General features: G+C 42.3%; 1 protein-coding gene across 1 annotated transcript; it reads right to left on the reverse strand.

Moving 5' to 3' along the window:
- Positions 1-26,165: 26,165 nt before the first annotated feature.
- ELOVL4 (ELOVL fatty acid elongase 4) lies at positions 26,166-56,906 on the reverse strand. The gene is made up of 6 exons (XM_083831840.1): positions 56,659-56,906; positions 39,871-40,058; positions 36,751-36,831; positions 29,921-30,092; positions 28,068-28,195; positions 26,166-27,371 (listed from the first exon to the last, which is right to left on the reverse strand). The coding sequence occupies exons 1-6, from the start codon at positions 56,756-56,758 to the stop codon at positions 27,096-27,098; spliced, it is 945 nt and encodes a 314-aa protein (XP_083687966.1). The 5' UTR covers positions 56,759-56,906; the 3' UTR covers positions 26,166-27,095.
- Between the last annotated feature and the right edge of the window lie 5,306 nt (positions 56,907-62,212).

Raw genomic sequence — 62,212 nt, forward strand, 5'->3', positions numbered from 1 at the left:
ACCCGCAACCATCACAAAGATCAGAGCAGTGAATTAGATTGCTGGTGGCAGGAGACGACATCTGCTTCATCCCGAACAAGATTCATCTTGTTTTATTAGCCATCAGAGACGATCTCCTTTGCTCTGTCAGCAGAGTACACATGAGGTGCAGCTGGAAGGACACTGCAAATGGACAGCAGCAACCCTGAAATCAGCAAAACCGCAGTGCCCTGTAAAGCTCCGCTTACCAGAATCGTGCCCACATCCTCACTTTATGTATCCTTGCACATTTGGACTCCAGCCACTGTATTTCTTTAAAATATTTAGTTTTATGTGTATAGATGCTCAGTTACAGTCAGATTCTAATTAGATGGCATTATTTAGAAATGCAATATTTCCCAAAAGATGGCATATGAAGTGTCTTGCTATGGTAATTGGTGTTTTTGCTCATTCCTAGATTACAGACATTATAATTATTTCACATCATCTTCCTGCTAGTTGGAAAAATCTGTTTACTTGTTTTTTGGGGGGAAGGGATATGGGGGGGGGGGGTCACCACTGCTTATTTATATATATGGGTTTGTCATGCTGGGAGAAAGAGCAATAGAACAGCACAGCATCTCATTTAACTTTTTTTTTTGTCTTCTTGTCTTCTCTCAGGATATGCAGTAGCTGCCACCAACAATAATTACATCTTTGTCCCTTCCAGGTGTTTCAAATTTTCTCCCTTAACATAGTTTATATACAAACAACTTGCATTGCATAATCAATACCTTTAAAATGTTTTAGCGTATGTTTTCTTTTTTTCCTTTCTTTCTTTTTTCTTCTTTTATGAACATATATTGCCACTATTTTAACATTGAGTCAAGCTGATCGGCTTTTGAGGTGATATCACTAACCTGGCTTGTACGGCTGCTAAAGTAAACTTGGAGAATTATAGTTGCAACTTCTCTAAGATCTTTCATGTCGTTTTGAGGGATCCATTAGAATAAAAGTAACAAAATACCCTTTAAGATGTTACCTCTGTTCTCTACATTGTGGTTTTCAATGGAGTTAAAGATCAGCATTCTTGGACTGTTACTCCATGGCATGTTAGATTGCTTTGGGGATAAGCTCTGAGCAATGAAACTTCAAATAAATAAAACATACCCTGCAAAATCCTCTCATTCTCTGAACATGTTATTCTCTTCCAAATCCTCAGCTTGATTTCAGGGTCACAACTACAGTATCAGGATGTCTCTAAATCCAGAGTTTACACCATTTGCAGCCATAAAATATGGCTTCTCCTTTTCTTGTCACTTTAAACTGTCTCACAGTCACCTTCAGCTCCCCAGTGTCCATAGTTTGTCCTAAGGGCAGGGATCTTTTGTCCAATGTGTACAGCAACTCTCACAAATCCGGTGTCCCTAAACACTCCTGTCCCATATGTCCTTATTAATAAAATAGCTGTGCATACAGATAGGCTCTGATAGAGATTTTTGGCAAGGCTGTTGGAGGTTGCAAGTACTTCTTTGTAACAAATCCTTGCCATGTAAGTAGAAATGCAGCACTTTGCTGAAATCCATGAATTTTAAATTAAGCATCAACCTTCTCATTTGTCATCAAAATTCATCTGACCATCTGAAACTCATCTGACCAAATATTTCAGCTGTGGTTTCATTCTCCATTTTATCACTGCCAAGCAAGCATAACAAGCTTTGGAAGCTTAAAAAAAATAAGATTCCCCGAGAATCTTTTGGGAATAGAGATGGGTTAGTCTTGAGCAAAGATCTAAGCAACTGTTTTGAAAGTGTCATTATTTGTTTTCCCTGGAGGAGCTCATTTCAGTATAGCGACATGTTTTGATAGCTGCATTATGGTCCTGAGGTGTGTGGATATTCAAAAGAAGCAAACGGGTAAAATACAGCACCACAGCCTTAAAAGAGGTCTCCCTTACCCGCAGCACTGATGTCAGATGAGGAGGGGGCTCCTGCCCAAGGTGTGAGGAGGGCAGAGCTCCGCTCCTGGGTCCAAAGTGTCCAGGTCATAGAATCGTAAAATCATAGAATTGCAGTATGGTTTGGGTTGAAAAAGATCTTAAAGACCACCCAGTTCCAACCCCCCTGCCATGGGCAGGGACACCTCCAACCAGACCAGGTTGCTCAAATCCCCATCCAGCCTGGCCTTGAACACCTCCAGGGATGGGGTCCCAGCGTGCTGTTGCAGTGCAGACATGCTGCTGGAGGAGATCAGGTGTTTCCAGGTCACTCTTTCTGTGGGAAAGAGGGAGAGTTTCCCAGGGGCTCCCAGATCTGGCTCATCTCCATCAGCTCCACAGAGATGGGTAGCTCTTTCCAATTGGCAATAGCAGGGTGTCCTGATCTCAGTCAGAAGAAAAGCTGGCCCAAACTTGCTCCTTGCTACAGACACATCCAAAATATCCTCTCCTGAGTTGCTCTAAATCAGTCTTGAAGTTACAGCTGTGAAAACCTCCAGCATGGACTCCTGTGGGTTGGAATCTGGAGGATCACTTGAACAATATGGAAGAGGTCAAAGTGCTGAAGAGCCAACGGTGAGGGCCAGCACGAATGTGCTAGTGTAAATGGGAGGGTGTCACAGAGACCACCTCACCAGGACCCCAGGACCCGGTGACAGACCAGGTATCCTTAGAAATGGGTCTGGACTCCTTCTAGAGCTTGTGTTATTCCACCAGAAAACTGTTTTTGCATTTTTGCATTTATTGAGGTGATTGCAATACTCCCATCTTGTGGCTTGGACCTTAATTATACTTTCAGTCTTCCTTTCAATCTTTTAATTAATTTCTTATTTATTTCACTCAGAAATTCAATAGACATGTCTATAGTGGTAGAAAAAAAAATGTAGCCAGGGTATTGGACCAAATGCTAGCAGGTGATCGCCCACCACATTTAAATGTAGGCACATTCCCTGGCATGGATACAGAAAGCGCCAAATAGCAGCATCCCAGGGTGTTATAGGTAACTCTGTAGTCATTGTCTGAATAAATAATAAACTGTTGAGGCAGAACTGAGGAGGTGATATGGGGCTGGGATTGCTGAGAGACTGCGGAGGATGGGAGCCATCAAAGGGAACCTTTGTCAAATTGTAACCTGGTGGGTAGTATATCTGGTGTCTTCATTAAGCCAGCTGATAAATTGTGGGTAGTTGCTGCCCTAAAATGCGCTTTTGGCAAGCCTATGCATTTATTTACTATAGGCTCAAGCAACTTAACCGTACCCCATGTCAGTATTTGACTGACACAACCAAGTCTGCCCAGGCACACACTTCACTAGGCGTTTATTCTGGGTAAAGGGTTTGGGATGACACGTTACTGAGCTAAGAGGCAATATGTGAAAGGGAAATTAATATTTATTCAGAGCCATCTTTAATTTGTTTAAAATAGCATGGGTTTTAAGTTCTTAGGGCTCCCAGGGTGTTTAATACATTTTAAATGCATGATAATGAATTAAACATTCCAAGATTTTCCCTTTCTCATATTGATGTGGGTCTGAGGGGAGAAAAAAAAAAAGTTGGATTTGTTGTTGTTATGTGAGTAGACTTGTTTGGACTTTTACTGCCAGTGCAATTGCTCCCTTGCACCTATCCATGTAGGGTGATTTGTAATTCAGCACAGAATAGACTTCCTTGGCTTCACATAATTGCTCAAATTTTTATTTGTCAACTGTTGTAGATCAGAAGCATTTTCAGTGCTGCATAGACAGACAAGCACTGCTTAAAATAACCCATATCCCACAATTCTTCCCTCAGGAGCTTATCCATGAACATTTTCAGTGTACCGATTAATGAGACCAAGTTTCCCCCTCCCACTCATCTAATTAAAATATTTAAAAGAATATTAGGCAAATGTAGACTGCCTAATAAGTGAAAAGATATGCTCTTCTCTGTACTAGCCAACTCTTGTTCATCTTGGTTAAAAAGAGGGAGAGGAAATCTCAATAAATCAGAAGTTTGCTGCTGTCTAAATCGGGAGTGCTGTCCTCCACTGAAGAAGATGAGCTTTGGTGTTTGGCACAGGTGTCAGATTGGACCACATATTATGAAACAAGTGACGAAATAGGCAGCAAAGTTATTGTGCAGTGTAAGTTAAAGAAGCAACTGTTGCTATTGGATTTTTAAAAAATTAATAATCGTGTCTGCCAAAATGGTAATACTTGATAGTTCAGCCAGAAATGAGAAGTCCCAGAGTGAGAATTTCAGGGTCTTGGCATGAAATCTACTAACCTCACAGCTCATATGTGATAAGCATGTCTGACGTTCAGTAATGGGATGTTACGGCAGGCATCAAACGCAGCCCGTTTCAGCTGCTCACATGTGAATAATGCAAACTCTTCTTGTCAAAGTCAATGGTCTCTCTTCATCTGCTCATAGTTTTTTGATACCAGCTGCACTCTTAAACACAAGACTAATCTATATATTCCTTGGAGTAGTATAAAATTTATGAGAGAGCAGAGTGAACTGCATCCAAATGGGCCACTCTGAGGCTAACAGTGAACAAAGGAAAACATCTCTACAATGATAATTTAAGAACTCTAGTTTTCATATATATGGATGTGATGTCAGTGGGCAGTTGTGTGCTACACTCGGCACATGTAAGGTATGTTTGGGAAGGTATGAATATGAATACAGAACAAGAAACTTCTGCTAGAAGTACAGTTCCTGAAAATACAGGCACATATGTTGACTTGAAACTACCTTTGAATGCACGTGTACCTGCATCCTCTATGACCTTCAGAAACAGAATGGAGCAGAAGTGCCTTACCTCTCTATCCAGAGAAAGCCCTGGTCCTGACTGAGGAGGGAAGGTCAGATAAATGCAGAGTGGGAACGAGACAAGCAGGTGGGCATGGGGTCCCACTGGAAGAGGGTATGTGAGGTGACAGCGACATCCAAGGCCCACCAGTCATCTCCCTGCAGAGGTGGCACACCAGACGAGGATGAGAGAAGGGAGAAAGGATGGTGGGAAAAAACAGCCAGGAGAGTCTGTGTGGGAAGAGGAGAAGGGCATGCGATATAGTGATGTGAAATGGATCGAGCATGCTGTGCACTCTGGTGCCACCAGCACGAGGGACAGGGACTGAGGAACTTTCTCCTTAGTTCACAAGTAAGCCACAAAGAGATTCTGATAGAAAATTATATTAAAATTGTTGATTTTTTACAGAAAAAAAATAAAACTCGTTAATCAAGCAAATGGCACTCTCAGGAACTGGGCAGTGTGGGAGAACAAACTGATTGCAGGAGCTGTCTATTCCCCCTGTGAGTCTCAACATTTTGAAGTGTACATAATACCCAGCTTTGTTATTTGTCGGCCTTTTAAGTTGGAATTGAAATACAATTAAAATAGCACTTGGGAGAGCCATACATTTTAATTAACGGCCTGCATTGCTGAGAAGTTGGAAAACAAAGAGAGTATTGCCCACTCATAATGAGTAAATCAAGACAGATGCGTTCCCGGCTGTTCATACATCAATATGACGACATAATCTAGTAAACCGAGAAACCCATCCCTGCTGTAATATCACTTGTTTTGCTTCAGAAATTCAGCCCAAAGGGTGCATATGATAAGTTGAGTGCCATTTGAGCAGGCTTCAGTTTTTAACAATGGGACAAAATGTGTCTGAGGGAATGGGGTTCTCCTGCGGCTCACCAAAACCAAAAGGGGAGACCCTGAGAGACGTGGCCCTTCCGGCTCCCCTGCTTGCCCTGCTGCCTCTCCTGCTCATTTCCAGCTCCAGCAGCAGCTTTGCACCAGGACACAAGTGGAGAAGAGCTGCTGTTAGACCTGCTCTGAGTGCACAGAGCACTCGGAAGCCACCATCCTGCAGTAGAGGTGCTGGTAACACCCACACCTCTCAGAGCTCTTGTCTTGAGGTGCTGAATGGTTGGCTCAGACACATCCATCATGGACTGCGGTGATGCCTACAAGCAATGCGAAAAAGGCTCATGGCATCTTCTACCTGAATATTAAGGATGGACATGCAGTAGATGTAAGCAAGATGACCCAAATTAATTTCAAGATGGAAGGGAGATGTGTGAGCCCTGCCAAGTGAAGTCTGGAGTTTGATCCAGCTCAACAGGCTTGTTGGAGCCTGGGCCAGGTAGCACGGACACTGCTTGGGAAACGGCCTGGCTAATCCCTGCTGATCCCAGAAGACAGCTTGGATACAGCATCCCTCTTCCAGAGGGTAGCTGGGTTATATGATATGTATCTATGTGTATATATATATATATGTATATGTGTGTGTGTGTGTGTGTGTGTGTGTCAAAGCCAGGTACCAGGCAGGTTTGCAAGCACAGCTGTGGCCTTTTGTTTATCCTCGAAAGAACAACTGAACTAGGCTGTAGACAGTTGTCCTGTGTCGCGGTGGGCTGCGAGTCCCAAATGGACCTGCCAATCCTATTGCAGAGGTACGTTGTCCCCCTGGCAGTCTGCTGGGGGAGGCGCCAACACAGAGCTGCCGTGGCCGGGGACAGCAAGGCTCTGCTTTCAGCTTTTGGTAGAAACCAGCTCAGAGAAGAAACCGCAATGCCCTGGGTGCAAGAAAATGGCCAAAAGCTACCAAGAGCAACTACATAGTCCTTGTTTCATAGCCACTGGTTGAGATGCATGAATTCAGAGACACAGAGGCCTGTGTGTCCAAACCAAGGAAGTCTTCAGCATGTGTGTGTGCAGTAGGAGATTTGCATGTGCATGGTGGGGGAGGTTGGATCCGACAAAGAGAAATTTGCAGCCTGGATCCTATCACCTTTGCCTTTTCATTAAATATGGCTGTAAAATATTTCTCATCTGGAAAATAATCATTTACCTATTTTATTTTATTTTATTTTATTTTATTTTATTTTATTTTATTTTATTTTATTTTATTTTATTTTCAGCATTTAATAGCTCTTTTTAAATGCATCAGCCAAGGTTTTCCAGCAACTGGCAGCCATAGTAACACGCACCCACTTCAGGGTGCATAATTTATTCTGGAGAGCAGAAGAAGGTGGGTGGCCTTTAATCCACACCTGCATATTCACTGGGGAACCAGCAAAGCTAAAGCACTTATCTTCTGGGAAGTCTGTTTTAGAGTGCAGGTCTCCTCCTGGTTTCATCTCAGCAGAAGCTGGAATATCGTATTGTCACTCGTGCTTGTGCAGTGAAGCCCAAGCAGACCCGTTCCCAGTTTGTTTTCTGAAGTACCTAAAAGCTGGGAGGGGGCAGGTGCACATGAAAGGTTACTAGTGGCTGGATCAAAGGCACCTAATTAGAGGCCTAGAAAGTGTGCTGAAGTGAGGGCAGGGGATTTGGTTGAAACAAAAAGACACTGTGGAATTATTAAAATAACCAACATGCTGTTTTATAAACCATGACGAACCATGTGTTTGCAGTTATGCTGCGCTCTGAACTTTGATTTACTTACTCAGTTGTGGTTTAACTGGGACCTTTTATAGCAAGACAAAGCAAACATAGTGGATCTAGCCCCCACATCTATGATCTATCATTGATGCCAAGGAGAAAATCCCCTTCTCTAATGATCAATGACAGAAGGGAATCTTGAACTTTCCAAGAACCTGAGGTGGAGCTTTAATAAAAATTCAGAATGAAAATAACTTGAGCTTTTGGATCAGGTACATAAGGTAACACACTAAACATATTAAAAATAATAATAATAATTAAAAAAAAATCCCGATCTTTTGTCTTGTCTCCATAGCACTGTGGACACTCAGACCTGACTGCTCCCCACCTCAGAGCACCATCCCAAGGGCCACCTTCAGCACATCAACTGCGTTTATTCTGCCTGTTCTATAGGTGAAAAACAAGAAAAGGAGATGGTATAACTGGTGAAGGAATGGTGAATTCACCCAGCTGGTGCATTAGAGAAGTGGGAAAACTGCATTATCCCAAACTGAAAGGGAATAAATTATTTTCACATCCAGTTACCCTTAACCAAATCTGTTCCTTATCCTGTATTTTTGAACCCAGTCTGCAGGAATATTTGAGGAGGACATTTGTAATGGGACATTACTTGGAACAAGCTAAACATGGAAAAAATAAAAAGCCTTCCCAGAGAAGCTACTGGAGGATCTTCAATGTCAGCATTTTTGGGTTTGAGAACTCTCCTTAAGATCCACACCACATCTTCTAGCAGCAAGTACTTATCGTGCTCCCTTGTCTGTGCTCATAATCAATGTTGGTTATTTTTGCCACCATTATCTCCAGTCCTCTGATGTGTTCTCCCCAGTGGTGTACTCCTTGCAGGAGACTCCAACAACAATATAGCCCATGTACTGGAAATGGCTGTTTGGCTGTGCCTAGATACCTGGTGGCCTGCAAAGGCTACCAGAGCCAACAGTATGTGTTATGCCGAAAGCCTGAGTAAGGTGCCAGAGATTAAGAGGAGAGAGGGACCTAGAGAAATTTCAGGGGAAATCCTTGTAATCCTATCTGCTTTTTTATTCTATTTAGCAGTTCCACATTAAGCTCTTAGGTTCACCAAGGAGTTAACTCCTACCTGTGAGCAGGAATAAGCTTCAGGCAGGGTCTCTTTTAGGCAGGTGATGTATGAGTGCCAGTGCCTCCCAGGACAGCAGGTGTTGCTGGATTGCTTGAGTGCCTACCACTTAAAGATAAGTTTTTAGGGGAAAAAAAAAAAAAAAAAAGAGCTTTTCAAGGTTTGAGATCTGGTACAAGATAGAAAGCCAAAGCTAGACCCAAATGGGAGGGTAGTGACCCAAAATATTTAAAAAGACACTCCGTGAAGGAGTGGTGGAGATGAAGCATCAGGGACTGACCGCAGCCCCCATTCCTGTTCCTCTGCGCTGCTCGGGGGGAGGAGGTGGAAGAGGGCGGATGGGGGAAAGGTGTTTTTAGTTTTGTTTGCTTGTTTGTTTTTGTTTTGTTTCTCACTGCTCTAGTTTGTTAGTAATAGGTAATAAATTTCTCTAATCTCCCTATGCTGAGTCTGTTTTGCCCATCACAATAATTATTGAGTGACCTCCCTGCCCTTATCTCAACCCTTGAGCCCTTTCCATTGTATTTTCTTCCCCTTTCCCATTGAGGAGGGGGAGTGTGAAAGCAGTTGTGGTGGAGCTCTGCTGCTCAGCTGAGTAAAAGCACCACACCTCAGCATGCCCTCTTTGATACACCTTCCCTACAGAGCAACTGTCTCCAGGGCTCTGAGCTAGGTGGGCCTTCCACTGGTCTTTCCTAGGGCACCCTGTGGTGTGGCGGTTCCTGTGTTGCTGCAATAACCCTCAGATTTTCTTCTTGCAGTCTCCAAATGTGACACCTCTTTTCCTAGATGTTGCATGCCAGTTTGTGTTTATCTCACTTTTGGCTTCCTTTTTACTTCTTGCCAAAAAGGATTTTGGGGTGCCAGTAAGCTTCCTGCTATCCTCTAGGACCTTTGGTCATGGTGCCCACTGTTCTCTGTCTTGGGCAGATGTGATCACACACTTCTTCTGCACACTGTGGGTTAATGGCTAGGACAACAAGGCTCAAGCCACTCCAGGGAAATGGGGACATCCAGGGAAACAAGAAAAAAAGGACTCCAGGATGGCTACAGTGACATCCTCGCCCTGAAGCCTGGCCTACTGGTCCCATTGCGGGACCATGAACAGCACATAACACCTGAGGTTTCCCCATCGTGGGCCAACTCAGGGAGGGCCTGTCAGCCCAGGTGGCAAACCACTGCCCCAAAGGCTGTTCGGAACCCCACAACAGACCCTAACATGAGACCTGACTTCAAGGCATTGGACAGAACAGGTTAAGTGAGAAAAATGCCATTAGATCTTTAAAAACAGTATTGGTGAGCAGCCCTGAGCTGTGTAACAGAAAGAAAACCCAGCACACGGCTCCGATAATCCTGTGATATTTTGAAGAAATTGTGCCCCCTGCTGATTTAATTAGTTTTTTTGTAGCTTCGGCTCTAAACCTGGTGAGAACATTCAAACATACTGATTAGCGTTCAAGGTCAATAACTCAGATGTCCTGCTGGATAGTAAAAATCTTCTCTTTCAACCCTGAAATAAGATGCTTATTATTGATTTTTTGAAAGTAGAAGGCAAAAGATGAATGGCATATCCTTTCAGGGACAGCTTTTTCGAGACCATTCCTAGCATTTTACATGCCCTTTGTAGCATTTAATGGGGAAATAAAAGCCTGGAATAATAATATGAACAGAAATTCATGACTAGGGAATTCTTCAGGTTTATAAAGCCTCCGTGGATGTATGTGACTTAGCTGCATGTTAAAATCACCTCATTTTCTAAGCTGCCTACAAAGGACATTCATCAGCCGCCCATTTAAAATAATCACGAATGATTAGCACAATAAAAATAGATTGCCCATGGAACAGTGATCACTGTTGTTTTATGAGAGGGTTGCTTATACTCCAATATCAACCGTCTCAATGGCCAGCAGTATAAAAAATGCATGTTTTTAGAAAACCTTAGCTGTGTCAAACCTGCTGGCACTGAGGTCACCCCCAAAGCTTCTCCTCTTGAAGGTCAGACAGTGAAAGTGGGAAAAAAAGGGGGGAAAAAAACAGTGGTGTACTGTCTGTCATGAATGACTTGGGGCCCCAACCCCGGCCAGCCCTGACATGCAGCGGGACTGGATGCCAGCTCCTGCTCTGGGGAAGGGGCCACCAAAACCCACCGGGAATATAAATTGTCCCGTTTCCATCTGTCGGCTTGGAGAGGTGGTACAGAGATGTTCGTGCTGGATTTGAGATAGTCCAACGCTTCTGTCACCTCAGATCCTGCCTGCGGGTACCGTGCTGTTTGTTCCCTGCTATTGTTAATGCAACTGTCAGTGACATTTTCTTTCGGCTCTCCTCCTGCAGCCGCTGGAATACAAACCTCCCTTCACTGGAAGGTCATTGAGTACCCTCTAGTGGATATTTTTGGAAAATATATCTCAGCCCTTTATTGGTCTCTCGAGAGTTAGCAGCAGCTCTCTGGAAAACCTTGTATTTATAGTTAAGATACACAGGGGATGGATTACAGTAAGTACAGCGCATACTAAAAGTTGCAAAGACAAGAGCTCCTTCTCTTTAGTGAAATCAAATATGAAGGGCAAACAAGATTAAAAATCAATACTTAGAGAGAAACTGCTTGTTTTTTGAACTGGTAGATATGGTAACACACAAGGGGAAAATACCTGTAAGGCAAGATCAGTCTGCCACTAGCATCCATCTTCAGGTTTTGGAGTAGCTTGGGCTGGCACTGGGCCCTTGACTTACAGTTGCCAAGGACAGGCTGGAAATTATGGCACCTGGGAGGAGCAGGGACACATCCTCCTCACTCTTTATAAATTGGTGTTATTAATCACCTCTTTTTCTTATTAGCTAATGCATTCAAGCTCTTTGCCTCCCACAAACTGTACGTGGGAGCCTTCACAAACAGCCCAGCTCCCTCCCAGCCGCTCCCTTGCTTCCCCTCCTCAGCAAGACAGGGGGTGAAAACGGGATGAAAAAACACTTGTGTCAAGAGAAAGACAGGGCGATAAGGTAACTTACCAGTCACCATCAGAGGCAAAACCGACTTGACCTGGGGAAAAATAATTTCTTACCACCTAAAATAGATTTAGGAAGTGACATTAAAACATTAAAACGTCAACTTTCCTTTCCCCGTTTTCCAGACTCAGCTTCACTCCCAAGTGCTCTTCATCTTCCCCCAGAGCAGCGCAGGGGAACAGGGAATGGGGGCTGCGGTCAATCCCTGATGCTTCGTCTAAGCCGCTCCTTCTTGGTCCCTCTCTGCCCCTGCTCCACGCGGGGTCCCTCCCACAGGACGCCGTCCTTCAGGAAAACCCTGGGCACACACACAGTCTGCAGTGGGTATCTGCAGCACCCAACATGCCTCTTCCTTCCAGCGTCCTCCTCCTTCTCTGACCTTGGTTCTCCCTCCGTTGTTACTCACCCTTCCCATCCTCCTCTGCCCATCCAGTGCTTTCTGCCCTTCCTTAATTACGATGCTGCTGAGGTGCCGCTAGCCTGGTGGATGGGCCTAGCTGTGTGCAGCACAGGGTAGCCCCTGTGGCACTGCCAGCACCCAGACGTCGGGGCCAGCAGCGATTCCAGATTTTCTCCCAGGCCACAGAAGGAAACAGCGACCAGCAGGGACTAGCAGCCACCCGAGGAGGGGCCTTGCACCAGTGATACCCCTCCTGACACAGCCACTTCTTCAGCTCTGCCAGCCGCCGGCCCGTTAAGGCAGCCGTCTCTGACACGCCTCACCGATAATGTTTTTGCTGAAGTGTTGCATGGTGCTGAGCCAGCAGATTTGTGGAAGAACCAATATCTGTCTACACCGAGTGCAGACCTGCAGTCAAGAATCCCATGCCTTGCTCCTCTCCATCCCATCGAGCAGCATCCGTTTCTGTTCCTGCCATTTATGAGCCGAATCCCCCTATCAGCAGTCTCATCATTTTGCCTCGGGTTGATGTCAGACTACACGTCTCACAATTACCAGGCTCATCTTTATGCCCTTTTAACAGTGGCCTGGTGTTAATACTCTGTAAGGCTTCAAGAATTTTCCTTGTACACCTGGATGTATTCTCAATGAAGATAAGTGGGCCGATTATCTCCTAGGCAGACCTTCCAGATCTCCTGAGTATGTAGCAAGAATTAAACATGCTTATGTGATAAATAGTTTTAATATCTTCACTAAAAATTTCTATTATGTCACATATATGATTTTTCTCTCATTTTGCTTGAATCGAATATACCATTCTGCTTCTTTCTAAATATATTACAGAAACATTTAAACATTTACCTTTCTTTACCTCTTCTCCTCCGTCTCCTTCATAGGGTGTTCCTGTGGCTGCTGCCCACTGATTTTCGGGGAAGTCCATCAGATTTTGCCCTTTTGCAAATTCTCATTTCTCTCCTGGAGTACAGGACTTGGTGGCCTGCTGGATATTTAGTAATGATACAGTGCCTCTGATAGTTTAAGAGGTTTCTGGATCCCTCCTGGTCATATATCACTGGTTCACCTCCCTTTTTAATGATGTCTTTTCTTAGGGAGGTTTTGGCTGTGGTTTCTGAGGCTGGACCTCTGACGTTATTCTTATGCCAATCGTTGGTCACCTCTGAAGCTTCAGTTTCTGAATCACACAGTGGTTTTGTTTTCACTGGGAATCACCAATATTTCCTGCCAGCCGCTCACTGTCCATCATGATTCAACACTGAATATACCTTATAGGTACAAGAAGGGCCAGTTGAGCCCCAGATCCTCTGTGTAACCTCCTACCTCTGCTCCTCCACAGCCTGCCCTGTCTAACAGGAGCTGGCACACCTCCTGCCTCCCCGGCCCTGTCCCTGCTTTGCCCAGGCTTCCCAGGGGTGAGCATTAGGTGAGGACACATCTTCAGAAATGGGTAGGGGTTATCTGAGGAGCTTTGCTTTCATTTGGAATCGGCCCCGATCTGAGCAGAAGGCTCCAGAAGGACCTCTCGAGCCAAGTCGTCCCTGACCCTGTGCAAAAATTAGGTATGTTAAGTGGGAAGATAGGTGGAAGTATGAAAAAGAAGCTAGAATGGGCTACAGGATGAGATACAAGACATAATTATATTATTGCAAAAAAAATGTGTTTTTTTTTTCCTTTGTTGCAAAAGCCCAGCTGGGTGGTGCCACGGCTTGCTCTCCCCTGTCCCGAGTCAGGGTGCTGCTCTTGCTCCCACGGCAGGGCGCACGGGCAAGTTTCACCTTAGAAAACACAGGGACTTAAAAAGAAAATGCTGAAAGATGGGTGCGAGAGAGGATATGTGATAGAAGTTACTCTTGCAAGGAACAGATTTAATTTCCCAAAGTAAAAGTCTGCAGAAAGTGTGTGACCAGTTTTAGTCTTATATTCCCTAATCCGAGGATTTTCTAGCTGCTTAGAAGCTTCTCCATTAATGCCGTGCTGCAGTGCTACTGCTCAAGGAGTAGCCTGATGACTTTCCTTCTTAGCCCCTTTGATACAAAGGATCTTGAGCTCCCCGGTGAAGTAAGAACTGATAATACTGCTATTTTAAAAGTGATGAGTCACCTCGGTTTACTAATGATGCGTTCAAAAGCTGGATCATTTCTGGATGGTTTTTGGCCAGGGCTCGGAGACACCTACAAGACAGCGTGGGACTGCAGGAAGACTTTTCCTAACCGTCAGCAAATGCTGAATGTGGTTTCCTAGTGAGCCAATTCACACATAGCCATGGCTTTTCAGACACCTTCTAGGAGTATTTATCTACACTATAGGATTCTTGCATGGCCTCTCCAGAGAGCAAGCAAGTCCCTGGTTCTGGTGGATCAGAGGACTTTTTTCGCCTTTGCTTACTCAACAGACTTCATCGAGTTTCCCGTGGCATCAACTAACAGGGATGTGCCGGCTGCAGTGATGGACAGGCCGTCTGCTTTATGGAACAAGCAGAAATGTTCATTTCTGCATGATCTCAAGCACAAACAACTATAGTAAAAATAAATTAATTAATTGAAAAAAAAATTTTTGGCTTAGCCAACACTTCAAAGAGAGTGAGCTACCACCCAAGGTCGTTTTCATGAGATACATGCCGCCTTCTTTTGCAAAAGGCTGCTCGAGTGACTCACGTTCTCGTCTACTGACATGCCGGACTTGTTAATAGCGTATCGCTCGCTCTTTGCCTTGGATCCACAGCTTTAAAAGGGCTATTTGGTGAGGGTGGGGGGCATCTGTGGAGCCTTCTTTCGAAAGAGAGGCGTTGGCACCCCATGTCCCGAGCAGTCAGGCTGGCAGCGGGACATCGCCCTCCTCCCGGGCGTTACTCATCGCGCTCGGGCTGGCTTTTCCTGGTGCCTTCTCCCTGTGGAGGGCTGGAGTCACGTCCTCCCTCCCCACGGGCGAGAGGTGAGACGCCCAGCCCTCGGCAAGCTGTCAGTTTCCCGGGCGCTTTTGCTGTTTTCCAGTTAGGATGCAAAGATTTAGCGCTGCTCCCAAGGCAGGCTGCAGATTTACCACCCTGGCCGTGGAGGACCTCCAGGTGTAGGCACCCATTTCGTGGCCATGCAGGGAGCTGCAGAAGCACCTATCTTCCATGCCCTCTGCCTTCCCACGCTGCTTCCCTGCTGCCAAATCAGTCACTCACCCTTTGGAGAACCTTTAGGCTCTTCTCCAAAAAGCATTACCTTTTTTTTTTTTTTTTTTCAAGTTAGCACAGACGCCTCAAGCCACCGATGCATTCAGCGAAGCTGCTCTGCTGGTTAAGTTCACGTCACGGCTCTTTCATTCCTTTTCCTCTCTTTCCAGAAGTGACAACTTTTCTGTTTGTACTTCCATTGCGTCACTCCCCCCTCCACATCTGCCCTGCATTTTTTTGCCTAACAGCATGTAATTAATCAGCTCAGGTTTGTAATAAAATACGACGCCCATTTAATAGACTGAGTCACCAGCGGAGCAACGCAAAATTAGAACATGGGAAGGATGGTGGAGGAGATAAGGCTCATCTGTCAGCAGGTGAGGGGCCGGCCTGGGTTGCACGATGCTCTCCAGAGGGAACCTGTGTGACACCAAGACCAGATCTGTTTGTGTTTCCTCGTCGCTCGGTGATGCTTTGGCAGGTCTTCCTGCAGGTTGGCCAAGCCCTTCCATAAGCAATGGGAGCGAGTGGAGGATGAGGCTGGGATGTGGGAATCAAGTAAGCAACCCCCCTGTAAAAACAGCTGATGGCCAGTGCCGGACTTGACGTGCCTTGAAGTCACACATCAGTATAAACATTTCCCTCGCACGGCTTAGAGATGGTCAAAGCTAACAAGGAGTCATCCTTGTGTGGCCAACAAAGGCTTCACAGCCTACACACCAATAACTAAAGTGATGTATCTGGAAATGCTCCTTGGTAAGACCAGGAAGATTTTGGTTTCTGTACAACGCAGGAGCTGCAGAACAATGCGGGAACAACACAGCAGCAGATTAAGTTCATTTTAACATCAGAAATACATAAAATAGCCTGTATATATGCACCCTAAAGTGTGGTATGTTTCAAAACAAAAGGATTGGCAAAACAAGTGCAATGTAATAGTTTCAAGAATGTGAGTGTCTGGGTGTGTATATATAGATACACATAAAGAAAGTAAACACTTCTCATTTTAAGGTCAACCCAACTGCAGTGTAAATTAAAAGCTTTTTGGGCAAAATCATTTTAGCTCTATTTCATGCAGTTCTGAATATTTCCACGACTGCTCTTCAGCTGTTTGTTAGAAGAAGCTTACCAAGAAACTTTTATGATGCAACCTAATTACATCCCAAATTAAAAAAGCTTTTTTTTTTTTCTTTTTCTTCTTTTTCCTGTAAGATTTTATTAATAATGAACAAGATGGTGGGCTTTGGGGTTTTCAATCAGTTACATTCCTGTTTCATGCTGCAGAAAGTGATTAGGTCTCTTGTTGAAGAGCAGAAACTGCAAAAGCCTTAACAGTGCAAGCCATGGAGCTTCACAGGTATGCTGTGCTGGGTTTGTTCTCTGTGGCTGCAGAAGGAACAAGATCAAAAGGCAGAGTCATCGCCACCCAAGTCCTTGCAAGTCTTATTTCTGGTTGCACACCGAGTATTTCAACCACTTTGTAAATGGTTGGTGTTTTTTTTTTAAATTATAATAAAATTTAATGAAGAGCTAACACAAATTATCTACCCCACTTTTTATTGTTTAATAAATCTCCTCACTTTATAGAGCTGCCAAGAGGGATAACGCTATTGTTAAGACATGACACTACGCTGCAGAGAGGGTGTCTGCTCAAAACTTGTTCAGTCCGCTCATCCTTGCCTGTAGCTGCTGGAAAACACGCACAGCTCCTGCTACTACACAGCACGATAGCCACCCCAGATAAACTATAGGGCTTGTCTTTCAGTCTTCTTTCTCTTAAGGTAAAAACAAAGAAAAACAAAACAACAAACTAAACCAAACACTTGAAAGAGGTCTTCGACTGATGTAGAGAAGCTTTTCGTGATAGGTGGGCACTAGAAAAGTCACTCTAAGGCTGCCCATCAGTTAAATTTTTAAAGCCAAGGAGGTGGAACTGCAGAAACGCCCTGTCTGTTGATGCCAGAACATTATTTAGCTCTTCCTTAGAAAACACCAGCAGTTGGGAAAGGCTCCAAATTTTCCTAAGAAAACACTGCAGTGATATTCATCATCAAGCTGGGTGTACCTCCACTAAGACGTGTCTGTCCCCACATGGTGTAATCTGTTAATAGTTCACAGACTGTACAAAACCTGCCACCTAGAAAATATTTTGCAAGTCAACTGAGTCTCCAGCTGTTGGGATTTTCTCTTTCCCTATGAAATCACCCATAATGGAAATTCAGTACCTGCTATTTTTATTTATTTACTTATTTAAATTGTTGTTCAGTCATTCCAATAAGACCAAAAGTAGCTAGACCTAAGGATGAGACCAGTGGTGAGAATGTCATCATTTTATAAGTGGGTCAAGGTCAAAGACTTTTATGATGTTTAATTCTTTTACCTTCTGCTGGACGCAATGACAACTCTGCTGGGTATTTTATCTAAACAATAAAGAGAAACAAGTGCCATCTGGGGCTTTAAAACCCGAGACACTGGTTTTTTTTAGAATAAAGAGTATTAGTGAGCAATAATAAAGAGATTTCTTAATTTGGCCACTTCTGCTACTAAAATAGCAGAGGGCACAAAGAAAACAGTAAGTACCAAGCTCAGTGAGCACAGTTCAGGGACTTACCTTGTTCCTCAATACTGAAGAAAGAGATGACACAGTTGTGTTGAGTGTAACGATATTTTGCTTTTTGTGATTATTACCTTTTAAATCAAGAACTTTGGCCACAGGAAAGAGCTGTGTTTAATCCTGAATTCAGATCCAGAATGCACTGCTTATCAGGGCATAAATTTTGCCAGGTAACTTTTGTGTCGAGCACTCTGCTTACAAACGGAGCTTTTCTCAGCAGGGAAGGCACTGTGCAACACTGTGCCTGTTGTGCCTCCTAACAAACAAAATAAGAATCCCATTGCCTCAAGGTGCTGTGCTGCCAGAATTACTACACCAAAATTTAAATCGAGATCAGAGCCCTAAGTCATCTATCAGGCCAAACCAATGCATTATTTTCAGCATCCTTGCTTTGTGCATCTGTTCACAACTCAGCACAAGCTCCTGCCCTCCATGGTTAGTATGCATCAAGATATGATGTGAAGAAAATAGAAGCAATATTTTCAGCAGATTAAAATACCTACACAGGCCCCAGACAGCTGCTAAAATACCGGACAGAACACCTTACAAGTAAGTAAACAAATTCCTTTTATTTAATGCGTATTGAGCAATGACATGTTGATATTTGCAATGAAAGTCGAGATCCCAGTGCTGCTCCCTGGTAGCTGATGGACAGAGCACACGCTCAAAAAGCCAAGGACTCAAGGTGTTGAGAGGATGAGAAATTGTCTGAAGTAGGTGCTAAAAATGATCTAACCCTGCTGTTGCAAGGTAATGTGAGTCTAAATATAAAAAATACAGGCTTGCATCATTTAGCATTCAAACTGTTGTCCAAATGGTTCAGTTACTGACAGTGCAAGTGATGCATACATCAGCACCTCTCCAGCACTCAGTGGGCTTTAGATGAGGCCTTCCAGATCCAGAAGAGCTGGAGACCTGTGAGACAGATGATTTATGCCGACTGCTTCTTCTTGCTGTACCGCAGTTGTATTCTGCAGGTCTGGCGCAGCCACAGCCACTGAAGAGAGTCTGAGCTGCAAGTCATGCACATACAATCTCCTATCTGAGCCCTTATCAAAACCATATTTAATAAAATGGTAGAAATCAAGAAATAAAATAAAAATCTTTGCAGTCATTGCAGCACTGAGCAAAAACCTGCTTTGTAAGGAATCTGCCACAGCCAACACTGCACAAGTTCAGAATACACTGCCGTCAGGTGTCCTGGGGTCTTACTGAAGTGATTACACCATTATTGCAAAGTCTTTAAAAATATATATATATGTATAGAAAAAATAAAAGCTTTCAGCTCTGATTTTTCTATTCTTCTCTGAATTTCTAAGTGCAAAGTGAGGTCTACACAGTAAGTGAACTGTTAAGGACTCTGTAACACCAGGGAGTGTCCTTAGCTAGTGAAAATTCTCACTGAACTAAGGGAAAATGTGCCTAGAAAAAACTGTTGTTTGTGCAAGAAAATATTTGTACTTCTTACCTGAATTTGAAATAAAAAACAAAAGCCAGATTTATATAAAAATCCTTTTATTTTTTTTTAATTTATTTATTATTAAACTCTGGTCACAGAAAAGAATAGCTCAGTATAAAACCTAACAAAGTTATTTTATAACAGTAAATTCTCCATCTCTCACAGCCACAAGCTCTGGTTAGGAGTGCACAGTACACATTGTATGTATCATAAAATACAAAACCGGAGTTTCTCCTTGTATTTTTATTATTAAGCTGGAGGAAAAAGTTAATGAGAGCTAATCCTTTCAGCATACTGAAAACAACTTCCACATCTTACTGTAACCAGAACATCCAGTTTTGCAGCGATGCTTTGAGAGCATTATATGTGAAGCACTGCCACTGCTGAGCCTGCTAAGAGTTATTAGGCTGCTATTAGGCATGTCAGACTGTAAGATAAATCAATTCAAATGCCCCAGTGACATCTCACAGCAGGAAATTATTTCCTGAATACATGCAGCATTCTTCATTCAGTGAGAGAATCACGCAGCAGCAGCACAGAGGCATGCACAGTTGTTCAAGACAGCTAAGGGGGGAAAAGGGAAGCTTTCAGTACAGCAACTACCTGCTACATAAAGCCTCGTTTTCTGAAGAAATCCAACGAGAGGATTTTTTTGTTTGTTTGTTTAACTGGAATATTTCCAACACTCTTGGTTTATGTAAGCAACCAAGAACTGGAAGAAAAAAAAAGAAAAAAAAAAAAAAACAAAAACTTCACAAGTACTGAATCCAGAACCTCATTTTCTTCAAACTCTCTTAAGTTGCCAGTGGAAAATATTCAAACACCCCCTGCCAAAGTTGGTGTCTTGAGAGAATGCAGAACTGCCAGAATTTCCTCTTTGGCCCAAAGATTCCTGCTGTCCCTTCTGCCAAATGTGCAGAAACCAGGCTTCCTAGTGGGCTGGATGGACCCAGGTGCTGCTCCCCTCACCCAAGTGATGGAGGCAGTGCATGAAGTGAGGCTGTGGACTTGAATCCCTTGGCTATACAACACCCTGGAACCTATTGTAACATTTTACTCACTTGCAACTATCACACAGTCTTTCTGTGAAGTACACCCCACTTTGGAGTAACTCAAGACATTTATAGAAAAGCAAGCAAGCCATAACAGGAGCTCTGCAAAACTGTTCTTCAGCAGTTACACTGCAATTTTCAACTTCTCAGAGCTTTGTGTTGTTTTAAGGTCTTCAGAAGTTCTGAAAATACTATTGATCAGAGAATCCAGAGTAATATTTATCATTTGTCATGACTTCCAACACAAGCATTTGTGGTTAAAGATTGCAGTCCCTTATTTTTATTTTTTATTGTAATTTAAGAGAGCATTTTTTTTAAAGTACTTCAGAATGTACTTATGAACAAGTACACTACTTGCATACTGTTACAGCATCCATAAATAATAAATACGTAGCAGTAAGAGCTAGACAGTAGTCACCATACTCCTCCAGTACCTAGAGGCAAGGTCAAAGATCAGAGGAGCCACCACTCCACATCCCCTAGGCTTTGTCCCAAGTTAGTTCTTGTATTTGTTAAGTTTTCTCTTACAAATATACTCCAAAGAATACCAGCATAAAAGCAGTTTGCTGATGAAATAAATGTACAAGGATAACATCACAGACAGCAGTTCTCAATCTAAAGGTAAGGACAGGCAGCATTTATCTTTGAATCACTTAAAGAACCAAAGATTTCTTCTCATTTAGCAGACTGAAACCTATCTGATAGGGATTTGGCAGGCAGCAGTGAATCCATACCGGCTTGTATTGAAAGGTAAATAGCTTCTTACCTCAAATATCCTCTCTATCGGTCAGTAATTGGTGGCAGTGTTTTAAAACCACGAGGGCAGCACGCACTGACCAGGCTCTGTACAAGAGGTACTGCAGCAGTCAAAGCAGCCGTGATCTTGCCCATCAATAAGCAACTTGGTCATCAAGTAAAATGGGATGCCGCACCATGCAAGTACCAGAGGAGTGTGTGTGTGTGTGCGTGTTCACTAGGCTATTTGAAATCTTAAGCCTAAAAAGATGTGGAAAGGCATTAGTCCATAGAGAGAGTCCTGCCTTGGAGTAAATACCTCATTGGCATTTAAATCTCCAGCATGTGCTCACCCAGCGTCTGTTGTGATGGCGCCGATGACTGGAGCTGAGCAAGCAAGCAATAAAGCCCTTCCCCTAAACCCAAATTTCCTGAAAGAAGCAAATGACACAGTAAAGAAAGCCTAACATGAAAAACGAAAGGTCCAGTCTATCCTATTGAATCACCTGATGAATCTAACTTAATCACACATGCTTATTTTCAATTACTGGTACGGAACAAGTATCATGGAAAAGATGCCTGGGCAGAGCGCCTACCGCCAGCACGTTAATCATCTGATGAGCAAGTCCTGCTCTGTACGCTTTGTACATTTGCTGGGAGGATGCCAGCACAGAATTGAAGCAACAGTTGCAAATGATGTAAAGAACAATTGACCACACCACATCTTGCTATGGTGGCAGACTTGCTCCTCTACTACCTGACATGCAGTGTCTGTTTGCACTTGGGTGCTAGGAGCGCAACGTGGGTGCAACTCGCTATAAGCTTGATTACAGAGGTGGTAGTTTATGGACTGGCTATGAAGGAACATTGTACACAGCAATACATAATTGTGAATTCCACCTCCAGTCAAAAGCACTTGAGGTTCCCTGGGATGAGAAGAGACATGGCATTAACACAATGCGGTGTCCAGCAAAAGCTAAACCACGTGGCTTTGTTGTGTCCCTAAGTGTCAATACTTCCGAGACCAACAGATCAGTAGCCTTAAATGCAGGCTGCAGCTTCACTTACCACCACCTTCTTATAACAGGAGATGGAAGACTGGCTGAGGTTTCACAGCCAGAACCACTATATTCAGGCATTACATCTGCCTTGCGCTTTGCTGACCCTTCCCTCCCTCCTCTCCTGTGTATCCAAAGGAGCCCCAGCGATGCGTTGTGCTGGGAGAGCAGTCGAGGTCCTTTCCAGCCATAACTTCGTTTCTCCCAAACTGGAGATGGCATATAGACCAAAGCTGATGCAGATATATGCACTCTACAGCCAGAATATATTCCAGAAGACTTGTAGGCTAATCAGACGTCCTGTATTCAGTTAGTCCTGCAAGGGTACTTCAAAGCCACTACACTGATTTGGGGGCAATACCCAAAATTACAAAGTCCCCCAAACCTGAAACTAGGAGGACATACCAGAAAAATGTCTGAAAGTTTTGGGCTATGTGAGAGACTACACCAACACAACCTGAGCGACGTTGTAAATGAGCAAGTAATTCAAAGATGGGACATTCCATGGGATGCATAAAACCAAACTCAAAACAGCATGAAAAAAGTAACGTTTATTTTTGTTGTTTACAAAAGCATTAACACTTTATGCAAAAGAAGCATCCTGACCCATACATTTCCCTCATCCTCACAGGATATTGGCAGAAAGCAAGATTTTTTCTGTTCTTTAGGGTTAAACATACTCTGCTCATGTAAATTGGAACCAACCACCCCACTGACTGCCATGGAGCTCTGACTGCTCACATTAGCAAAGAGGCCACCTCGTCAGAGCACAACACAAAAAGATGTCCCAGCAGCAACTTGCTCCAAGTACCAAATTTTCATAATCTGTGCTGCTAAGACGAATACACCATCCAGATATTTCATAATCACCCCGCCCTCTTCAGTTTCAGCTGAAACAGATCTGATTTTAAATACTTCACACATTATGACTGAACCCATGCTAACATGATGCAAGGCTCAACTTTATGCACCATGAACAATTTTACTCAAAATTTTATTATTATTTTTTAAAAAGACAGCAAGTGTGCTCAGAAGCTGGTTTAGGAATGAGGTCTTTCAGCACCATAGCTATTTGCTCCTTTCTTACCTGTCTCCCCAGCATCTGAATGTCAAATGCTTACTCTAAAGAAACACAGTCAACCTGAAAAAAATGTGCAGTATTTTTATTTTGCCTTCATATTTTTGTCCTGTTCTGGAACTGGAAGTAGGTAATGATCATATAATCCAATAGACCATGCTTTTGAACCTACAGAGAAACTGTTATTTATTTATTTTTAAATAACTGTTCTCTTAAAGTATGTGATTGCAATGACTTCAAAGACTTACCTGGAGAAGATTAGTCACACTGTTTCCCCCAAATGATCCCTACTTGACCACAGCATCATTCCTCAGCTCCTCTGAGTTGAGCTTCCTCCCCTCAGGATCCACACCTGACACCTCAAAATATTTATTACAGTGATAGAAATAGCTGTGGCTTGTCCATCATCCTATGCCTAAAATGACTGACAAGTACTATTAATGTGTGCAAGACCGATACTGAATCTATGGATCAATGAAAATGGCTTCGTTCTGCTGTTCGAGCTGTAGGAACTATTAGCTCCGGCCAACTTCACATCAAGGAAACATCATTTACCTCACACATTGAAAGAGCCTGTTAAGAACCCATATGTGCGTGTATATATATACACACACAGACACATAAACACACATACAATGTATGTGGGCATGTATGTGTATATATACAGAATTTCTATTTATTTTACGCTGAGAAAAGTGCTAAAAGACTCCAACAACTGCCACTGCTAGAGGTGAGGCAAAATGAAATGGTATCACTTATATGGCATCAAATGATTGTATGATTGGTCCAAGAGCTTCAGAACTGTTAGCAAATAACTATTTTTCAACAGCTAAACCCCAAAAGTTCCCAATGGATTGGATTTAACTTTTAAATAATTTTGAAGCATCTAGAAAAAAAAAAAATCACTCTGAAAAATAGTTTTTTTTATATAATTTAAATTTCAATTCTGTGTACAGCAAAAACATTTTTACACATACACTCTTATTTTTGTGGGAAAATTCTGAAGAGCTTTGGACTAAATGATGACTTTAATGAATCTGGCAGCATCTCACATATGCATCATTACCTCAAATTTTGAAAAAGAAAAAGCTGCATAGTCATAAACAGAAGTATTGCACTCTTGACCATGCCTATAAAAATGCACATTTAGTAAGGCCATTATATTCAAGATTAGAATGGGACTCAAGTCATGAACAATCCAATATATTATAAATAGACCTAGGAAAGCCATATAGCAGAAGATCGACTCAAAAGAGCAGCATTGCAGCAACTGAATACATGATTTCTTTTTCCCATTAAACTGCTAATCTCAAGCTAGTTTTATCCACATGTCCAGACAACATGATGTGTACCTATGCATGCATTCTCACAATGCATTGTTTAATGTTTCTTTTTAAATTTTTAAAAGGTACCAAGTGACCCAGAATTTGGGGATTCTACTCAAGTTCTGCCAATAAAGTTCAAGTTTTATCAACTTTAAGCAGCTTCCATGCACGCTAAGGGGGAGAGAAGATTTGACTTCCAATTATTTTAAATATTTGCCAACATGCAAGATATAATTCTTACTTTACAAAATGTAGCAAAGGATATAGTTGAACACGTACTAGAATACTTCTCGGTATGCTCTCTTGGAGCTGGATCACATTAAGATTATGAGTTTATCCAATCTGGTTTACAGCAGTAAAGACAGAGCAAACAACCAATTTAAACACAAAACAAGAAATGATACAGGTTTACAAGTTAGCTGCCCACATCCCATGGCAAATAGAGAGAAGCTACCCTTTGATCACAGTGGGGTAAGCTACCCTGAATTTACAGAAGGGTAAGAATCTCCACACCAGACATTACCTCGGAGTAGCGGGTGTGCTGTAAATCTGTTGTCTAACTTGCTTTGTAGCTATTTGCTCCTTTAGCCATTCCAGAGTAACACAGCCAGCCAACATTTTGGCTTGGTTAAATGCAGTGGCATCTGTCCAAAAAAGAAGGATAGACCATGTTCCCTCTTCCCCATGCCACATTAAATAAACAGTTACACAAATGCAAAAAAGCATCATTACAAAGGCTGGAAGAATCACAAGACACAACAGATAGGAAAATTAATGGTCACATGCATTACAGTTCAGCAGAGACATTCTCTAACAATCTTATATTCTGCCATAAAATCCATGTTCATGGATATTACCGATGAACCACTCTTGTAGTTGAATCAACTCCAACAGAACAGAACAGATCATAACCAACCTTTTTCCCTATGACCTGCGTTTTAGGTTTAGATAGTTTTTATTACAGTGACAAGAGACAAACCCAAGACACAAAAGATGTTTATAATGTGCAAAACAGGTCACAACAGGTGAATGGATATTTGAGATGCAAAATCTTAGATGTGCCACACACTTTAATCTCTATACCTAGAGCTCCACGTACATTCTTCCTGCAGTAATGGTATCACCTGCATCGAGCAATGAATGTTTCTGACCAGAGCTGGGAAGAACGCATTTCCACAGCAACAATGCAGCTCCTACAGCGATGAGCAAGGACCCAGAGCTCAGGACATGGTTTCTAATTCAACCTGTCTTTTACTCATTGCATCCTCAGCACCTCAAAACTTCTTAGATAGATCACATTTCCCTTTCATAAAACTCTTTTTATATTTTCTTCACAAAAGGAGTTAGTCCATTAACGTACCAAGTAAGATGAAAAGCTGTCTAGAAGAGGCTTCTACTTTGTGTAGCAGTTATGACTGAAAAATGATTAGCAGGATCACTTTGTCAATTAGGTTGAGAAGAGCCAAGAATATTTTGGAACTAGAGTTTCAGCAGCTCATCTCTGATATTCACATTAAAATGGTGGCCTATTAGCGATACTTTGTCTGCAAGTGTCTAAACAAATAGAGTATTGATGGGCATCAAGTAGTAGCAGCATTTTCAGCATTTTGTTTGCTGTCTTTTGTACTGTATTACTAAATTCTCTCTCCCCTGGTAAAGTGACTGTCCTCTTAGTATGACTAGCCATACACACTGCACTTCTAAACAGAATTACACGTTGTTTTCTCCCCACCAAATGTCATCTGACAATTTTCAGCATCAGCACTACAGGTTTAATGCAGGTCACAGACAACAAGCAACAGGCCTACTTTAATTGCTTGCTTCACACAATGTATTGTTTCATATTTATAAAATCTTAAAATGTCATCTTCACTTAGCCATACTAGAAATACCACTCCAAAATTTAAGTTTATTTAAGTTTACATTAAATTAGAATATTGATGATTTGACCAAAAAATACCTGAAAAAAAAGTCCCTTTTACTCCCACAGGAAATTAATTTTTCTGCTAAATTCTTAACAGATATGTATATTAGAGGACTCCATATTTCAGAAATCAGTTATTTAATGCTCAATATTCCTTTCAGCTGATGAAGAGGTAGGTATATTTCCACACAAGGAAAAAAAAAAAAAAAAACAACCAAAAAAACTGTAACAGACACTAAATTAAATCAAGTAATGTCTGAAAAAGTCAAACACTGTTCTGACAGCACATAAACATGATGTGTCTGAAGATACTTTCCAAGGAAGACAAGAAAAGTTGCACATTCTGATTAGATAATACATCATAATTTGAAATTTAATAATTTTCTGGAAAGAAAACACAAGTATCCAAATGCTACTTCCTCTCTCCCTCCCTCCCTCCCCCAAAGAAACGTGGGTGCCAACAAAACTGGTTGTGTCACTGATTGTTTTGACTTTTGGACTGCTAAACATGGAATTAACTGCAATTCTTCCTTACTTTCACCAACACCAGCAGTCTACAAGTTTACACAGAGACCATGTGTGTGATAATTACATAATTACAATAGAAATTCAACTTTAAGTTTTGTTCTTAAAACAATCTTCATAAATAATGAAAATATCTGTGTTCTAGCTCTTCAGTAACCTAAGGTTAATTGGTACAGATAGTGTTTTTTTCTTCCTTTTATAAACCAAACTGTAGGTTCCTCACTGCCAACAACGGTTAAGGCCTGGATCGAGTTACTCTCCTTTTGCTTTTCCCTTTTTCTGCTTTTTTCCATTTTCCACCACTGGATTATTTTCCGCTTTGCTTACTCCATTTGCAACAGCACCATTTGCTATTTTGCCATTCTTTACAGGTTCCTTGGGCAGCTTATATGTCCGATAGTAGAAGTTACCAAACAGGAAAATGAAGGTGACAGCATAGAAAATTACACCCCAGTGCATCCATTTAGGGAAAGGACAATCAATATAAATAGACAAGGCTGTGTGGCCAATAGTCACATGGAACTGCACCTGAAAGACAGAAAATACACAATCAAAAAGGGTTGGATGTATTTTGTGGGTCTGACTGCGCTGATGTATACCAGGGCGTTAAGTTATGAAAACTGATGAAGAGGGAGGTAGGGGGAAACTGTATTTGGCTGTCCTATCATGCATCCCCAGGTAGCCAGAGACGCTTTCAATTGCAACTGGATTTTCCTATATCAGGTTACTGCTGTACAACAAAGCAGATCTCAAGCTTGTCCTTTAAACTACGGTGGCAATTTCATGGGATTTAGAATAGGATAGCCAGATGTAGTATTACTGCCTGGTAACTGACCGCTTCCATATGTGGGTGTGGAGGAACGGAGTCAATGCCAGCCTAAGGTTGAACTGAAGTCATCTTTAGCACTTTTCCAATGCAATAATAATTTTTAATATGTCACTAAATAATAGTGTTCATTTTGTGAAAATAAAAATCTTTTAAAGCTTACACATGCCGCTGTGCAGTAATAAGAATTTAAGAACTTTTCCCACAACAATGGTTGTATAATTAGGCAATTATTTTAACTGCTTAATTTCACTTAAGAATATACTAATTTTAACTTGAGCTGCGAGTATCAGACAACTAAGAACTTTTGAAAAGGACAACATCTGTTCCAAAGCTCTGCAGAAAGAAATCGACTTAGAGACAATAATTTCTGAGGTAAATGGAGAAATTTCACTTACCAATTGCAATATGGTCAAGTATCGTTTCCACCACAGGTATTTCTGAAATTTAGGGCCACAGGCAGCTAATCCATAATACATGTACATAATGACATGAATAAATGCATTCATCTGAGCTCCAAAAAAAGCTGTCCAGAAACAGAAGGAAGATTTTCATGTAATTTTGCAAAAAGAAAAAATATCTGTTCTAGTATTTGTGTGATAGCAAACATTATAAAACATAGGGCATGTCCGGCTTCCATCCTTGAAATATTCAATTGTAGAGCATAGACCTGATAGCTGACATGTACTGACACAAACAGCTGTTCGTGCAATTAGTGTGTCACTACTTTCATGGAACTTCTTATGCAAAAGCTTTTCATAAGATTTTGTTGAACAGACATAAGTCACACGGATTACACATTAGTTATTGTAGTATAAATATGATGGCTTTGCTAAGGGAGTATTCAACAGTGTAAAGTATAAAGCAGTTTCAGGTTCTGAACTCAAATCTGTTAAGCTGTAATTAGATGTGTAAGGCTCACAACTCAGCAAGAAATCAAGAAACTCACGTGGCAGTCTGATTAAAGAGGCCAAAAAATAATACAAAACAGTATTTCACTTATGGTTGTAAGATGTTTAAGAGCATTGTAAAATGAGTTTGTCTAAATAGCTCATCTTTAGTTTCTTTATTTATGACTTACAATATCCAGCATTCTTAAACCAATGTATAGCACTTTTACCAGAATGATCGATGCTGGAAACAAAGGCATTTGCTTTCCTTCGCATTAAGATCTCTTTGCTCTCTGTCAAGATTAGCAGCCATTTAACAGGGATAAACTATATCATTTTAAGGTTTTCCTTTTACTACAGAGAGGCTGAAAAGGGTAGTGACGTATATAATGTTAGGAGAAGGTAGACATTAGCTGCTGAAATCATACAACTCAAGATTCCCATGTGGTAAATTATGTGTAGACTCTGATAGTTAATTTATAATAGATCTGCCTATGTAACCAATATGCTACCTGCTAGTACAAGATATCTATAGTAACTGAGAGCATAAAACCCACATACATTAAGTATCAGTGTGGTTTGACAAAAAAAGTTTGGTGTTTACTGTATGTTACTTTCAGTGCTGTAAGCCTACAAAACATGTTACAAACAGAACAGTTTTTTTGTTTTGTTTTTGTTTGTTTTGTTTGTTTTTGAGATAAACAGGGCAAAAGATACAATGCAGGAAAGGGAGGATGTAGCAAGAACAATGGAATAAAGTTCTTTGATGCTGGTCTTAAAAATGAAACAGGAAAAAATAGACTGAAATTGAATTATAGACTGGTGTCATTAATAAGTTTTAAAAGTTAATTGACAGATTTATTGGCTCATCTTCAAAGGAAGGTTTCAGAATTTATATATGCCTCTTTACACAAAAAAGAAAGCAAACCCCAAACTCAGATATAATGCCAAAATAATGTCTCTGTTATCATTACATTCGCACACAGATTGTTGCCCATAATTAGATTTTGCAGTTCTCTGTATCTGCAAAAGTTAAAGTTAAGCAAGACACATTCATCTGCTTCATACAGAACAAGGATAATTTTGAAGACAGAACTTCAGGCTTGCAATTGATGCCCATGAGGAAAAAAATGTTTTGCAATTCATTAGACTATGGGCCCTGGTATCTATTTTTTCCTCCCCCACATTTCTCACAAAGGAAGATTATACATGTTAAAGCCACTGCACTGCTTCAGTGCTATTTAAACAACCTTCTGTATGATAATGTTAAGTCTAACAAAACTTTTTTCCATTGATCCTAAACGGTTATAATAATTGTCCCTTACATTCACTCAAAAGGGTATGGGAGGAAGGGAACTCACCTTGTCCACCTGCAACCCACTTAATACCAATCCACCACAAAGTGAACATGGTGAAATGGTGATAGACATGAAGGAAACTAATTTGGTTAAACTTCTTCCTCAGGATAAAGAATACTGTATCCAAGTATTCAATTCCTTTGGAGACATAATACCACCATAAAGCAGCAGCTATCTGTAATTAAAGAAGAAAAAAAGGTTTTAGTGATTCCAATTTGAATGGAATAAAATTATCTCTATCCAGCTGCTGCAAGAGAAGAACATCTCTTCCTTCCCCAGCTCCTGGTAAATGTTGAGGTGGAGTCAAACATCTGATGGTATTAGAGTAACAACTAAAACAATACTTCATTCATCTACTCTGAATGTAGTGGAAGTAGTATTCTGAGTATACTGCTCACAAATCACTGCTATAAAAGAGAGTTAACAGAACTAAAAGCTTTATTATCTCTGAACAGTTTACTCATTAAACATAAGGAATGTGTGTCTTCATTCTGTATCTCAGCTTTGCGGCAGCAGACTACCACAGGGCTTCCCATACTAATGAAGCAACGCTTTGATGTGGTCAGAACAATGAGGCAGAAACGTTGCCATAAAATGAAAATGCAAAGGCTGAAACTTTACATAAGATTCTTTCACTATCACAGGCATATTGGTATGAAGATAACAAATCAGACTATAAGCTAGGTAAGGTAAAGATTTCACATCTGTTAGGGCAGTATTCAGCCTGGAGAAGAGAAGGCTCCACGGAGACCTCATTGCGGCCTTTCGGTACTTAATGGATGCCTGCAGGAAAGATGGGGAGGAACGCAGTCAGGGAGTGTAGTAACAGGACAACAGGTAACGGATTTAAGCTAAAAGAGGGTAGGTTTAGATTAGATATAAGGAGGACATTTTTTACTCAGAGGGTGGCGAGGCACTGGCACAGGCTGCCCAGAGAAGCTGTGGATGCCCCATCCCTGGAGGTGCTCAAGGCCAGGCTGGATGGGGCTTTGGGCAACCTGGTCTGGTGAGAGGTGTCCCTGCCCATGGCAGGGGGGTTGGGACTGAATGGTCTGTAAGGTCCCTTCCAACCCAAACCATTCTGTGATTCCACGAATATTCTCTGCAGCTTCTTCCAGTCTACCCAGTCACCCTCTCTGGAAACCAGCACTACCCCAGTGGCTATGCTCCATTCAGGGAACAGAAGAAGTGAGCTCAAGGGAGCCACACAAGCTGCAGATATAACCCACCTATCCAACAAAGCAGTGCTACACACCCAAGCATTTTTTCCCTAATCCACCAATTACAGTAGATCTTGCCCAAGATGCAACGTGAACAAGGCTTCCTGCTGAAACCAGAATATTGCTGTACCAGGTTAAGCCCAGAAGCTCTGTGCAGTAATTTGCTAATACTGTGCTACGGGGATAGGTTGTTAGTGGGGATTCCCTTCCAGATCCCAAAGCACAGCAATGAATGTAGTTGCTGGCATTGTAAGTCAACTAGCTTGTTATGCAGGGTGGGACCAGGACATATCCCAGATGGTGACTCACATGTAGAATAAATAACAATAAAAGGCAGGGGGAATGAAAACAGCACCACCAGCAAGGAAAGCAGGCAATGTCACACCACATGCCTGTTTGTAAGTTGTTCACTTCATCTTTTCAGACTCATCTGAAGGCAAATCAGACTTTCTTACCTTAACATTATGTGAAGTAACTCTACCACCCCCATGGTCCCCAGGGAAGACAGAAGAGAAAAATTAAGAGAGCAGCAGCTTCCCTTCCCAAATATACACGTTCTGTGAGATTTATGAGTATGGGTGAGCGAGAGAAAGGGGGATCAGGAGGCCAAGCAGTACAGAGCAATGCTACAGCCCTGCACGGAGTTTTCCTCCATATCTCCAAAATAGCTAGAAAGGAACATGTCTCTCCTCAAAGTAAGCTTGTCACAGCCATAATTGGAGTGGCAGAAGTTTTAAAAAGCGATTACAGTAGAAGAAAACAACAACAACAAAAACCAACAGCAGCACAGGAGCACAAGAGTGCCGCAGCTCTGCATTGCAGACTCTGCGGTTTCCCAAAGGGACTGCACAGCTTACTGATGCCAAACCGCAGACTTCTGTATACCCATTACTCAGTACCCTTCTCCCTCGACAGACATAACATAGCCTACTTCAGGTCTCAGGGAGAAGACGCAAATGTTGTCAGTTTTATATAAAAAAAAAAGATATTGAGTATCTGCCAAAGTTGGAGAGGTGCTTGATGAAAGAGAAGGGACCCCCACAGACCTCGGAGTTCCCAGCCACGCAGCGCAAGCTGCAGGAGCTCAGTACATAAGTTACCCAATATCCAGTGCAGTTCTGCTCCTGGGAGAGGGAGCCCTGTGTGTAACGCCCACACCAAGGCTTCGTCTCACACCCATGGATTAGCATAACAGTTCGGCATCTTTCACAGATCTTTGCTAAAGCTGCATCTTTTAAATAAATTAAGATAAGCATCTCTTCATCTCATCAGTTGACAGTAGACACTTTGGACTGTGTCCATAAAATGACAAGCCAGGTACAACACTCAGGTTCTTTGGAGGCCCTGCCTGGCGAGAAACTTGCAAAGAATCAATAGGTCAGTTACAAGCAAACTGCCAGAAAAGCTCTAACCAAGCTGCTGTGTATTTTGTTAAAGGAACAGTGGAATAATAAGCCGTACTTGCAAATTTACAGTATGACAGAGCAAAACGTAAGTGGAGAAAAATCCAACAGAACACTTAGATTTTATGCCCAGGATGCTACAGGTTCACTATACGCTTCTGGGAAGTCATTCAATGCACTTTATTCCTCCTCTTTTGAGTTCTGCCTGCCTTGCAGAAAAAAACAATTAGAGCCCAGGGATCAAGATCAACTGAACTTTTGATCAAAATGCTTCCTGTCACTTAAGAATAAAAATAGCCTCCATTTTCTTTTTTTTCCTCTTTCAGGATTATACCTGCCAATTTGTGTTTATATAGATCTTTTGCCTAAAAGCTCTTTTGCCTTCCTCCTTCCTATCATGAAGTTTTACTATCATTTATTCTCACGACTGACGGACTTCAGGTACTGAACTATCTCAGAGCTCCCAATGACTTATGCAGGCATTCTGATCATTAACTTACAGATGCAGAAAAAAATTGAAGCAGGTATTACCTCCTTTGCCCCAAGCCATTTATGCAATCAGCGATGGGGGTAAAAAGAAAGCAGAACAATACACAAACTTCTCCATTAAAGCATCAGAAGTTACGACCTAACCTGTGGTCTTTCGTTGGACACAGCATGAAAGAAAGATGCAGCTTAAAAGAAAATATGCATTAAAACAGGTGAATTCCTGAAATGAATAATTCTAGTCATGACCATACAATTTCTGGCAGTTTTCATGTCCATCAGCCTAAGTCTGTTAAAACACCAGATGGCACAGAAAGATTACATTACAGCCTAGGATTAAGGGGGTCAAAAAGAGGTCCAATCCCATGACCTCTGCCTGCTGCAGGCTTTTTAAACAGAGGGCTGTTTTAACACGGGGCTCTGTTCCTGCACCCTCCTTCCTCACTTGAGGTTGGAGATGGTTATCCATTAAGGAGTTTGAAGAGACAGGTGCTTTTCAGCAGTTAACAATAACATGAAAAGTTGGGGGTTTTGTTTGCTTCTTAAGAGAACTCACTTTCCCCCCATCCCACTTCACTTATAGAATTTTGTTTATAGGACAACAAGGTTTATTTTATTAATTCAAGTTCCCTTTTCATAGAAATTTTTTATTTTCATAGTAAATTGATATTATTTCATCTGAGGAAACCATTCAAGCTATGGACATACATACAAACAATGCGAGTAAAAGCAGAGCATAATTACAACCACAGCTCAGCTTCGCAATTACAACTGGTACACTTAAAGCTAGGAAGGACTTCACCCCAACTCCTAATTCTCAGCTCTCCAGAAATGCTAATAAAATAGATGAACCTTGTTCCGGGAAACCAGAACACACAAACATAAGCAGATGTGAAAGTGACTATTTACGGATGATAACACGTCTTAATTTAGACAAAGGTGGGAAAGTGTTCACCCTAAATACTGGAGCTTCCAAAGGAGCACTCCGGAGCACGGATTTAAACCTCACCTCTGCACCTATATTATTTTGGCTCTCTAACTATAAACTTAAAACTTCCTCCAAGATGCAGCTCCAGTTCCTTCAAAATCCCTTGTTGGGGATTTTTCCCCGTTTTTCTTTCTTCTCTAGTATGAACAATTATTTTTTTAAAATAACCAATTACAGAACGAACTCCCCAACTTCCTGTCAGCAGCCAGTAAGGCTACCTACTACACCCAGAAGGTAAACAAATTTGAAAGGAGTAAGGTCTTTTTGCAATTGCAGAATCTAATTTTTACCACTTGCTTGCTCCAGTTGTCCATTGCCTATTGTAAGGGAAACCTTGATGGGATTAACAGGTGTAGGTAGGTTTAAAACACTAAGTAAGGGGACGAACTTCTTCACACTGTATTTATTAACTGTCAGTGAATACCAGAAGCTTGACAAAGAAAACATACAGACGAATTCATGGATGGATATCCCCTTTAGAACCAGCACAACAAGTAGACCGTCTCCGACTCAAGAGATCTGTGAGCTGCAGATTGCTGGTGTTGCACTATACAAGGGAAGTGCCACCACATGCCTGGTCTTATACTGCTCCCTTGAAATCATTTGGCTAAGGCCCTGAGACAAGATCTAGGTTGGAGAGGAAAGACTTGCTGCCACCCAGGATAGCTAAGCCTTTGCTTTGTGACTGTTTACCAGGTCTTCGTACTGCCTTCAGGAAAAGAGGATGGTTTCTTGCCCCTCATTTTGAGCAGGACCTTAGGTCAAATGTGGCCGCTACATAACAACTTTGTAGTGGCAGTTTCTGCATAACAGGAAAAGATACGAATGGAAGTTTTGCCAGAACTTCTAAATTTCCATTCAGATCACCATATACAGTTAGTTTTTGCAATTTTCAGTATTTGCTCCAGCTTTCCAACCCCTGCAATGGAGTCATATATGAAGCTGCTGCTCTCCAGACCGTTTTCTACAATGTTTTCTGGGCTCAGTACTGTTTACAATTTCCTTTATCTGACTAATACAAGGCTCATTTACTCACTTTCTACCAAATAAAGTGACTGCATCTGTAACTAAGTCCGTTATTGCAGCATTCCCCTTCTGAGAAACCCTGGTTTCTAAATACTAGACATTTAGTATCTGTATCTATTAAAAGAGTATTCAGGGATGTGATACAAGGTTTATCAATTGTAAACTTGAAACTGCAGTAAGTTGCCCACACTTTGATATTTTAAAATTACTTTTGCAGGTTTATATTAAGAAAAAAACATTGCAAAAGGTATCTTGATTTTTTGTTTGCTGACAACGTATGACAAGCAACACGACCATACCGTCTAAACGCAAAGCATGATACACTGTAAAGCAGGCCAAAAACTTATCCTAGACTCCTCAAAGTACACTTGTAGTACTCCTATTTTCCTGAAGTGAGAATTTACTCAGAGCTACCAGATAATAATTATCAAGATATGGGTCTTGACTGACAACGTACTAAACAGTTACTGCAACACTTGAAAGAACTCAATTTTCCGTGCTTTCCCAACTCTATCAGTTGCAAATTGAATGTTACAAGTCAGAACTTTAGAAATAAAGATTATTCAGATCCATAAGTTTCCAAAATCTTAAAAAGCTGGGAAGCACAAAGAACATATATTGATAGAGCAACCTATCTTTTCCAGAAAAAAAAAATACAAAAGCCCCATAACCTATGAAGCAGTTGTTATACTTTTATAATTTTTGTTTAAAAAAAAAATCATTAACAGAAGTATTCTAGTGAATGATACAGTAGGTGCACCGTATTGGCAAAGAAGAAAGACAGGTGACTACCGCTGGGTAAATAAAAAAAAAATCTACAGAGCTGTTCTGCAATATCAGCCATCATACAGAAGTTGTAAAAATCAAACCTGCTCTTCTCACTACCAGCCCTGACACTTGCACAGGCTTTTGAGTACCTGTGAACAGCCCCCTTATTGAGAAGTATTTTTAAAAAACGCGTTATAAACATTTGATGTATTTAGACCATAACATGCTTTCGTTGCATTTTCAGGAACGTGTCCTAATCTGTCGAGGATGAAACTTGCAAGGACAGCTGCAAGATTCTCAAGTGTCAGCTCTGCCGGAAGATAAGGTTTAGCACATGAGCTAGTCAACAGCATTACAGAAGTTAACAAGCATCTGCACTTTGATTTTAACTTGAATGCTTTCCAAAAAACACACATTTGAAATCCAAGCTTCTGCAATGAAGTATACTGATAATACATTTGCCAGAAGTCAGCAAGAGTTCATGAAGCCAAACGGGTAAAGGATACAAGAAGTTGCCTTACCAGTATGAGTGAAGTGCAACTTCAGTACCTGCTGACAAATCTTGCTCGCTTTGATCTAGAACTACACCTTTACTGCGGTTACCCTGTATCATAAACTGCAGCATAGGCTTGCAACCTAAGTATGTGTATAAAGCTTATCCTGTAACATACAACCATGGATGAAGTCAAGGATGGTATCTTCAAGACTATCCTCATTTGTAGCAGTCAAATGAAAGTTAATGCAGATACGCTGATGCGTTGTGATTAACTCTGCTATGTGCAAAGCAGTCAAGCCTGAAGCGGTCTGAGAGAATATAACGGGATACTGCCATGGCAGACAGCACAGCTTTGGGAACACCGTTTTCAGACAAGACTTTAAACATCATGTAGTGTCACATATTACATCCACCCACACACAAATACAAAAAAAAAAAATACTCACCCTAACTTCATATACATTATCTGAATAATCCACAGTCTGGCAGACATAGCTGTATCCTCGAGCTCTTGATGACAAAAACAGCTGAAAATATTAAAGTTACACATGAGGAGAAAGGTACTATATGAACCATGTTCAAAGCAGTTATCAGCAAGTTTCTTGTTACTTCAAACTTACCTGAACAGAAATACTTAAGTGTCCTTATTAGTCCTGAGAATACTATTGAAGAAAGCCAATATTTAGTTTTATCAACCTGTTAACACAGTGCCTGTTTTCTTGTATAGTAAAAAGAGTACCCATTTTTCCTTGCATACCTTTGACCAGATAATTAGAGCCCTGTACGAATTAGTAAGATTTCCAACATGACCTTAAGCTATTCAAACATGAAGCTTCCCTTAGAGGGCTCTAGATTCAGAGGAAGAAAATACCTAATTGCTTTCACTATGAATGATAGAGATGCAAAAGCCACAATGGATTAGAGTAGAAAGAACTCTCCAATAGACAGGGATTAGATAATTTGGATCTACCATTCTTAGAACAATGTATCTATCAAAATCCAGAAAGGAAAAAAATAAAATCAGAAAAGCTGAACAAATGACGCTGAGCACCCATAAAACATACTGAGAGACACTGCATGAAGAGAAGAGCCCCAGTTTGTGCCAACAGGAATGGCCTAAAGCACACCACGTGCTCCTGTAGGGACGCTCAAAACAAGGCGTGGTGCAAAAACAGGAGAAGATAAACTTGACATTTAAGCAAGCTCCCATTGGAAAAAAGAATGCATGCCTACAGCCGTACAAGGTTCAAATAAGACTTTTGATCTTGACGTTCATAAATGTTATGATCCAAGATTGTTTAAAGCTAGGTAACCCACTCTGTTAAGGATCAAAAAGATAGCAGCGGAGCAGGCATAACTCGAAAATTGGGAAGTAAAAGTAAAGAAGGGTGACACAAGACTTCCAAAATAAACATGGGCAGCCACTGACTATTCTTATCCCTAACCTGACTTCCATCTCATTTAGACTGAACTTGAAACTAACACAGAAACTAATAAGTTTCTACTTCAGTCTACTGGGTAATTTCACCAAGGATTTTGCTTGGCAAAGACAATAAATTGACTTCAGGCTGAAGCTACTCCTTCAAAATGAAGAAATACAAGATTTTGTGGTAAAACAGAAGCTATATGCATCTGGGACTTCTGCATGTACTGAGATAAATTTGTTCCTAATCTGAAGTTGAGTCCAATATGTGAGAGTCTTGGATTAAACAACCTGGCAGTGCTTTGTGCAGTTTTTTGTTGTTGTTTTTTAAATTTTAATGCATGTTATCGAAGATGACCAATGCAGTTTGCAATCAGGATGAATATTTAAATATCATTTAAATTTAAAACAAGACCTATGGATCTTATCAAAAGCATTTCAAGTCCAAATTCTGTTCTCAGCAATACCTGGAAACTCTAGCCACGCACAAAAACCAAAGTGTATCATTTTACTCATACCAACCATGTTACTCATGGGAATTACAACAGTGGCACACGGGTACTGTAAACCTCATACAGACTGAAGTAGAATTTCCTTGGCTTAAAGACAACAATTGAACAGTTTCATCAGTCTCGAGAAGAGACGGAGACAAGTCACTTTCTATTACAAGTGTCATATCAATAGCCTGGTTCAAAATCCACTGGATAGGATACCAGAAAATTAGAACCTGTCTGTACCTAAAATTAAGAGCTTTCAGACTATCAGCAGCAAACACATTCAAACACACATTCATTTTATATTTTTTTTTTTATGAGAACTCAGTAGTTTGGAAATGCTATGCAAATGCATGTATTATCTGACATGCAACAGAGGTATGAACACAAACTGACCCCAAGCCTGGTGTAATTCAGCTTATGGATAATGCATACTGATTTAAATTAAAAAAAAAAAAAAGTGAAAGAGACAGAAATAGCAAAACCAGCACAGAACTCATTTCAGAGTTTCCATTTTAATCTGCCAAGATTATATCCATTTCCACAATTATCCTTGGGTGTAGGCATTGAATTGTTTTATCTGTAGCATTTTATTACTTAGCTGATTAGCACAAGGAGACAACTTAGAGAAAATGATGATTAAGGTGTGGTGGCTAGGATGAGTTTTACTGAACCGTGTCTTAAAAACAGCGTGAAACCAGTTAATGATTTTATTACAGCTCTGGGAAGGGTCAATATACAGAAGATTGCCACTTCCCTGGCAAAATACAGGACCACCCAGAAAAGAGTTTTGCCATGCTGTAATTTAAACTGCGTTATCTGTTTGCTTACTCCTGGAAACGGATCTTGCAAATTCATGATCTGAGGCCTTCAAGGAAGAAGACCTTCAACCCATGTGAGCAAAGTCACAGTAACATAAACTACTCCTTATGATGAGCTACATTCTGAACAACTATCCTGGAATAATGATTTCTAAACTGTTAAGTAATCCCACTTAGCTTCTGCTGAAGAGAAGTTTCCACTGCATTGTTACTAACCACTTCTTCTGTACAGACAATCTAACAAAGAAGAAATGCAGCAACACTGAACTTTATTAGAAGTAACATTCAGAACTCTGCAAACAAAATGCTAGAAAACTCAATACTTTTATTTTTAAATAAAGATACAATTCATTTTATTTTTATTCTAAAAATCTAACTTACAAACAAGATACTTTTCTTCAATACAATATACATCTGGGTTTTTAAAAGCGATCAACACATTCAAGAAACTAACAGAGAGCGTGACTTTTATTATAAGTCTGACACCTTTTAAGATCATTAAAAAGAACAGACAAAAAAACAGTTATAAATGTCAAATCCCTATGGATTTCAGGGAGTCTCTCTAGTACTTACACTAATATAAAACTAAAAAATACTATCCTGGACTAGACAGTGCGCAAGTTTTTTTACATACACCCATCCAGTACATTTATTCACAAACACATTGTGCCCAACTACAGAAATATTCATGTCAGAGGCAAATAAAGTGTCAAAAATCTGGGCCAAATCTTCAACAGACACCATAAACACACAAGATTATTTTCCTCTTGCAATCTACAGACACTCAGACTGTAATAGGAATTCCCTCCTGTGAGAGTGCATACACACCTCTTTGAAAATGAAGAAGTTGAGTAGAACCATTCCAAAGTTGTAAACAACCAACAGGAAACGTAACTGGAAGGGCTCTCTTGTCTTCATCCATTTGGGGCCCAGCCAAACAGTGAGGAGATAAATAGTGCTTATAGTCAGTGTTGGAAATGGAGACTGCATCAAGGGCCAATCATCAACACGCTTGTCTGGGGAGGGTGAAGCAAACAGAAGGAGTCAAAAGCCTGAACAAAATAAATTTCATCATCATTTTAGGCATTGCATTTGTTAAATATTCTTTTCTCCTAGAATAGCTGCATCAGCTATTCATATCAGCTACATAACAAAAACACAACATGCTCATTCTTTCTGAGAAGGTCAGAGAAAAATAATTTAAAAGAAAAAATAATCACATTACCTCACAGAGAGATTCACTATGTCAAGCAAGTTCTACAATCCAAAACAATAAAAAAAACTGAATCAAGTGAGCCCAAACCCAGCTCAACCCAGTCATACCCCCAAAAACAATTTTGCTTGCAATGGTCAGAGACTGCAGCAGCAACATAACCAAGTATTCAACACCACTGCAAACGGAAGAAACATAGATTTGGCTAAATACTGATAAAATTAAAAGCTTTTGTTAATTTAAAATTAGGCATTAAAAAGTCTTCAATAGTTTTATGCAGGCTGTATGATGCCAAATACCTTTGCTATTTGATGCATGTCAGTCTGATGTGTTTCAGACAAAACAGTAGCAATGTTACTGAAGAACTACAAGATAAAACAGTTCAGAGGGATGCTTCCAGTTATCCTAAGCTACTATACTTGAGACATAGGTCTTTTTTTTTTTTTTTTAAACAGTCTTCTCAAGTCACTCATTGGATCTAGAGTTACATGTACTCTAGAGCCCAAAATTTGCTATATTAGGTCCTGGATCTATAACCAGAAAGCACTCCTAGCCTGAGCAACCAGAGACGTATAGAGTTAGAAGATGGCTCTGCTACAGTGGAAGGCTGGAAAAGACTGTAGTGATGTCTTCTAACTCAGTGTTTCATTCTGCCCATGGTATGAAGGCTTTACCTATTGCTATAACTAGAGATTAAAGCAACTATTCCGTAACTAGCAAGCCTGCAGACCCCAAGGTCAGTGCAGGAGGAGGGCAGGAGGTGCTCCAGGCAGGCAGCAGCAGTTCCCCTGCGGCCTGTGGAGAGGCCCCTGGTGGAGCAGGCTGTCCCCCTGCAGCCCACGGGTCCCACACGGAGCAGATCTCCACGCTGCAGCCCGTGGAGGAGCCCCCGGTGGAGCAGGTGGATGTGGCCTGGAGGAGGCTGCGGCCCATGGAGAGCCCCCGCAGGAGCAGGCCCCGGGCCGGAGCTGCAGCCCGTGGAGAGGAGCCCACGCAGGAGCAGGGGTCTGGGGGGAGCTGCCGCCCGTGGGGGACCCGTGCTGGAGCAGTTTGCTCCTGGGGGATGGACCCCGTGGTACGGAGCCGTGTGGGAGCAGTTCTTGAGGAGCTGCTGCCTGTGGGCAGCCCCCGCAGGCTCAGTTCGGGCAGGACGGCATCCCGTGGGAGGGACCCCGCGTGGAGCAGGGGCATGAGGTAAGCCGTGAGGTAAGCACAGAACAGCACTGCCATTCCTCCTTCCCTACCTTTTTCTCATTGCCCTGGTTGCTGTTAAGATTGTGAATTAGAACCTTATTTTAGGTGCAGATTTCATGAGACCTCCTGTATTTCTAATAAATCTCACATACTGTGTTCTACAGAAAGACAGCATGCGTGACACTGACTCATCTTGCTTCCTCTTGATTTTACAATACTTAACCTGCAAACAAGATGCCATCAGGCCTAAAAAGAAGTGGAAAAGAAATAAAAAACAGTCTAGCTGCTTCTATTATGACTTAACAGCAGAAGCAAAAAAAACAAGAGAGAGGCAGTGTCCTCTTCATGTGTGGAAACGCAGGCAGTGAAACAGAACTGAAGGAAATGAGAAGAGTCACCTTTTACTCTTCAACAAGTCCCTGAGACTGATACTTCCATCACAATATAACGTACTGTGCATAAAACATGAGAACTGCCGTACAGCATAGCACCGAGTATTGAGACACAGAAGAGCTGTCCCATTTTCCAGACCTCACGGAATACTACTTACAGAAATTGAAATCGCACTGCTGCACTGCAATTAGTACACAGCCCTCTCCCTTATGCTTTAGTTTCCACTTGCTCGTCCAATCGCTCAACAAATCCGAACTTAAAAATAACAGGTAACACCACTTAAAAGACAAAAGCAAAGGAAGAGATCCTTGTCTTCCACTCGGTGTAAAACAGTGGGCAGAAATTCATCTCTGCCGAGCAAGAACAAAGGCGTCACTTCTTAATTAAGAGGCAGCTCTGGGAAAAGCCAAGGTATGACATGCTTTAATCAAACCTGCATCTCATTTCAGACACTGCAGTGCACAAAGTGTTAAGGGCAAGGAAAGCAACAGGCCCGGTTGCTTTCCTGGCCTCTTTGCACTGCATAAGCAATATAAAAAGGTAGGGACACATCCATGAACCTGGCTTCTGTTTTCTAGCCAGGTGCTGCGTGGGATCCTAAGTGGCTACTAAAGCAACAATACTACAGACGTGAAACTGGAAGGAGATTTAAATTCTACCCAGGAGATGAACACTACCACCCACCGCTGAAAACAGGAAAGCGTGACCTGTTTCAGATGTCTTTGTATGTCAGGAGACAAAGATTTCACTTATAGGTGAAAGGACAGAGAAAGGAACAATTTTTATTTATTTATTTATTTAAATGAAATCTCTCTTGCAAGTGGGCTTCTTCTGGTGCTTCATCAAAACTGTCAACAGTTATTTCACCTATTTTCCTGGAGAATGCCAGAAGAAATATTTAATTCTCTCTCAACATCAGAACAGCTGGCGCTGCACTTCTGTACCTGTATCACAGTTTCAGCCTGTTCCCTTCCCTCCGCACAGGGTTTCTGGCCCATGACCCACTACCAATCAGACACTAGCCTTCTCAACGTATCTGCACGAAAAGCACAGCTTACTGATACAGACTGCACACCTCACTGCCCAGAGAATCCACATGACTGGCATTTTGGTGACTATAATAACTAATAAGGATAATTATAACACTTTGAACGTAAAACACCTGTATGACTACCGTAGGCTTGAGCATTCCCTCGGAATTCGGTTCTGGAGTGTAACCTGATCAATCAAAACAGAAGCATCACATTTATTTTAAGGGCATTTAGGGCAACCCTGTATCTGATTACCTTTCACTAATAATGTGAAATCAGAAAACATGGAAGTATTCATCCCAGAGGCTGCTAGATTTGGGAAAACAACCAAAAAAAAATCGTTTATTATAAGATCCTGCCTGGACAATACAAAGTAGCTTGCTAAGTTTTAGATCAGCTCGGTACATCATTCCTGTTGCACAGAGGGTATTACAAAAATGAGTGAATTTCAGTTACTGGGTAAGCCTGCTGTTCCACACAGAAAACACACGGTTACACGTGCACCCTCGTTCCAATTTTCTTTTCAGGTAAGCAAGATAAACTCTTTAAAACCAAGACAAATTAAGGCAACTGTTTAAGTGACAAGCCTTCCAAGTCACTGAAAAGAATAACTAAAAAAAACCAACACTTGTTTTCACAAAACAGTGGAATTTTGTGTACTATTATTCACCAGTGCTGATGGCTACACGATTTCTGCAAATGACAAGAGAACTGCGATAGCTTAAGGGGACGTATAAGTGTATTAAATCCTGCATTATTTTATATACCATCAGTACATTATTATCTAAACACAAAACAAGCACGAAATAAAAAGGCCATCTCCCCGAACTAAAAGAATCCCTCCAACTGCTTTGAAGCAAAACAACCAATGCCTTCACCTGATTAGAATTGACAGAGAGTGACTGAATCTTTCAGGGGATTAATGCGTTTGTCTTTCAAATCCTAAGACCCAGATTCTAATTCGACCACAAAATGATTGTTGTCATGGCACAGCCTGTAGTACAGTGCTTTCTTGTAAGGTGGTACTAGTTTTGGACCAAACATATAAAGCAGCACCCAATTGTAAAGTGAATTCAAAGTAATTTAAGGTGTCTTTTAGTGGCAGAGTCCCAGCAGGAACACGTTATGTAAGGCAAGAACATGAAATCTTTGCATTTTGCCTACCTACGTTTTTGAGTCTCACATTGCAAAGCCAAGACAAGAAGCAGAAGAACACATAAATTTGAAATTGCCCCGAGGCACCTAATCTTGCAGGATTTAATTTTTTATTATGTGGGGCAATTAATGAGGAATATATACAGGAAGTGCTCCAGTTTCTTCCTCCGGTGCAAGGGCAAGAGTAGAACCAGTAAAAAGGACTGAATATCCTTGGTAATGTCTAAAGAGAATACAACGAAGCCCTATTAAAATATGGAAGGCAAAAAGATGATGATCTTCAATATGTAAGACTGCACTGATAGTGATCTAGAATGAAAATCATTAAAAACTTCTTTGAAACTCATTAAGTGTTTTTATATGCAAATGCTTCTGTTATACATGATTCAGCATTTCCTTGCCGATAGACAGGAGTTTAGATGGTTACATTCTCTGTTTATTACAGAGCCTACAATTTTTTTTTTCCTTTTACCAAGAAGTACAAGTTTTAAAAATAAGCAAAAAAATGCATCAGACATCCATCGGGAGAAATCCTGAACTGGTGCAATGACGACTCTCTCTGCATTTAATATTAGCTTTAAAAGAAATTAATTGAAATACACGACTTTTGAAATTCCATGCATTCACATTTGATTTACAAAAATAATAAAAAAAAAATCCATGCAAGTTTTTAGCTTAACAACACACATACTCATTAGCTATAAGGTCGCTACTCACTAATTTATCTGGAGAGCCTTTCAAAGTTATTAATAGCTATTGATACTATTCTCAGCGCAAAGACACTTAGAGTGCCAATCCAGCACACCCATCTGTCCAACTACATTCCTAAGGACACTGCAGAAGTGACGGTGACTGTTTAAAAGTGGTTCTCAGCAGTGAGAGTTCTCTGCAGATCACGCTGTTTATTTTAAACAAGAGGCACTCCCAAAGCCCAGTTGCAACTTTAAGAAAGATTTCCTTAAAGAAGCAGAATTTAAACTCTGCGGTGTAAGGAAGGCAAACCAGTAGTATCTAATTATTGTCCTATGAACTGCACTGTTTTATTAATCTAACTATTTCACTTATCTTGTTAGCTCCAGGAGCACTACAACTGAGAGGTATTACAACATGAAGACATGCATCATGTAAGAAAACATGCAAGAAACAACTCCGTGCATCTTGTAACAAAACATTTACAAAGCTTTTGTATTTCTTTACAGTATTTTAGTGTTCTCCCCCATTTTTTTCCTTTCTGGTTAGCAGTTAATATTCCATACAGTTTATTTTTCTTTTTGCATAAGTGCTACACATCCTGGCTCAGTCCCACAAATAATTACAAGCGAATAGAACTTCACTGCGGCTCTACAGCCACTGCAGACTAGTTCAGCTGAAACTCAAATAAGCATCTACACGGTTCGACCCTAAGCTTTTAAATTAAATGGAGTAAGGTGTCTGAATCACTTAGCAGTACGTTCACCGTTACTGGCTGTAGAGATTCCAAGAGGAGAAGGAAGAAAACAAAAAACAACAAAACCAAACCCACACACCCCAGTCTGCCACAAACCAAAGCCTCAGAGCATACAAATACAATCTTGCAGGTCTTTTCCAACCTTAACAATTCTATGATGCGATACATGGAACAGCCGAGGCTGTAGATGTAAGCTTTAAAATGGCACACAGCTAGTAACCCGGGCTGCACAACCTGGGGCTGCAGGCTCTCAGAGAAGTACCCCTGCAGAGTTAAAATGAGAAGTGAATCTAATACCAACAGAACTAAAAGTCGTATCTTAATTTATTACAACTTTAATAGAGCATCAATGTGGCTTGAGATGAATTATTCTTTTAAAAGTTCTCCAGTGCTTGAATTAACTTGTCTGTTTTAATACTGATTATTCATTGCACGCATTGCAGTGTAGTCCTCAACCTTCTTTATGGGAAATCCACAATAAAGGATTAAAGCCAGTGCCCAAACAGTACTCCTGTAGCCTGTCTGAATCAGCAAAACGTCTGTATGGGCTCTGAGGAGGGACAGCGCAGGAAAGCAGAAGGACTGGGACACAAGGAGTGTCCAGTCCGTGCTTATTTCTCACCCATTTATCCCTTTATCTCACCCATCATACTTGGCGATGTCTGCAGTTTTGGGGCACTACAGGTATTTCTAAGGAGGCTGGCAGCATCAAAGATACCCGTACTTATCACAGCAACCTAGTATAACCTACAGAACAGAGGCCAATAACCCTCCCTTAACTCATTTGTGTTTTAGCCAAGATACCTTCCTCAGAAGAGTTTCTCACTTGACTACCCAGTAAGTATTCCCAGAAGCAGCGAATCCAGCAGGACACTTATGCTGTAAAATGTTAATTACACCCACTGCATAAATTTGCTCCCTAAGTCCAAAGGCATTGGAATTAAATGTTAAGCAGCCAATTAATCACACTTTTCTCTGGTAGGCTGATGACTCATCTTTTATCATTTCCCCCCCCTCTCCCCCTCATTTGGGTACTTGTAAGCAGCTGTCACTCACTTTTTTTGTTCACTTGAAGGTGTATCTTGCAATCCTTTAATCATTTTCATGGCTCATCTCCGGATCGCCTCCAAACATTAAAGCCTTGCGCCTGTTTGACAGAGGAAACTACCGCCTGCACCAGCCAAGTGCCTGCCGCTATCCCTCTCAGAAGAATTCGGTACTACGGCTACCGGCAAAGCTACGGATCACACGTGCACGATGCTGTACGGACCACGGTTCCAACAAGGCAGCAGAACCTGATTTAAGTCGCTTTTTAGCACAGAACAGTACGAAATTGTTGTATTCACTTTGATCTTTGAGAAGGAACGGGAATATTCGAGTCGAGTATTTTGTCTATACTCAAGCTTTAACCAGCCAAGAACAGACTAATTTGTTTGGGCTGAGAACAAGATGCATCAAAATTTTATGGCAAAGCATTACTGTTTTAGTTTGTTGTTTAATAGCTGTTAAGTTTAAGTTAAGTTTAATAGTTGTTAAGATGTAAGAATAAATAATAAAATGAAATTCTCACACACAACAAATAATGAAAGCAATTATTTTGAAACAAAACAAAGCCAACTCCCCCCAGAAAAACAAAACAATTAAAAAGTTTGCAGACGAAGCTGTACAAATCCTGGCCCATCCAGAAATGAGAGGTGCCTGCCCCAAACCAAAAGGGCTACAGACAGGACTGACGGGTACTGCCTACAACCAGCTGTGGCTTTGCCTTTACTTTCGTGGCTTTGTAATTGACTATTTAACCTTATATAAAGCTATATACAGCAACATGGGAACCTAACATAAAATCAGAATACCACACAGTTATGAAGAACGTCTCCTGCAGCTATTAAACAGCTGTGTAATATGTGTGTATTTCACAAACTCCCATTAAAGTAACAGGGATGCCTAATCCCAATTTGTTGTTAAAAGGTCAGGTGCATTGTAACAAGCATTTCAGCCTTCTTGGGACTCCCGTAATTCAGCCACTAATATCATATCTTTCAAGCCTGTACACAGCAATTACAGGATACACTTGTCTCAAGACAAGGATAGTAATGAAATGAAGCTCAGAAATATGAATTTACTATCAACTCCCAGGATTTTCAACTCTAAGAGACTGCCTTGTTCAAACTACTTTTGACTTACCTCCTCTGCAGATTACGATTATTTGTGGGGACAGCGCAAACACTCTGCTTCAAGGAATAATAGCAACACAAACCTTGCTGAAGCTTACACAAGATGTGCAAGATTATAAACCCTCAAGGCATGGTGTATTCTTTTGTTTATCAAATCTGACTTTTCCAAACATCACAAAAGCCAGACAGGTGCCCAATAGAGAGATACCTGCGTGCCTTTTCTTAAAGGTTACAAGTTACAGAGCAAACAGATGCAAAGAAAAAAAAAAAAGGCAAAAAACACAATGCCTCCATATTCCTACGGAAATAAACGTGCTGGGTAAAGCACACTTGGAGCAGTTTTCCTTCTGCAGTGTTTTCTTCATTGAAACTTCTACACAAGCTTGAAGTCTTAGCCAGAACAGTATTTCTGAGAGCTCAGACTGAAAGTGTCATTAATTCACAAGAAAATGGTGTCTTTTGGAACCATGAGTATACCTTTAGGAGTAATGGTGAGCAGCAATACAAACACAAGACACATGCAGGTTCAATGTCACAACAACAAATTAGAGTATTGGCCCTTCTAGTATGATTCAGGGCTTTTATAATGCCAAAGGGGATGACCACAGAATTGGTTTTGTCCATAGACAGATTTTTATCAAATTCCCTCAGCTAGAAGCTAGCATCCTCGTGAAATGTAAAGGATTATTAATAGCCGTTTATTAAAATCTCTGCAAGGCCTTATCCACCGTAGAGAGATGTTACACACTCAGCACTCACAGGACATGGAGCGCAGCACTGAAATACCTTGCTAAGGTGCTAACACAGCAGAAGGATACCAGCGCTTAACTACACAGCGAGTGTAAACAACCAGTGACATTGTTCTCAAAATACAGAATGATTTGGGACTGCAGATGAATATTTAGAGACACCTAGATGCAGTGACCGGACGGGTACGAAAAATCAGCAATGGCAAACTAAATCTACCTAAAAAATAATACCAGAAAGATACCAGAAAACATTTGCAAGGAGCTGCACATAAATCCCTCTGATAAACTGCCTGCTTTTTTTTCCTGTTTGCACCACCACGAGGACGCTGCTCACCAACTTTGTTTTACAGCAGGATGAACAAGGTCAAAAGCTTGTTTTGAATAAACCTACAAGAGGAGTTATTGGAATGTATTAGCTCTTATCTTCCAAGTTGAGGGGCAGAAGCAAAGTTTACAGTATCGAGGTACATAAGGTCTTCTGTTAGGCTAAGAAAAGTACATCAGCCTCCAAAGAAAAATAACACTGCAAACCACTTAAAACTTGCTTCCTCAACATGCCTTCGGTATCAGCAAGAATGGCAAATCTAGGGAAAAAAGCCTTCAGATGTTGTTTTTCAAAACACAAACGGAACAAAGTGCTCTCATATCCAAAGATGGCCAGAACAATCACAAACATCTGAATCTTGCGCCAAAAAAACCAGGCACAAAATCAATTTGGCTGCTAGATAACGCCATATCCAAACAACCGCCACAACTAAGCCTCTGCTTCTACAGTCGTGTTGCCCTCAAACCTAAGCTTCCGTAATGGTTTCTGAAATAGTTTCTCACTCTTGGTCAAAAATTCATAAATGACATACTGTGATTAGACAAAGTAAAAGAAAATCTGGACTTGGTAGCAAAGCACTTTGGGGCACTCTACGTGTAAGTATTTCTATTGAACACATCTGTTCCAGTAAACTGCTAAATGCAGAATGCAAACCCAGAAATATGGTTATGCAGCCTCCTGTTTGCAGCCCAGCTATTCAACTTCGTACCTGTATTTCCTTTTTTTTTTTCCTCCCCTCTAGAGTGGTATCTTAAGCCATTTAAAAAGAAGGTATTACAATGCTAATACAGGAATAGAAGGACATCAAGTTGTGTGTAAAGGAATAAGACTTACTGGCTCAACTGACAGGTGAAAGGAACAGGCTATAAGCACCCTCTTCCAGCAATATTCTATGAGCGTTTAGAAAGTAATAGAGCAATCCTCCCGTATTTGCTAAAACTAGCAGAGGCAAATGGTTTTTGTCATGTGGAAAAACAAGATAAGAAACTACCATGGTCAATCATGACATCTGAAGCGAAATGTATACAAGAGAGAGTAAAAGACTTTTGAGAGACTGCAGAAAGAGGTGAGAGGAAGAGGAACATGAGATGGATATAAACCAAGTCGTCAGAACACATGGGGATGCTGACACGGAGAAGCGTGTGTGGGAGGTGGATGGATGGAGAGGAACCAGTAAGAGTCTCACGGCACAAGCAGACAACGCCACAAAGCAGAGAACTCTCCGGGGCAGGAGTTAAGGATCAAGCCACTGAAGGCAAGTACTTGGAGAAAGGAGCGGAGTGGTAGGCACACAAGTGAGTTAATCTGACAAAACCAGGAGCAGTTAATGCCCCAGGCATACCGTTATCTTGCGACAAACGCAAGCCGAATTGAGGCAGCTTAATCCCCCTCGCCTTCCATAAAAGAAAGGTAAACTACCTCACATTTATCACGAAATCCAAGCACACTAAACGGGAGCTAATATGAAGCACATGGTGCACTCAGTCTACCTCTGGGCTTGCCCTGCAGACACTTATTGCTTTACCTGCTGCCTTGGCTGCAGTCCTCACAACCCCCACAGGGCTGCCGCAAACCCTCAGCAGGCCTGAACTTCACACCTTCATTTACATCCCTTAAAATGCCACAAGACCTCGAAGGCCATATGCTCAGAAGCACTCCAGTCTTGACAAAGTTGAGCACAGCTGTACCCATGTCACACCTGAGATCCTGAAACTACGTACCCTCACCCACATCTTCCTAAAGCTCACACACAAAACAGAAGCGAGTCCCTTATGAAGTGCTGTGGTAGCTTCGACTCTGATTTAAAATACAGCCCCAAAGCCCTGCTTGCTGTCAGAGCCCTTGCAAGCACGCTGTCCCAGCTTCTGCGCTCCAGGTACACACCGCACACACTGAGACCCTTTAAAAGTCAAGCCTCTGATTTTTAATATAGCCAGTTCCTTTTAGCTAAACAAACTGTTATTTAGCCCCCTTTTCTCATACCACTCACATTTAACCCCCTTTACCCCAGCCCAAAAGCTCTTCAGCACACACCACCACCTTTCCCCCCTTATTCTTGCATCCTTGCAAGTTCTTCCCAAAGTTTTCTCAATGCCTGCTTGCAGCCTTTTCAGTCATCCACCTTTCATCTAAGTGCTTCCTTAATCCTTTCCATGTGAATCCAGTAACTCCAAAAACCTGTCTGGACTGGCAAAAAGTGGAGTCTTGCCTCACCCATGTCTCATGGCTCCTGGTCTACAAGCCCTTAAAAGGAACCACAAACCACATTTCCCACCTTTTCCTCTACTGGTTGTCCTTAAGTTTCCTTTGCCAGCCTTTCGTGGTTACACAGGACAGTTTATCTGCGTTCAGTACAACCTCTTCTGGACTGCCACAGCTTTACCCACACCCCTGATACATCCCCTTCAGCCCTGAGCGCAGCATAAACCCAGAACGATTGCCACAATCCACTCCTGCTCAAGTTTCTCCAGCTAGAGACAGCCACCTGCAACCAACAGTTTGATTCCCAGGCTTGATCAATAGATGTTACCCCGCGATGAACGGCTGTACTTCATGCCACAGGTATTGCAACTGCTCAAGAGCTTTTCCCCTCCTGTTGCAGTATGTGGCTCCTGGACCACCTGCTGATTTGCTCCCCACTAATGGCACGTAGCTTCAGCTGGGAAATGTGATCTGCCAAGAACTCCACAACAGTAATTTACGGTGTGCTGCAATTTTAAATATCCAGTCACTTGGATCAGCTGCAGTGGGTGCTACAGCTATGCAATCAGCTTGGTTAAATTATGTAGAAAGCAGTTTCCCCAACCTTTTTCAAGGAAACTGCTTTAATAGTATCCATAACATCCTACTTCCTTCAGAGATTTTGAGACATGATATCTACACATGAAAAGGGATCTTCTTCTCCTACCCAGTTTTCACGATAGGATCATCCCTGCCTTTTTCCATTTTGTCCTTGCCTTTCTTTTTGCTTCAAGAATATGCTAACAAATGTTCAAACAGAAGTTTGTATCACTCTTGCTGGTGCTGAAGGCTTTTTTCTTGTTTCACCCCTTTGCTGGAGCTGAGAGTTGCAGGTTACCCACAACTCTTCCTTCCTCGTTTAGGAAAGGGATGTCTGTCACTTGCACCTCAGCTTTGCTGTGGCTTTCACGGTGTCAGCTTTGCTTCTGGCTATGTCCTCAGGCTCCAGCTCTTGAGGCTTGGTGATCCAAGATCTCTAAACAGAGACTTCCACTTCAGGAATGCACTTTTCTGAAATACATTTCCACTAGCTGTCTTTTGAGTTCTGCAATCTGGTATCTTCTGATGATGAAACGTTGATAGAACTTCCTTCAAACACCCAGCAAATTATCTTTGATACCAACAGCTGTTTTTTCTACACCAAGAAAGTCCCTCCTCTGAGAGGCAGGGAAGTAGGATGCTTAATGAAATACACTAAGCAAATCGGGATGCTCCTATTCCTTGGTTTGGTTGGCAGTATACTCACATTTTCTAGCCTTTAACATTCTTTACTTCTGCAATCAATTTCTCCAAGTGCTGCTTCTGCCACAGGACAGCCAAACCCAATTACACCAGCCTCTCCAGTTTCTGGTGTGGGTCTTCCTGTCTAATCTTACCTTTTACACATTCACAGATTGAATGAAAAAAAAATTTATTCCCTTGAAAAGAAAACCGTATCTGCAAATCAAGTATTTCCCCAAATCACTGAGTCTGATGCTCAGCCAGCACTCCAAAAACTTAAGAGTGCATTCTGCTTTACAAACAGACTTCAGGAGTCTTCATCTCACCCTTCATTCTCTCTCTCCATCTTCAGCTTCTGAAGATTTTTCATTGGGATACTTTTTGCTTCTAGCTTTGGCACAAATCTTCCAACGCTACAAGGCAGTGCTTGTGCTAACATAATCCCACTGTCTGCCAACCACACCAACCACTTTTCTCCAAGTATAAAAATCCAGGATCCTTTGGCCATATTCAGTTTCTCCACAATGAAAAGAATGAGGGAAGATGAAGAAACGTGTTTTCTTCCAGTTCTGTTCCCTCGGCTGAAAAAAGAAACTAAGCCTGAACTTCCTGAGCATTCCTAACATAAATGGGTAGTCCCAAGATCTTTCTGGCAAAGATTGTTATGGCAATTTGAGTTCCCGTGGAAGCTGCTCCACCTGATCACCATTAATGCAAGCAGCTGTTAAGTTTTCCCCATTTCCCATCCTCATTGCCTTGCACTTCAGACCCAACTTGACATCATTCCTGCACAAGATGCTACTCAGAGGACTATTCTACTGCTGAAGTGAAAGTTTGCATCTTCTGCCTCTCCTTGACGGAAAAAAGCCTGTAATCTTACTGACTGCAACAGCTGTAAATAGGTGCTGTCCCAAAGCAGTCCCACACGGCCAGGGACAGCCCTGCCTCCTTTTCACTTTCAGCTCCAAGAACAATCATTCTCACCCAACGTCTATAAATCCTGTTCTTCAGCTCAATCCGTTCACAGTAGTTCTTCTATCTTCTTGATAAAGGGTTTCACGCATCTCCCTTTCAGGCAGTCTCCTGCTCTCCCTCCCTAAATGTCAGTGGTCTCTTCACCCACGTTGTGAGGATGTCCACATTCTGGACTTTGTCCTGAGTTATTCACCTTAATAGTTCTCTTGGACTCAGCCTGGAACCTCCCTCTAAGTCATCTGCTCACTCATCTAATCATACCCTTAATCCTTCCTGCCCAGGTCTAACCCCAACCAGCGAGCTGAGCCAAAAGAAAGAAGATGCCCTGCCCTATCCTTTACACGTTGCTGCTCCCATGCCCTTACCTATAATGGTATGGAATTTCCTAGATCATCTTTCCTGATAATAATTGTTCCCCCAACCACCTTTTTTGCCTCTTGATAACTGCCAAAACCATGTTTTTGCCCTTTCGACCTCTCTTTGAAGTTTATGGCTTCCCAACCCATCTTCAGCCTTCTCAGGCAAATATACAGCGACGATGGATTTTAGGCTTTCATGACGGGGGTCTAAAAAGACAGTCAAGGAAGGAGAGGAGAGGGGAAAAAAAGTATTTCAAAGAAATTAACAGGGAAAAACACATATTAAGCATTGCTAAGGCTGAAAATATATATTAATAATATATATGGGGAAAAAAGAGTATCGTTACCATTTCCAAATGCAAGACTGAAAAAACTGACCACAGAAAAACAAACAAACAGCATCTTCTTTGGACAGCATGCTTAGTATTAAAAGTTGTGACATCATTCAAAAAAAATCCAGTTAGGCTTATCAAATATCTAGCCTTTTGGGGTACTTTTTGACCTCAGAAAGGGTTGGTTGCTTTTTAAATGTCATAAAGCAGGGGGGGAAAGAGCAAGTCTATAATGTATAAAAATAAAGTGGCACAAGACTGGGTGGGACACTCTGGCACAGTTGCATGCAGTCCCATCACAGGAGTCTGGGATAACAGAAGAAAACACCTGCTGGCAGGACAATCCAGCTGCACACTGACAACAGGGCTGAAGACAGACCTGGGCATCCAACAGAAAGTGGAAGCAAAAACTGGAGAATAAATAACTTTGGTTTTATATGAATGGGAAGTTTTTGTGTAGGAGTAGTAGTGGGAATAAAATTTCTTCACATTTTATTGTGTAATTTTGCTGTGTAGTAGTGTTTCAGTATGATTTATTGTGTAATGGTATTGCATGGCATCATTTGTTGAGCAACTTTGCTGCGTGGTATAGTTTTTTATTTAATGATATTGAAAGTTAGGCAATGGTCTTGCATGCCATAATTTGTGCTGTCTGTTGAGCAACATCACTGCTGTTCTTGACACAAAGGTGAATTGCATGAATTCACACAACAGTGATGAATTCATGACTTTAACATACATTCACTCAAAGATGACAAATAGAGACAATGTCTTGTTCTGAATGAAGACACGTGCAGAAAAGCAGCAACCTGAGCAAGTATAGAAGCCGAACTTTGGGCATTAAAATGTGATTTTACTACACGGTATTGCAGCATTGCCTCATAATGGCACTTTTTTATCTGGAGCTACATTGTAACTACGTTGTGTGGATATTGCCTTTCATATATCCATACCTGACCAAAAGAACTACAGGAGGACCTTGTTTCTACACAAGACTGGGCATAAACAAGAATGGTAACACAAGTATGATGTGACTTAGCCTCTGTTCAAAACTGTCCTTGCAGGGAGTCACTGAAATTCGGAACCTGAAACTCTCAGCACCTTACGCAAAAGGTGATTGATGCACTTCATAGCGGAACCCTACGTTAACAGCAACACCACTGAACTTGGAGCAATAGTTTAGCACAGGATTAGCAAGGACTTGAGCATATTCTAGATATCATCACAATGGCATCCTATTGGCTTAAGGCTCTCCAAAGCAGTGGAAGACGAAACAAAAGTTCACTCAGTGTATAGTATTAATGTAAGCTACTTATCTTTACATTCCTTACATAAATTTCCTTTTTCAACCCTCGTTCTTGGATTTTTTTTGGGGGGGGGTTGTTGGTTTTTTTTTTGGGGGGGGGTGTTTTTGTTGACAACAAACGTAGTCTGTAGCTGAACTTAAATGACACACTTGAAGTTCAGAAAACACAACAAAACTTGAAATCTTTTTCAGACAAAGCAAGTAATCTATAAGGATGTCAACTTTGTACCGACATCTATTTCTATACCCATCAAAAACTGCTACTGCCTGGCTGAGCAGCATCTCTCCTGCATTACCTGGGAACCTCCAAACAGCTGTATGCAACACGAGGCAAAGAGAGAGAGGAGGCACTGGCAGATTACAGCGTACTGCTGCTGCAAGCACTTTCATTTGATCTTACAGCCTGGCAGGCTGCACACTGAGAAGGAGATAGATGCACGTAGGCTTAATAATTTTTAAAATACAGCAAAGCTCAGAGGATAGCTGGGAAGGCTTTTCATGGGAAAAAAAAAAAAGTGAGCCCCTCCATCTATAACATAAGATTAATTTCTTATCTGACAGATGGCAGAACGGAGGGGGGCGGAAAAGCAAGGACTGCTGGTGCAGTAGCAAGCTTCCAGCCTGAATCTAGGCCCCACGTTTTCGGTTATCAGACTGCCACAAGACACGTCCATAGCTGCATTCACTCCAGAGTGCTCCACGTATGCCTAGGTTTAAACGGAATAGCCCTCATCACTGCGCAGCCAGCTAGAAAATGATGGAAACGTCCCGAGATGCGCTATTGTTCTTCTGTCAGCTGCCCAGGCCTGCTCACAGCTGTGACTGTGACAGCAGAGGCTCTACCCCACTCGTTTTATTTGGCCAACTAGGATAGCTGCTGGCACACACCGACACTTCCGCGGCTACTGGTCAGTGCAGCAGATTGCCATCGCATTTGCCGTCCCAGCACCACCAGCCGCTTCTCACACCGCTCCACATCCCGAGACCATTTTCTCTTCCTTCAGCATCCTCCGTGTCGGGTGTCAGCGCAAAACCCGAGCGTATCGAGGCCGGCAGACCTCGGACCGAGCCCCGGCGCACTTAATATTTGACATTCACCCATCCGCATCGCCGCTAGCAGCCATCTCCTCGCGCAGCTCGCCGAACTCCACCATTTGCCAAACGCCAGGCCGCTGCCAGCGGGCTCAGGGCCCGGCTCGCCCCCGCCAGCCGGCTCCCCACCGGCTGTGGCGACCGAGGGGAGCCGGGCGACGCTCCGGGAACGCGGCTGTGCAGGGGGCAGAAGCGGCACCCTGCACCCCGGGGGTCCGCCGGTGCCCCCCACACAGCGAGGAGGGGTCCCCCCCCCCCCGGCCCGCCCGCCCGCCCGCCCGGCGTCGCCCTGGCAACGGAGCCATTTTGAGCGCGGCGCCGCTGCCCCCGCGGCCGGGGGGCGCCGGGCACGGTGATGGCGGCGGGGCTCGGGGGGCGGCCGGTGCCCGGGGCCGCCCGGTGGCGTTACCTCGGATGCTCCAGGTCCAGCGGTAGAACTCGAGGGTGTCGTTCAGCACGCTGGACACCAGGCCGGCGGCGCGGGGGGGCTCGGCGGCGGCGGCACCCATGGCGAGCAGCGGAGCCGGCAGAACCTCTCTCGGTTGCGTGCGTCCGTGGCTTTGCGCCGGGGCTGCTGCGGCCGCTGCCCTTGTAGAGCCGGGGATGTGATTTAAATCTCTATCTCTCGGTATCTTCCCTCCAGACTCCGCCTCGCTCCCGTCAGCGGCTCCCGCGCCCCGCGGGCAGGGAGGAGGGCGAGGAGGCGGGCGGCGGGCGGGGGGGCTCGCGGCGGGCGGGCGCAGGCGCGGGGCCGGCAGCGGCGGCCTCCCGCTGACGGGAGCAGGTGCGGGCCGTGTGCGGGTTCGAGGAGAAGCGCCCGAATTCCTCCTTTTGCCTTTTATGTTATCATATAAATAAAAAAAAAAAATAACGTAATAGGGAAGAAATATTTCAGTCTCCTTTTATTTTCTCTCTCGTGGCTTTCCCTTGTCGCACGGTGCCCACAGACGGGCTGAGGCACTCACGTATTCGCTTCACCTCAGGTCGTTTATACTGAGGCGGCAGCCCTTCGGCTGTCTTCCCCAAGAAACCTCATCTCCCGCTGCCTCCCCTCCCAGCACTGATAAAAGCAGACCCCTCCGCCTTCCTCTCCCGCTGCTGGCAGTCTTTCCCTGACCAGCAGCACATCCACTCTTCTCCATCCACCAATAACGTGTATCTCGCACCTGCATGCCCTCGTCCATCACCTCAAGAGTTTTTATGGTAATTTCATGGCACAGAGGGGTTTCCCCACCCAGGCTGTCGCTGAAGGCTGCAGGAGAAGGAGCCTCCATGGCAAAGGCAGCAATAGGTGAGGCTGCATGTGCTGTGGGTGAAATCCTGCTTCATCGGGATCAACCCAAACAAGCTCTCTGCCTGATGTGGGTGCGCCAGCTGTTCCTGACACCCTTTGCTTCTTTTCTCCTTCTCCTAGCTTGCCTCTTTCTCCCCTATGATCCACACAGTGTGGATAGCTGAAATACACATTTGGGGATGGTTTCCTCACAGGGACAGGAGGGGAGCCTGTCTGCCCATCTTGCGAGCTTTCCTCTGGCACACAGCAGATGAGATGTATCCACCTCTCCCTCCCCCAGCACACTGGTACCATGCGTTAGTTGTCACTTGGTCCTCGTGAGCACAGCTAGCACTCCTCCTGCTGGGTGAGTCACTTGCCACTTGGCTCCTGGACTGCCTTGGCAGCTCTGATCCCAGCCCTACAGACAAGAGAGGCACACTGGCCATTGCTGGTTACTCTACGGCGAGCAGAGCCGCCATACCTGCAGCTTGGAAACCAGCCGTTTGGGAGCAGGGATTACCAACACCGGGAAAAGAAGGAGGAGCCACCTCATCCTCTGGAGGTCTGGATGGAGAGGGTGGTCCAGTTTATCCCAATGCTGCAGGAAAGTTGGAGCCGAAGCAAGGTTGCCATATGCTAATGGATGGATGGGTACTTGTTCTCTCATGTGGGAAGAGTCAATCAGAACTCTGCATCGATCGTACTGACTTCGATTGCATGCTGTTCTGATGACACTGATCATTGCAGAAGGTCTGGTGAGAGCCCTGCAGTGGATCTGTCACCAAGTAGGGTGCAGTGAACACCAACCTGCTTCCCGAGTTGCAGGCAGACAGCACAGTGTTAGCTGTGGTTCCTGTGCCTCCTTCAGGTGAAACCACTGCAGCGTGTCATTGTGCAGTTAGAAACTTCATGTGTGTGTTTGGCATCATCTAAAGCAAGGATTTTGATTTTTGTTAATGTTATCTCTTAAATTGAAAGGAAACCAGAAAAACAAGCTATACACTTCAGATTGGTGTATAGCCATTTGTCTTAGCCAAATCCAGACAGGCTTGATTGAACATGACAAAAGATCACAGTCCCTTACCATCCCTGATGTCAGGCAAGATGTGGAATAAGCAGAGCACCACTAACACACAGAATAAAGATCCACAGCCTAACAAGGAACAAAAAGGAATAAAACAGCAATATACATAAGCCAAATAAGATAAGCAATATTAATACGTATTCATAATAATTATTATTTATACTATAGCATAGATATGCTTAATTCTTTATTAGAATGATTATATACTTATTCCATGGAAGACTTTTTTGCACAGTTAACACCAATAATAATTATTGTATATGAAATATCTATATGATCCATTTTAATGTTTCATCTATTTCAGTTTAAATACCTTTTCTTTGACCTCAATAAATTCCTTTATATTGGTAATGTGGTTGTACATACATAACTTTATAGAGCAATTAAGCCTTGAAAAGCCTTGAAAAGAGCAGCAGAGTTGCAGAGTATGGACAACAGGGAGGAGATGAGCAGTCTAAGAGCAACTTCTCTTGTTCTTGAAGAATTGACATTGTCTTAAAAAATGTGATTAAATTTATGATAAACTATTATCAATTTAACTTTCAACCTGCAAACAAACAGAAATGGTTTTTAAATTAGGTGTAGGTCTACGGGCTTCCAAACACATCCCAGCTAGTTTCCTGTCTTTGTGCACCCAGCAGGATGTGCTGGCTCTAAGAAAATTGAGAACCAAGTCTTCTACTTAAAGAGAGGAGAAGGAGGAAGGCATCCAAAATAAAAGCATCCAAAAGCATCCAAGGAAATCTGCAAAAAGGTAGTCAGAAAAAGATGACTTTTTAATATCATTAATTACCAAGATCTGAAATCTACTACTTTTTAACCTAGGTAATCCACATGCTCCTAAATCCTGACATCTCAGATGGGCAAATTTATTCTCAGAAAAGGCAGGCCCATTGCAGGTAACCCCAGAGGAATGCAGGAAATCCCAGCTAAGCTCTGGCCACTTGTCCAGTGCTGCAGGGTGCTTGTGCTGGCAGCGGGTGAGCCAGAGTGCTTCAGGAAAGGTGCAAAAGGTAACAGGAAGTTGTGGGATATCTAGCCCCAAGGAAGGTCTCCTCCCAGCTCCTATTAGAGGTTTTCTTATACCCCATGACACAAACAATTTGTCTTCCTTCCAGACCTGTTTGTAAAAAAACAGTGTGGTATCTCATCTCAGAACTTTCAAGCCGTTTTCTCATTCTTCATGACCAAAATAAATAGCAGTATAAATGTTCCCTCAGGAGAAACACCAAGAACATCTGAGGAGGAACAACCCCAGACAGCAGTTCATGCTGGGGGCCACCCAGCTGGAAAGCAGCTCTGCAGAAAAGGACCTGGGAGTCCTGATGGACACCAAGTTGAACATGAGCCAGCTATGTGCCCTTGCCACAAAGAAAGCTAATGGCATCCTGGGCTGCATTAGGGAAAGTATTTCCCGCAGGTCAAGGGAGGTGCTACTTACTCTCTACTCATTGCTGGTAAGGTCAGACCTGTAGTGCTGGGTCCAGTTCTGGGCTCCCCAGTATGAGAGAATACCACGGAAGAAATATGGACAGACTGGAGACAGTCCAGCAAAGGGCCACGAAGATGATGAAGGGACTGGAGCACCTCTGCTGTGAGGAGAGGCTGAGAGCTGGGACTGTTCAGCCTGGAGAAGAGGAGGCTCAGGGGGGACATACGTACCTGAAGGGAAGCTGTAAAGAGGATGGAGCCAGGATCTTTTCAGTGTTGCCCAGTGCCAGGGAAAGAGGCAGTAGGCACAGACTGAAACATGAGAGGCTCCCTCTGGACATCAGGAAGCACTTCTGTGCTGTGCGGATGATGGAGCACTGGCACAGGTTGCCCAGAGAGCCTGTGGTGCCTCCTGCCTTGGAGATGTTCAGAAGCCACCTGGATGTAGTCCTGGGCAGCCTGCTCTGGGTGTCCCTGCTTGAGCAGGGGCTGGAGCAGGTGGCCTCCAGAGGGGCCTGCCAACCCCAGCCATTCTGGGATTCTGTTACAAAGTCCAGGTGATCAGTGCAGTTAGCAATGCACGTGAAAAGCATTTACTCATGAATTTCAGTAAAGTGTGTTCTACTATAATATTTGATGAATGAGACAATGCTTCTGCAATTACTGAAAACACTTGGGGTTTGCTTCAGGCTAGTAATGAGACTGCTGTGAGGGGAAAGTGACATTTAGGGTATGCAGAATAACATTTGTGAGGTGTATTAGGGAGAAAGCAGCTGGAGCTTTGTATATTGCCACTAGCGATCTCCTCCGGACAGCTCATCAAAAGATATAAATAGGAGTAAAGGAACTTTGCTCACCTACAAAGAGCATTATGACAACCAAGAACTTTCCTGGTGGGGAAGCCATTAGAGGACTTGAATCAATTTTGATAGATCTACATATTAGGCCATCTGGTAAGAGACAACCAATCCACTTATTAATAAAGAAGAGGTACAAGATATTGTACGTGTTAAGCATGACCAACTTAAAATTGTTCAGAAGACCTTAATTTTAGAAAATGTATGCGTTTTAAATACTTTAGATACTAAACTATCATATTTTTCATTTGGTTTCATAAATGCTTTAAGAGGGAAAATGCTGAAATAAATCAGCAAATTAGTTTGTAGCATATGAAATTTCTTTACATAGCCCATCAAATTTGTATGGTCCTTGCATCAAAGCTTTCTAGCTGATACGCATTATGAAGATGGCTAGTTGTGCCAAAATAGCTTGTCTGATCTTTGAATCAACAAGTACAGGCTTAAGTATGTGCATATGCAATAGTAAAACTGCTACCTGCTTCAGTGCAGAGGCTGGTTTAATGCACTTTTATGCTATACAAGCTTAAAAGAGTCTGTTTTCAAACAACCATATTTTTTTAAAAAAGCATTAATACCAACAATGTGTCTTTCAGCACTAATTAATTTTTTTTATTACGTAACATATTGTTACATCTGTAATTTGAGGTGGGGTAACTAAGGGATTACACAGCTCTGTCACAGAGAGTCTTCAGTAGGACCTGAAACAGATCCAGCTCTTTGTCTTCTGAACAGTCTGCTAGATGCCATCTGTCCTCCCATACGTTTTACTGCATCAAAACAGATTTTTCCAAAACAAGTATTTTGGAGCGAAGTATCAGAAAGTATCCAGAGATGTCAGTCCTCAGTGACGACTGTGGCCAAAATGAACCTTTAATGTAAGTTCCCACTAGGTTTGACCTAACTTGAATATACCTGCAGCAGTGTTGCATTTTATTTCCAGTCCGTACCAACTGCAAGTTTTAAACCTCAACCATTTTTGCTGGAGCTCTATCTAAACTCAGAATTTAAATATATTTAATATCATGGCTTAAATACTGAAGGGCCAGATCCAACAGAGGGAATTCCTAGTGATGTAAATACAACTTTTGTTTCCAGAGGATTTTAGTTACATATGGACATTTCTTCTCCACCTTTCTGCACAGAGAGGAGGAGACCAGGGAAGCAGTAAACAGCTTCCTCCCAAGTTACATCAGGTTGTGTCCCCAAGTAAACGTAGCTACAGCTCAATTCCAGATCATCATGTGTACAGGTTTTAAATCGTAGAGCTAACCCTGTTTTCTGCAAGTCTGGTCAGTGAGCAGAAGTATCGGCC

The sequence above is a fragment of the Anser anser genome (assembly GCF_964211835.1).
Source record: "Anser anser genome assembly, chromosome: 3".
In the NCBI taxonomy this organism is placed as follows: Eukaryota; Metazoa; Chordata; class Aves; order Anseriformes; family Anatidae; genus Anser; species Anser anser.

Bases quoted from the DNA above. Each gene is read 5' to 3' on its own strand.
- ELOVL4 (XM_083831840.1), bottom strand. From the start codon at position 56,758: ATGGGTGCCGCCGCCGCCGAGCCCCCCCGCGCCGCCGGCCTGGTGTCC. The intron at 36,832-39,870 runs GTGTGTATGCAC...TAATATTTTCAG, and splicing joins ACTTCTTCATTTTCAAAGAG to CTGTTTTTGTCATCAAGAGC. The intron at 28,196-29,920 runs GTGAGTTCCCTT...GTTTCTGGACAG, and splicing joins GTGGGTTGCAGGTGGACAAG to CTTTTTTTGGAGCTCAGATG.